Consider the following 70,051-nt stretch of genomic DNA (forward strand, 5'->3'; position numbering starts at 1 on the left):
CTCCAGACCTAATTACTCTTCCACCAAGGTCTTACACATCTTGATTCTGTTCAATACAGACACTCAGACTGTTGGTGCTGTCGGTTGGGAAATGGACTGCTCTGTAAGATAGGAGGTTGCCTGTGAATGGGAGAGACCAAGCGGAGGATGCTTGGAGGAAATGTCATAGAGAGAATTCAGAGAGCAGACTGGACACATCCTCTGCTCTCACATTGTAAAATTCTATGAATCCCTGAATTCTAGCTCAAATTCCTGGGATGGAGCTTAAAAGAAAGGAACATACCTTAAAGAAATATAAGAAGATGGCATTGTTAGTAGAACGGTTATGGATGCCCATTATAAAAATTTTAACCCTGCTTATGCATCTTAGGTACAGAAACCCAAAATCATGATGTTAAAGCTGTTTTGGGGTTTCAGAAAATAATAAATAAATAAATAAATAAATAAATAATCTCTACACCTTCTACACCTGCGGGAAAACTGTTTCTACTTGGATTAATCTGGAACTGAATGTCACATTTGATCCTGCCAAGGCTTGGCAGGGCCCCAGACAGGGAATGGTTTGCATTCCATCTAGAAAAGCGGCTTGGGTGCTAAGGAACCTGTCATGTCAGTGGGGCCTCATCAGGGTGGCCAGGCCACAGTGCTCTTCGGGGTGGGCTCGGGCAGCACGAATGAGATGAGGGTCAGCCCAGCAGCATCCTGAAGGCAGTTCCCCATCCCTAGTCTCAGCCTGACCCTGCTCGTCCCTCTGCCAGTGTCACTGCTGGAAATGTGGGCAGCAAAACAAAATGAAATTTATTCCCCCCAGAAGCTGTGATTCCCACTGTACCACACCAGTGCTTTGACTAGTGCTCCATATCCTCATACTTGGAGCCAGAAAACCCAGGTTGAAGACCAGGATCCACCCTTTAAGGGCGCTGTGTGTCAGGCGAGTCCTACCAACCCCCTGCACCTTCGCTTCCTTATCCATAACCCCGGGTTATTAAGATGCAACCTCTCAACCTCTCAAGACCTATAGGATGTGGAGTCCAAAGGAAGATTTAGACCCAGCTTGAATGAGTTTTACAGCATATGTCACAAAGATGAGAATACGGCATAAATTATTCTTAACTTTTCCTCTCTGTGACTTTCAGCAGAAGCATGAATAGAAGCAAGATTCTAAATCTTTCGTGGCAGTCAGCCAGGGGACCAAGAGGACAGCTGTGAGAGGGGGAAAGTGGTCTTGAAAAGGGGGCTGGCCGGAGCTTGGAGACCAGAAGACGTGGCTGTAGCCCACAACAGGGGAGAGGAAGCAGGCACTGGTGACAAAGACTGCAATGAAGCCTTATTCCTAAAGATAGCTGTGAGAACTTCTGCTGTGTCGTGTGTTCCCTCAAGTCTCCAAAAGACTAAACTCAAGTCTTATGCTACTCGGCAATGCTTCCGGAATTAAAACTGCATTTCTGTGGATTCATCGCAGTGCTAAGAACGGACCTTATGGTCAGGCAAGCAGACTCAGACAGTCTTTGATTGTGTACACTTCAATGAAGAGTCAGGGCCAGAGTCATTTTAGGGCAAAGTTGATGGTTCCCAGATCCTGACAGAGGAGTGCCATGATCATAACAATGGCTGACATTCCTGTATGTTCCATCATGTCCAAAACATTTTCACGTATTCAGTACTTTCTCATTCCATCTATTAGGCAAAGCAGAGACTTCATTTTCTCCTCAGCGTTGACTGTTGAACACACAGGTCACTTTTCCTAAGCAGAGACGTCTAAGAACCTCATGTCCGATTAGAGCAGGGCGCAGGGGACCATGGGAGGCAGAGTCCCTGTCCAGCGGTGGGAGTGACGATGCTCTGGGTCACCAGTTTTTTTCCTTTTTACCTTCAAAGGCATAGAGAACGTTGGCATTTCCGAGGATCCTCCCAAAAGGAAGGAAAAGCTAACGATGATCTTATTAACCACAGCGACAGGCAAATCAGAGAAGTCACTAAAACGGCACTGAGGCCCGAGATACCGGTATTCCATCCGACCACGGCAAACCAAGTAACTGGATAATTTTTCCAGTATTTATTTGCAGGGATGGGCTAAGATCTAGAAAATATCTAAATGGAAACAAATCCATCTGAACTGGGCGTTTTCCACAGACCTAATGGCTCACTTGCATTCGGTCCACGGACTCCTACTTAGGAGACAAGCAGAGAATTCCAAGCAACAAGGTCTCTTGTCTTTCAGAGTAGTTATGGGATTTCCAGATGGCATGTTGGAAGGTATGACAAATGGAGGCTGGCCTGGAAATGAGATAAAACCAGGGTGCTTGAAGGCCAAAATTAGATGTCGCACAGCAAGGTTTGACTTACCAGCAGTGCCGAAAACAAAACAACCCCTTGTGACCGTGCAGGGCTGAGAAAACAGCCAGGTCACAGGACCCATTCCTGCAGGCCCTGGAGCAATCAACAGCTGGGAATGTACTAGAAACCTGGGAGGGAGCAGCCTGGTTTGACATTGAAAGGTCAGCTCAGAGAAGGCAGGGAAGAACACTCCCGCACCCCCTTGACCTTCCCCGCCCCCACCCCACCCAGGCTGCCTACCCAGCTGTAGACATGGGATGGCCCAGGTGAGGCCTGGGCCTTCCTGGGCTGGGTGGGAAAGTCACCTTGATGCAGCAACATCTCTGTTCAGTGCATAGGTCCCCTTGTCACACCAGCCCAAGTCCTCGGCCTCCCCCAGCCTCCCTGAGTCCCAGGTCCTGAATTCATATGCAAAGAGGCTCTGTGCACTGTGTGGAGGAGAGCAGAGAGCTCTGCGCTCAGATGCCAGGGCCCCACTTTCTAGCTATGACATGGACAAAGGCTCCATCCTGCTGAGTCTGACATCCTCATCTGTGAGGGGGACAGTAACATCCACCTTACATAGGACCATGAACAACTTAGCGCTGAAGAGGCTTAACTACTTGCATCCTCTCCTGGCCAGTTGCCTCCCAATCTACAGGCCTGTCTCAGGGGCCCTGTCAACTTGGGGACACTGAGGACCGGTGTGGGGCTCGTTCCCCTGACTCCCCTTGTGCCCAGCGTGGCTGAGGTAAATGTCCTCAGAGAACTTCTTCGTGCCTACACGGAGGGTTTCCTAGGTTCCAGCCTCATGTCAAATCTCACATGGTCTCCACCCCCCCCACCTGCCTTCCCTTCTCTCCTAGTTGTGCATTTATCTTCCTTTCTTCCTCCTTCATTTCTTCTCCCCCTGCCCCCATCCCTCTTCCTTTCACCCTCCCCGTCTCCTCTTGCCTGGCTTCTCTATTGATGACTGTTTGCGTGGCCTTCCGAACTTTGATTTCGATGGACTCCCGAAGATACTGCCCATTTTCTCATCCCCTTGCTTCCAAACTCTTCACTCAGGGCCCCAGGAGGTCATGCCCTCAGCAGGTTCTTCTCCCTTACCCCCTAGACACGATCACACAGTCGTTCAAGTAGAGTGGACATTTGCTTTACAAACGTAAAGTGAGAGGAGGCGGGTTTATTCTCACCAGTGAGACCCTCAATGTCTTCCTGCTCCAAGCCTGGCTTGTCAGCTCTCTGTTCAGTCCTGTAAGTAAATGCAGTCCCTTCTGTTTAAGTTACTAGTGTAAGTCTCTGTTGCTTCCAGCCAAAGAACTCTCCTTCCCTGAGCGAGAGAGGGCAAGACACCCAGGACACCAGCTACGAGGGAATCTTGTCTGAGTCTATTCCAGTTGTAGTCGTGAGAATGACTAATGCCCGACCCGAGGCAGGAGCAGTGTGTGCAGAGAAGGGGACTGGATTAAAAGCTATGAAGAAGGCAAGGACACTGGACTCAGGTGTGGAGGCTGAGCTCACCCCCAGGCTCTTGGTCAGGGTGTTGGGTGGAAGATGGTGCTCTTAGAAAAGTAGCCAATAAGGGAGGGGGATGTCATATGATCTGTTTCAGGCACAGAAGGACAGATCTGCCTACAGAGCACCCAGGGGAGAAACCCCAGGAGCAATGGAGTGTATGGTTCTGAAAATCACCCCAAGAACAGATTATTTGCCAAGGATGTTGGGGAGATATTCCTGCCTGGGATCCCAGTTCACAGTGTACCTGGTGGGGAACTTGGATGCTGAGGTTGGCAAGGAGCCAGCATGAGGTGGCAGAAACCCTGGAGGAGAAGTCAGAAGATCTGGCCTCAAGTCAGGATCCTCACCACCCTGTGGCCTCAAAGGCGAGCCACTTACTGCTTTTGAGCATCAGTCTGCCCACCTATAGAATGGGGAGAAAACACCCTCCCAGCAGGGGGAATGATGAGTGTGGGATGGTCTATGGGTTATGGGAATAGAGATGGTCTCACAGGCAAGGTTGGTCATGGGCAAGGAGGACCAACAACTTTAGATCAGGGCTGGGGCTACAGGGAGGAAGAGGAGGAAGCTGAGGGCCCTTAACACACAGTGCGATTATTCCATTTTACAGAGTCTGGCCCACCCTGAGTAACGTAGCTCAGACTACTTGTTTCTCTTCTCAATTAAATGCAAAAGCTCATCAAATACTTGCTCTGGCCTCCAAGTCCTTATGGATCTACTGTTTTTCTCTGTAGGTTTTCAGATTTAAATCCAAGTTGAGGAAAGTCTGGTTAAAGACAGGTTTGCTCTGGGGCGCCTGGGTGGCTCAGTGGGTTGAGCCTCTGCCTTCGGCTCCGGTCATGATCCCAGGATCCTGGGATTGAGCCCTGCGTTGGGCTCTCTGCTCGGCGGGGGGCCTGCTTCCTCCTCCCCCTCTGCCTGCCTCTCTGACTACTTGTGATCTCTCTCTCTCTCTGTTAAATAAATAAAATTAAAAAAAAAAAAAAAAAAAAAAAGAAAGGTTTGCTCTGGTCTCTGGAAGTGGGAATGGGAAGGACCCTGGGCAATATAGCAAAGTCTCACTGACAGTCAGAGACGTTCCCTTCTGAGGCTGGCTGCCCGAGGCTGAAAGACTTCTCCGTGTCTGGGGGGCCATGCGGTTCCCAGGCCTACATGTGGCCCAGGAGACTCTGTGGAAGACACCGAACATGCCATGAAACAGAAGGCACCTGTTTTTCCGTCGCTGGAAAATGGAGCTATTGAGCAGACCAGAATGAAGCCGTAGACGCTGTGGGTGAACGGACAGTGTGACTGACTGCTGTCACCCTAGAGCAGCACAGTTCCACGTGTGGCATCCTCTTATCAGAGCGATAGGAGAGCCCGAGGAAATGGATGCACATAACTCAGGACCCGCCTGCGCATCCCCCACACAGACAAGAGAGAGCAGTCCCTTGGGTGACCGGGGACCAGTATTAGAAAGAATAGCCAACGCGTTCTAGAATACTGAGGCTGGAAAGGTCCCAAATCACGTCATCGCTCAGCCAGTGGTCAGTGAGACTGTCTAAAGCGGAGGGAGGGCAGCATCTTCTACGCTGTCCATGAGGCAAAGACTCACGTGCTTGACCTTTGACCTTAGAGAACTCACCTCACCTTTCTCAGGCTTAGTAGCTTCCTTCTCTCCTTAGGGCATTTGGAAAGTACGCACAGAGGGCGGAGACACAGTCAGTGCTCAGTAGACTGTAGCTTTCATTTTCCTAAGACATTACTACTCTCTCTTTATCTTTATCAGATAAATAGCACCTGGCAGATCCACAGAAATGTCTGCTTTTATAGCAAGAAAGGTTGTAAAGCGAGCATGGGCGTTTCTCACAGGGCTCTCTCTTCAGTTTTCAGTCCTAACACTGACAGGTCCCACCCTTTCATGGACACCTTAATATTATGTGCCCACAGAAAACAGGAACAGAAGGGTAGCTACAGGTCAACCTGTAGGGTTTCTCCTCAAGTAACATAACAATGTTTCTACACTGCATCTCAGATTCTCCTCCAACATGAGCTGAGGATCTGACGATTCAGTTCAGTTCTGACACTAAGCACCCAGATCTAGGGAAGACCCCACAATCTAAGGGATCAGTCCCACCACTGTCCTTGCTTCAGATGTCAGAGTCTCCAGGCAACCTGCACTTCTGCCCGGTCACCTGTAAATTCAGGGTTTCCACAACGCCCCTTCAGCCTTGATAATTGGCTAGAATGATTCACAAAACCCAGGAAAGCAACTCTGCTTACAGATATGGTTTTATTATAAAAGGTACGAAGGAACAGCCAAATGGAAGAGAGATTCATAGGGCAAAGTGTGTAGATGGGGTGGACAGAGCTTCCACGCCTTCTTCAGATGTGCTCCCTTCCCTACAGCTATTGTATTTACAAACACAGAAGCTCTGTTAGCCTCATTGTTCCAGAGTTTCTAATTCAAGTATTTTTTTTATCCAAGTATTTATTTTTTTAAATTTATGATGGATTAAATCATGGCCATTGGTGAGTAAAGTAAATCTCCAGCCTCTCTCCTCTCTCGAGGTCAGGGAGTGAGGCTAAAAATTTGAATCCTCTAATCCTCCACTACCCCCACTCCCCGGGGTTGGTTTCTCCTACAACCAACCCCCATCCTGAGGCTTTCTAGAGAGCTGCCAAGATTCACCTCCTTTAGCTAAACTCAGGTAAATTCAAAAGCAGAGACTCAGGAGTAATAAAAGACACTCCTACCATTCAGGAAATCCTAAGGATTTTAGGAGCTCTGTGCCAGGAATCAGGGACAAAGATCAAGTGTCTATTTTTTATTATACCACACAGCATGAGCTGGTGCTTCCTTGAACCACCTGGCTGACTGGGCAAGGATCCACTTCCTGGGCTGCAAACATTGCAAGATATCATCAAACCTACCTAAATGGTAGTCTGTGTGCATCTAGGAGGATTGTGTGAAAGGAGCCAAACCAGTGCAGTAAACCAGTTAAAACTCTCCACGATGAGATACTATTTCACAAGTACCAGTGATGCTGCGATCAGAGCTAGCCAGAGCTCACCTTCACATGGGAGTGTAGGTTGGCACACCCACGAAGGAGACGTGTTTGTTAGTTTCCATAAAGTTAAACGCATGACTCCACCATGATTCAGCAATTCCACTCATAGGTATTCACCAAGAGAAATAAAAACTTATGTCTACAAGGAAAGCTGTACTGGATGGTCATGGTCACCTTTTTCATAACAACTGAAAAAAACCTAGAAACAGAAGGTGAATGGATAAATGAATTGTCATAGAATAAAAAGGAATGAACCACTGATAGAAAAACCCAAACGAATAAATCTTAAAATTTTAAAAAGCTAGACACAAGAAGGTACATACTTTATGATCCCATGTATATTGATCTAGAATAATGAAAATTAATCTAGAAGAATCAAGGTAGGGACATGGTGGTTGGCAGTTGATTGGAAAGGGGTATGAGTGATCTCTCTTGGAGATTGAAATTGCGCTATAATTTATTTTTTGAGTGGTAGCTACACAGGTGTACATGATCATCAGAATTCCCCAAACTGAAAGCTTAAAATCTTCCATTTTACTATCTATTGGCTTGTACCTCAGTTAAAAAAAAAAAAAAATTAAAGCCTTCTCAGTGAAGATCATGTGCCTAAGAACTGTATTAAGGTCTCTTTCTACATGGGAAGAGGAGGCCCTCGGCCATTCCGGAAAAATCCTGTCTAATCCTATAATCCCAACCCTGAATTCCAGAATTGCATTAGTTGCTGGGGACTTGCTAAGGAAAGGTTCCAATGTCTGCATGAACACTGGTCTACCTTGCCTTTCCTTGAATTTTCCAGAAGCAGTGTCTGTGAAATGTGTTTCCTGAGTCACAATCCTTGCCTGCCTCTCCCAGTCCACGTCCTCAAACCAGAAACTCCTGGGACACAGTGAGGTTTGTCAACCATCTCTGTATACCTCATGCCAGGTGGGGGATAACAGACCCTAGGTACGCTATAAATACAGAATGGCACTAAATCCCTAACTATCAGGGCTGGCTATGGATGACTCAGAAAACCCAATCCTAGACACCAAAGTACCCAGTCTGTCCATATGCGTTGGCTATAGTAACCATATAAGCATACGATTTTCTGGTAGGAGCAGGATAGATTTCCTCCTCATGCCATATACCATAGAGACAGCAAAAGAAACGACTCACTCAGAAATTGTGTTCTAAGGGGAGCAGACAAATGGGGCAGTGCCTCTTTCTGCAAGAAATCCCAGCATGTTGCCATGCTGATGGGAACAATTACATATGTATTTTGTGAAGTGATTTATTTGAGCAAAAAAATGAGGTCCTTCTCCTCCAACCACCTCACTTCCGTTTTCTCCAGCTTTCTTTCGCACTAAAGTGCAAGGAGGCAAAAAGGGGATTTATAACTCCTGCTTTAGACCCAATAGCCCCAAGGTGGACCTCCCAGATAAGTCCCTTGGGTAAGTCAGGTGGAAGTTACCAGCATCACCGTGGAGACATCTCGATTGCTGGGAAATACCGGAAATGGCTGGTGTCAAGAGAACTAGATTTCAAAAATAAGATAGAATTACATAGAGTCAGATGAGGAGTGATAAAGGGATGATTTTAGTTAACAAGTAAGTGGTCATACCATCCACTGAGGTGATGGAGCTGTACAGAAGCAAACCAGTTATAAATCCAAAATTGAAGTCTGAGCTCATCAATTAGGAGTACTTAGTAATGACACTCCCATGACATCCTCCTACATGGGGTACATACACTGTATTTTGATTATCCAAGCTGAATCCCTCAACTCCATGAGGGAGACTCTAAGGGAAGCACAGGAACAGCCAGTGATGGGACATGCATCACAGCATCGGGAACAGGGTCAGTGTGACTGCGCTGTGGACATTCGCAGGTAATAGCTTCTGATCCTAGCAATGGAGTTCTTTAGTCTCAGCCCCAGAGGGAAGGAAGGAGAAACTGGCTGAGTTTGTAGACTTGTGGACCTACCTTTATTAAGGGAGAACAGACCTTGAGAGAAAGGAAGGACCTTCTCACAAAAGACAAAGGACTAAAGCCACTTTGTTAGAATATTAAATAGAAATGAGGTTGATTTTGTAAAAGGCATGGCTACAAATCAATTCACGTAAGTTCCTTTACCAAATATTTATAGGATATCTACCATAAACCCAATATTATGTTAGTCCCTAGACTAAGAGGACTAAGATATATTAAACATGCTCCCTGCCTCCCAGGAGCTCAGAGAACAAGGGTCAGGGGGACACAGACATAAAAGCGACTCAGACTACCCAGCTCCAGGCTTTGCACCTTGCAAGTATTCACAAACACGAGTGGCCATGATGATGACAATGGTGGTATTACAGTGTGGTAAGGGTCACCACAGAGGTCCAGATGAGCCTTTCTGGCAGCAGAGAAAATGAATGACCAAGTCTATCAGGATGGTCAGGGAAGGGGTACTCAGGGGAGCAGAGGAAGAAACAAGATACAGTGGACCAGAAGAATGTCCAAGCCAACAGCAAATGGCCTGTGAAGACTCCTGAGAGCTCAGAGTCCCTTATGGCAAATGCAAGGCATGGTCAAAGAACCCAGCATCCTTGTCCAAGGATCAGGCCAGTTCACAGGTGAGATTGCACCAGCATCATTGCTATGAATAGGCTTCAGGGAAAACTACAGTACTGTTGCTGTTCCCTCCTTGAACAGGGTTCCTTTCCATTTTAACTCCCCGTCTTTAAAATGGCTATCAGAGATGAAGGCTGACTGACACAAGGAAAATTCTGCTACAGCGATCTATGCAATGCCAACCATGAATCTCTACAATCCCATGGACTTCACATAATGAAAAACAACAGAATGATGGCGAATGGCATTCTATCAGATTCCAGGGCCTTTCCAACACCATCTGCACTTTGTTTTCCATAAATGAAAAGAATGCATGGATTAAAGGTTAAATATTGAGTATATGTTGTATCTCAATTCCACAGATAACTTTCCACATCCTGACATTTTTGGGTCATCTGTCCTTCAGGTTTGCAGACTCTGGAATATGCCTCTAGCACTCCCTTCTGTCTGGCTCCAAGTCAGAGTACTGATTTCCCAAGTGTGCACATGCCTAGAGGAGGACAGGACCAACCAGGTAGAACTCAGTCATCAGAAACCAGGGAAAAATCCACGAGCAGGCTGATGAGGTTCAATTCCCAAGCCAAGAGCCCCACATTACAGCCCCAGCAAGATAGAGACCAGCTTGGTTGCAGGCAGTTCTGTGCTGGCATTGACTCGTGTTGTTTTGTGAGAGCTCATGGTCACATTTCCAGGTATTTAAAGAGCTGTTAAATTCACCATTTAAAATTAAATCATATTCAAGTAAATATATAATGAAATACAACAAATATTCAAAACTCATCACAGTCTAATGAATTTATTGCATTTTACTCTCATCTCTGTCCTTGAAGTCATTAGCAGCCCCTGGAACTGTATCCAGGAAACACTGGATGACGGTGTCCTCTGGGTGTTCCTTCCCAGCTCCTCATGCGAGAGCGTCCTGTTGGTAGCTTGAAGGCAGCCACAGTGGGAGTATTCACATGTCTGAAGTTGAATCCAGTTTTCCCTGGATGACTACGGTTGAACATTCACCAGCCAGCCCATCATCGTCCCTGAGCCAGATGAGTGCCGCGAATGTGTGGTGTAGGAGTTGTTGAGATTTTACTCTGGGGAGTGCCGTGGTTCATTCTGTGTCTGTGAACAACCCCGTGGGCTGTGGTGTGGCATCTGGAGTGGCAAGGGGAGGTGCCCGAGGAACAGAGCAGTGGGCAGCTTGTGGCCCACACCACAGGATGGACGGGCTGACCCTGGAGCAGGAATAGCTTCGGGGGCGATGAGCAAGAAACTGGAAACCGCAGGGCTTATGCTGCACTGGGAAGCACTGAGGGAGAGCTAGGAGCTCAAGTCGGTTCTGGGTTCTTTGGGTTTTCGTTTGTTTTTTAAATTGAAGTTGGACAGATCTCATACCCCTCCAAACCCTTCACTCAGAAGAGGTAAGTGTATGGTCCAAGACCCTAGCTTTGAAGTCAAAAGGTCGGAGTTCAAATGGACTTTGGCTATTTTTTTTTTTTTAATTGGGGTGAGGAGGGGCAGAGGGAGAGGGAGAGAAACCTAAGCAGGCTTTACACCCAGGGCAGAGCTGGACTTGGGGCTAAATCCCAGGACCCTGAGATCATGACTTGAATCAAAATCCAAAATTTGACACTTAACTGGGCCAGCCAGGCAGCCCTGGCTCAGAGATTCGAAGCCTGAGTGATCTATAGATTCGGATGTCATCAGCCAAGTCAGAAGTCTCAGGAGGATGCTTCAAGGGAGGACCAGGACTGAGAAAAGATGAATCCCTTCGAGCTGTTTTGAAGCGGAAGTAATGGGTGGTGCCCTATGATCATGAACTTAGGGTGTTGGCCAGGCAGACACTGGAGGAAAGAGGTCTGAGTCTTTGGCGAGAGATCCTCCCCGCACTGCTCAGCAAGTTTTCAGTTCATTTTACAATCTCAGGGTGTCAGAGCTGGAAGGATGTTTGCAACCCTCAGATCCTGTCACCTCGTCATCCACATGAGATCATCACAGCTAGGGGTTCAAGGGAAGTATGCACGCCCCAAACCTGTCACTCCCAGGTAATCGCTGCAACCCTGACTTGCCCCAAACCCAGGGGTTGGACCTGGGTCTGTTAGGGGCCCCACCTGCCATTCAGCAGGGGAAACCCGATCTGCATCAGCCTTGACAGGATGGGCTCTCCATGCTGGGGATGGGTTGAGAAGTGAAGTAGCGATGGCTGCCCCAGGGGGCTCTGGGTGGGGAGAAAGCGCTAGAGCGAACAGGGACAAGGCTGCTGAAGAGGTGCTGAGGGCACTCTGCAGAAGGAGGTGAAGGCTGACCCCACTGGGAGTGTGCTGGGGTGGCTAAGGTAGGCTAGGGCAGGAGGCTGGGAAGAACTGCAGCCCAGAAAATGGGGTGACTCTGGGGCGAGCCCCACAGCCATCAAGAGAGTGCGCCTGCTCAAAATGCAGCTCTGCGGAAGCCACTGACCCTGGTTTGGAGCATAAGAGGTCTTCACATTTATGGGGTCTCCACTGGCCCACCCAGGTAGCCTGAGATGATGGAAAACACAGAGCCAGAGCCAGAAAACGAGGCTCCCTGTGTGCTCCCTGCCCGGGACCACCCCCAGGCGAATAGCATCACTGGCTCCTCCATTCAGTATAAATGTCTTCCATGTGCCAAGCACTGAGGGGCCCCACTTTGCCCCTGCCCGGAGAAATGCGTGTCCCAGTGGAGGGGGGACGAGCAGTAAGCAGGCACACAAATGAGAACACGTATGCATGTGCTGTGAAGAAACTCAAGGAGTTCCCTGAGCCCTGGGCCCTTGTCTTATTCATCTACAAAATGGGACTGTTATGGCTACTGACTTCCCCCTCTGGTGAAATCCAGGTGAAAACCGCTGCTATCTGCTGCAGGGCTGGAGAATGAGCCAAATTCAACCGCAGATGTTTTTCCCTCTTTTTCTTTTCTTTTTTTTTTTTTTTTTTTGTACTGTGGGATAATATACATAAATGTACTATTTTAACCATTTCTAAGAGGCATTAAGTACATTCACCATGTTACGCACCCATCACCCCCATCTGCCTCCAGGTCTTTTCCTCCCAACTCTGCCCCCATGAAACCTCCAGTCCCCATCCCCCTGACCCCCAGCCCCTGTCACCCTATTTTACTTTCTGTCTCTATAAATTTGCCTTTTCCAGGCACCTCACATAAATGGAATCACAGTGTGTGTCCTTTCATGCTGAACTCATTTCCTTGAGCTTCACTTCGAAGCGGAATTGCGGGATCATATGATAATTTCACGTTTAGCTTTTTGAGGGACTACCAAACTGTTCTCCGCCGTGTACCATTTTCCATGCACACTAGCAACGCACGAGGGCTCTCATTGCCCCACGTCCTCACCGACACCAGCTATTTCCTGGTTCTCTAGTAACAGCCATCCTAACGGATGGGATCTCTTGCTCTCTTTTATGTAATCACAGTGCAGTATCGTCAGATTGCACCCAGCAGGCATGCGCATTATATGCCTCCACTGCTCTCCCCATCATTTATTGATAGAAAACATTTCTGTGTAGGGTTGTGTATACCAGTCTATGTATTCTGCGCCATATGGACAATTTAAGGCATTGTCAAAGGTAATCTCAACAGGGACGCCTGGGTGGCTTAGTCGGTTAAGCATGCCTCAGCTCAGGTCATGATCCCAGGGTCCTGGGATCCAGTTCTGCATTGGGCTCCTTGCTCAGCAGGGAGCCTACTTCTCTGTCTGCCTCTGCCTGCTGCTCTGCCTGCTTGTGATCTCTGTCTGTCAAATAAATAAATAAAATATATTTTTTTTAAAAAAAGTAATCTCAACAAAGTTATAACTGTGTCTGTTTCTTTCCATAGCAAGAGTGGTGATGGGGACTAGCAGCCTATCTAGAAAGCTTGGTGATGTGTCCTATCAGACCTAGGGAGTCTAGGAATCGGTTCTAGTATTTTCTTCTCTCTTCCTGCCAACCCTTGCCAGCCTTGTGCACGTCACAAACCAGTGCCTGGGAGGAAGACACGACTGAAGGGAACTCACACAGTCTTCACACTCATATTTACGGGCCACTGCTCAGTTCCAAAATGACTGAAACCAATGAGTAGATAAATAGGGGAAAGGATGCAAGGTCTGCAGACTGTCCCCAGCTGGCCTGACCTGGCTGCCCGTATCTGATCCTCCACATAGCTTAACCTCCAGCAATAAATAACATGGGTCCTGGAGCAGAAGACACAGGAGTAATTTGTATCTCAAAATTCAAACAAGGGCCAAACTGCAGTCAATTCTATGAGTAGAAATCCCATGTTATTCAGATGCTGACTCTCCATGGTCTGAAAAAGAACATAGAGCAAGAAGGTGCTTTCCCAAGAGCTCCAAACGGCCAGGTCTTGAACTTGAGCACTTCTAGGGTCTTCAGCAAAGGCTCGGCAGAGACTGGAGGAAAGATGTCTGTGTCCTTGGCTAGAGATCATAAACCCTCCTCAGCAAGATTTCACCTTGTTTTACAATCTCAGGGTGTCAGAGCTGGAACGATGTCAGACCCTGTCACCTCATCATCCACATGAGATCATCACAGCCAGGGTTTATGCAAGGTCAGCTGGCCCCAAGCCTGTCACTCCCAGCCAGCCCTCAGACGGAACATGCCCACCAGGACCTATGAAGAGCTGTACCTGCCATTCAGGCCTAGGCCGGGAGAGAACTGGGGAGCCCACCAAGAGAATGTGGGGGGGTGGGGGTGGCAAACATCTCCTGAGTTCGGGCATGAGTCAGATTTCTTCCAACAAGCATCAGCAGCAGTATCTCACTCTGCAGGCCAGAGTGGGGAAGGCCACTTTGTCAGTTTTGACTCACCAACACCCCACAACTTAAAACACAACCAGTGATTATCTTACAGCTCTGTGGACTGGCAGCTTGAGCTGGGCACAGTGACACGATTTCCTCCCCTGTTGCTGGAGCAGCTGGGGGCCAGCTGGTTGGAGATGACCTCAGCGAGAACAGCTCCTCTCAGCCCCTGTCCTCCAGAACACTGGCCTAGGCACCTTGCCACAGCAGCAGATGGGTGTTCCAATTCTGGATGAGCTCTGAAAAAGAGAAAGAGAAAACATGGATGTGTGGGGGACCCCGAGATCCAGAGCTGGCCCACCGACATTTCCACTGCATTCCATTCCGTAGGCCAGCCCAGACTTGGGAGGAAGACAAGGAGCTGCAAAGGCACATTGCAAAGACCATGGGTCCAGGAAGGAGCATGGGTTTGTGGCCATTCTTGGACTCTGCCACCACCCCCATGACATGGTCCAGGTGGTTCACAACCACTTGCCTTTGAGGAACCTGAGGGTTTGAACAAAGAGAATTTCAGTGGGGATTAGTATGGAATGAAAACCAGGGGGCCTCTTCTGAGAGTTTGGGCCATTTAAATCCCTAACACTGTTACTTAGTCCTATGGAGACGGCGATCTGAGATGGCGGTCCTCCAACTGGACAGAATGCATTGTCCACGGGCTTAGTCACTAGAAGCCGCCATGCGTTATCTACCTCAGAGAAATGTGACAGTTCTTCTACCTGAGTGTTAGGCACCAATATCTGTACTCACCAAAAACAGCTGAGGTGCAAAGAAAGACCAAGTCACTTGCCCAGTGTCACACAGCTAGTAAATAGCCCATCAACCTTGCTTTTCTCAGCACCCTACATGCTACCCTGGTTGCCGGTAGCTGAAAGCAAATGGTCCACTGACTGGGGAGGCTCTAGAATGAACCATGGGCACTGAGAGCTCCAGAGAAGAAAGCACTGGGAGACCCCAGGAAGAAAGGCATGCTGAGAACTGTGCATCTGGCCCCTGCCGCTTCACCTCCTCCCCCACACAGGGACCTGGAAGGTACATGTGGCATCTGTGTTGTCATACTTGCAATCCCTGAGGAGGAGCCAGCTTTTCTGTTCTTTTGTTGGGTTTCTCTATAAAACTGTCAGAATAGAAAAGCAGAGAAGGGAAAACAAGGGAAATCATTTTGTAACCCATTAAAATAAAAGGACTAGATCTTCACTTAAAAAAAAAAAAAAAAGAGCTTTGACTAAAACCAATCTCAGATTATATAGATAATAATGACCGTGGGACACCTCTCAGGTCTCATGGCAGGGCTCAAGCCTTTCTTATGATCCAAGTTTCCTTGCTGGACACAAAGAAGAGCTGGTCTAATAGAGGACAGAGGGACCTCCACTGAGCCCTGCCATGTGCCAAAGCCAGGCCAGGCATTGCATGCCTTGAAATTAAAAGGGGAGGATCCCACCCCATGGATGGGTGTTGGCAGGGGACACTGAGCTGAACCTCAAGACCACACACAACCAGCAAGAGATAGCACTGCTGTCATTAAACCAGGGCTTTCATTCTGGCTGCTCCCTCCTGGAGTCTCTCAGGGCATCCTAAGGCAAACAGTGCCCGAGCTGGCCCCCCAGAGACAGGTTTATGGCACTGGCTGTCCTGCTTTTTGTTTGTTCATTTCCCAGTTGATTTCAATGTGTAGTCAGGATCAAGGGCCGCTGGGTGAGACGTGTTCTCAACATTACCTGCACGTTAAAGTTAGGGAGCTTTAAAAAAGGTATAGAGCCTGGGTTCCACCACAGACATTCTGATTTAATTAGTTGGAGGTGTGACCTGGGCCTCAGCACTTTTTAAACCTCCCAAGTGATTCCTATGAGTCTTGAAGTTAAGACCCACTCTCTGAGGTGACCTTAAGGAAAGAGTGAGTCTGGGATTCTCAGGTCAAAAGGCCCCATCACCTGGGTGCTTGACCCCACAGGGACGCACCCACACCACCATTCTCTGGGGTCTGAATCTCTGGTTTCACTCACTCCTCGAACGTTCGCCCCCAGAGAATGCCTCTAGCAGCACTCCAGAGCTCAGGCTGGCCTGTGTCCTGCCGGGGAGCTCTCTCCTTCCCGGCAGGCCTGACTTCCAGTATCTCTGAGCCGGGAGCCCAGCTCTTTACCCAGAAGACCCTGTCAGAGGCTTTTTAGTTCTTCTTGGTTGATTTTCTGGGTCATGTAACCTTTGAGGGGCATTTCTCTGAGGAGGCCCCAGAAGGGATGAGGGGCACTGGAAGCCTAAGAAGACATCCTCCCCAGCCAAGCACAGGGCAGAGAGGAAGACTCTATCTTAGGTCACCCCATGGGCCAGCTCAGCCATCACAATGAGGGTGGGGCAAGATGACTATTCTGGAATAGGGTTCTAAACCCCGGATTGCTGGGCCCCACCCCAAGCGTTTCTGATTTGGTAGGTCTGAGTGGGACCCATTGAATGTACCTTTCTAACATATTCCCTGGTGACCAGTGCCACTGGTCCAGAGAGCCCCTTCTGCAAACCCCTGGTCCAAAGGTAGCTGTTTTCTACTTTCCCACTGTTGCAACTGTTCCTCTCACAGGATTCTCTGCAAGCCTAAATAAAATACCACAGCTTCTTGTGCTTAGGCTCCCTGCCCCAGTCTTCTGTAGAAAACAGGGTCTGCAGAGGGAAGACAGACAGTACAGCAGACAGAATAACGGCCCCCGACAACGTCCATGTCCTAATCCCTGGGCCCCGGGAAGGGTGTGCTACATGAAAAAGGGAAGTAAGGTTGCAGGTGGAATTAGACTTTGAAGGGGCTGTCCCTAAGAAAGGGACACTATCAGTCATCCACCTGGCCCAGGGCCCAGTGGAGCCACTTCCTCATCTGGGATAGAGATGAGATGAAGGAACACCTTTGAAGGTGAAAGAGATGTGGCCCCATTTGATGGCTTTGAAGATGGAGAAAAGTGATCACAAACTAAGAAATGGAAGTGTCCTCTAGAAAGTGTGAACAGCCCTCGGCTGACACCCAGCAAGGAGACAGGGCCCTCAGTCCTACAGCTGCAAGGAAATGAACTCTGCCAGTAAGTGGAAATGAGTAAGGAAACAGGTCCTCCCACAGAGGCTGCAGAAAGAGGCCCCCCCTTGATTTGAGCCCAGACACCAGACTGAGCCCCACTGCAGCTCAGAGCGCTATGGGGCTCCCTCCCTTTGTACTGCCTTTGCCTCTGATCTGTATGAGTGCCCTGTGTGGCACCCTCCCTCCCAGAGCTTCCCGTTCCAAGGTAGTCTTTGGATAAGGCAACACAGATGGGAATTATACAGGCAGACACCATAGGCAGAAGGAGCAGAGGGGTGAGGTGTGACCGGAAAAGAAAACAAGAAAGGGGAGACTGGCTTTTAAAGCTGAGAGCAGACACAGGAGTTGATGAAGGATGCCGTCAGAGTGAAGGGCTTCATGCCAAGTGGAAGATTCTGCAGGCATCCTCTCTGCCCTCACATGGCTTCTCCCCGGAAACCTCCCAGGCTGGGACCTCACTGAGCTCAGCTCAGCTCAGCTCGTCACTGGAGATATCACAGTGGGAGACTTGCTGCATGTGGTGAGTATCATCACAGAGATGTGGAAGGTGTCTGCCCTGCTCCCCATCCTTCCTGGCAGGGGACAGAGCTCCCTATAACCAAGCTGGGGGTTCCCTGCCCCTTAGCCTTTACCTGGACCCCAGCCGTGACGGATGTGGGCCCAGCCTTCCAGCCAGGACCAGACATAGGCTTCACTGGCTGCGGATGGCTTGGAGCTGCCATGGTCCTGACTTGCTGTGTCTTCTCCATCACCAAGGCTTCTACATTTGTGACTCACAGCGTTTCTAAATCATTCCTTCTCAGAAGCCTCCCTATTGTTTCTCTCCCCTGGCACTAAATCCATGCAGCTTTTATACTTTCTAGCTGTATAGAGCTTCATTCTCTTTTGCAGTACCAAGTAATAGGCTTTCCTTATATAAGCATCCTACATGTTTTTGTTGGCAGGTGCATAATTCCAGTATAGTTTTAAGTTTAAAAAATGAACTATTTAACAACACACATGTTATCCTGTTGTGGTAAGAAAATATCTTTTTTTTCACATAGGCAGAATAGTATATCTAGAATACACTGTAATATATTAACATCTGCAGAGGGGGTACTTTCTTAACTCTTATCCCTGTTTCCTTTTTCAAAATGTATTTTTTTTCCAAGTAATAAAAAAGGAACCAAGCTTAAAATTTCAAGAGATAATGAGAAGCAGCAAATCAACAAGAACAACAATAACAAAAAGCCCCTATTTCTCCAATTCCTCTCTCTAGTTCTACTTCCCAAAGATAAATATTGTAAATTCTTCTGATTTTCACTGCCCTATTTTTTTATAATATACTCATGTTGCAATTTTTTATCGATCAGCTGTAGGCATTAGCTTCTGACATCCCCATCACTACCTCTCCTTCCATCTTCCTAAAACATAATTATTTTTTTTAAAGATTTCATTTATTTTTTTTTGACAGAGAGAGATCACAAGTAGGCAAAGAAGCAGGCAGAGAGAGAGAGAGAGGAGGAAGCAGGCTCCCTGCTGAGCAGAGAGCCCGATGTGGGGCTTGATCCCATGACCCTGGGATCATGACCCGAGCCGAAGGCAGAGGCTTTAACCCACTGAGCTACCCAGGCGCCCCCCTAAAACATAATTATTGTCAATGCTCCTTTTCTTCAGTTCTCGGAAATTTTCTTGTGTTACAACTTCCCTATTTTTACCCCCTCTGTCATACTTTCCAGAACTCCTGTAGACATAAGCTTAGCCTTTCTCCTCTATTTCCCTTTCTTTGTCTTATTGTTGTACTGGATTTTAGCTTCTAATTGTATATAAATATATATATATAGCTTGGATCCTGTTTGCTTTTTGTTTTGAGATTCTTTTGCCTTTTTTTTTTCCCAGTGTTTTCTGTCCTTGTTTTGTAGGTGTCATACCTTCTCATAGGTCTCTCAGGATAGCAATTATAGGGTTTATTGTTTTTAAGTTCTCCGTGTGTCCATGGGTCCTCTCTTTCTGTTCATCTTGGACTCTCTCTGTTATGTTGGCGCCTCTCTTCAAGTACTACCTTCTACCTACCATAAGTTACTGAAAAACTGATTGGAAATACCATGGGAAGACTTTGAGGACTTGGGGGTTTCATCAGAAGGTCATGAGACTTTTTGATCCCCTTCAAGTTAATATTTAGGTCTTCTCTGGGGCTAGTCCCACTCTACAGGAAAAGTTCTCCAGCTGCCTCCCTGGGGCCCAGGGCTGCCTGCTGCTGTTCTAGAGTCAAATCGGGGAAAGTGCTGAAGTGCCCACAGTTCAGCACAAGTCTGACTTCAATGCCTTGCCTCACCTCCCAGATCCTGACATGCCTCCAGTCAGTTCATCTGGACAATAAACCTCTGGCCTCCACTGCGGGGAGGAACAGGAAACAAGCAGAGCAGAAAGAAGGGATGGGAGCCTCCACGTGGTGTAGGGGTAGGGAATGGACCTCAAAGTTTCCAGACTTTTAACTCTCTCTCATTTTTAGCCCCCAGCCTGACCCTGGGTCCTTGGTCTGCGCTGTTCCTGGGTGCTGAACCTCTCAGGGATCTGCAGGAGGAAGCCCCTCACTGCTCACAGGAAACACCCACGGGGGGAAGGCAGCTTCAACCTTGCCATGTTCTGTAAAGTCGGTTGCCACTCCTCCATCCCCCTTCACTTGAATTCCCCCCCCTCCCCCCCCCCCCCCCCCCCCCGTCTGCTCTTGTCTTGTGTCCTTGGAGTAAACAGTTTTTAAATTCTCACATTCCGTCTTAATGGGGAGGAGCCAAATGCTTAACCATTAAAACAAACAAACAAAAACCCCCGCATTCATCTGGAAGCTCCTGTGTTTTCAAAACTAAATCTGGGCGTTTTTTTGTTTTATTTATTTTTTAACTATCAGAAAAAATTGTTTTTCTTAGTATGTGGACTAGCAATTGGCTGCTGGTGGATGAATGAAAGGAATCAAATGAGTAAAACATGGCTTTTAGCTCCTAGAGACGTTAAAATGACCTTGCTTGACTTCTGAACAAAATTCACTGACAGGATTCACCTGACAGAGCCTTAGACATCTTTTGCGAATTAATTTAAACCAAAAAAACCAAAACGTTCAAAGACACTCTTATGAAAAGCACTGCCATGGAAGGGGATTCTGTAGCTTCCCCTCTTCATTTCACCCCTGCCCTCACATTTCATGGTGGGTGTGGTTTTCTAGGAGAGCACAGCCAGGACTCTCAAGAAGAAGCCTGTTTTCTTTCTTCTGAGCCCCCCTCTTGGGGCTCTGATTGATGAGGAAACTCCTTCCTCACAGCAACAACAGAGGGGGACCTTGTCTGAGTTAACTTGGCGCCTCTGACTAAAATATTATTTCCTCCACATGTTGGAGTTCACTCCTGGGACCTCTAGGGATTTCACCTCCTAAATGCTACAAACCTGGACAGGTATTTAGTCTCGCTGTGTCCCCTGGGGGGACGGATGTCAGAGACCAATTTCCCAAAATCCATGGTCATCAAGAGGGCCAAGCCCGTGAAATGTTTAAAACCCCCTCTGGCCTCGCACCGTAAATCTGTGTCTCGACAGGTGGTCCCTGGAGAGCGGCTGCACTGGTAGGGCCGCCCCACCATGTCCAACGCAGCTCGCTCAACAGAGCAGGTGGTCCCTGTGTCGGGCCGGTCAGGCACGGCAATCCCTCACCCTGTCAGTCTACCCTTTCGAGACAGCTTAATTGAAATGGAATCAGGGTAATAAAGGCCACAGTCTCAGTAACCTGGAAAGATCTGAAGGGTCCAACTGCTTCATTTATAAGTCCAGGAAAACCAGTCCCCAAGAAGCGTGACCTGTCCTGGTTCACATGGACCTTTAGAGGCAAGTCGGAGTTCACCCCCTGGTAACCTGGCCTGAAGACTGCTGCACCATCTCCTCTTCTAGAACCAGGGTGTGAAAATGACAGTCACAAAGCCCTTCCGTGGGCTGCAGCAGGACAGACCCACAGGGATCAGTAGCCTCCCCGCTACCCCACCCAGCCCATTCCAGAACAGGTGTTTCTCCCTACCCTGCACAAACCAACACCTGGTGGGCCCTGGGCAGCTCTGCCTCCTTGGGAGCAGCCTTGTGCCATGACACGGGCCTTGCACGGATCAGTCAGTACACCCCACACTGTGAGGGAGCAAACACAGATGACACCAAACTTAGAGTCAAGAGCAAAGAGGAATTTACCCGAAAATGTGTGCACTCTATACCCTTTACACTATTGGGTATGTGGCTTCGCCTACTTCCTGTGCTTTGGCTACATTGATTCTAAAGAGCTAAAATGTAAATAAAGGGTCCCCTCGGACAAGGCTTCTTCATTCACTCAAGCACCCACCATCCCTCTGTTGTTCAATTTCACCAGCGTATGAAAGAGGCCAACAGTAACTCAGCAAGCGGAAATACAATGTGGCCCACTGCTGGGGACCTGCAGGTCTGAGGATATCTCTTTTCTTCTGCAGACACGCAGATGACAGTCTGAAGAGGGCAAAGGTTTAGATGGGTCCCAGGGATTTGTCTCCAGGACCACGCACTGGCTTTGAGTTATACCCATGAGCTTCCTTCTCTTTTGTGCAAGCTTCCTCATGCCCCAACAGACGAAAATTAACATACACCCACATTTCATCTCTTCCTGACTTCTTACACTCCCAGAGCCATCCTGGGCATCTAGGAGTTTAATGGTGTTCTTAAGGGCACACAATTTATGACCATCGCATACGGCAGGGCGTATCTGCAAAGCATCCATACATAGCAACACACAGATGTTCTAGACAAGGCCAGAGGCAGCTGCAGCCCAGCCTCTGGGGCCATTCATTCCCATGAACCACCATGTGAAGACAGAGGGGAGCTCTACTCGGTCCACAGTCGCCTCCTCGGATCTGAGAGCAGTGAGGGAATCAACGCCCAGCTTCTGGCAGAAGCCCTGGGATGGGCTCCTCTCACTGGGCAGCTTTATGATGGAAGCACCGGAAAAATCAGAGGGCACAGCAGAGGGAGCTCTGCTGAGACCCCTGGGTTCACTGTCGCCTCATTTCTGCTTTGTGTGATCTCGAGGGCATGCCCTTAATCCAACATGACTGCTTTCTCATCTGTAAAATGTGAATAAGAGGAAGAATGGGGATGTATACATAGCACTCAGCACAGCACCTGGAATGCAGTTAATGTTGAGCAAACACTAGCTATTCTCATTGTCACCGCCATTATCACCAGTATTCATGGCCCTGGAGGCAGGACATTCATTATCAAGCTGCTTGAATTATTGTACGTGGATTGGGTTGAACTGTCTTCCTATGGTTACAACACATAGGAACTTCTGGTCAGTGTGCAGTGACATGGAACAATATAGTAAATAAAGCTCCGGGTGAGCCCTGTCGTCCCAAGGAACAACTACTTCCTCTAGCCTGGTTTTCCATGAGGTCAGGGCTATGCCCCGAATTTGGAGTGTTGTCAGTTTGCTGGGTGGAATCCTGTTGTAAAAAAATCTACAAAACTTTGGCCACAATGCAGACAGCTTTCTTTGTTCACTTATAACATTAGACCCCATTTCCTGGTATCTGTTTTAGACAGGTACTTTTGACACCCTACTTCCAACCCAGTGAGATGTCTTGTAGACCCCACTGGACAGATAAGGAAGTGAAGACTGACAGAAGATAAATAATGCTGCAGGCCCCACTGCTGTGAACCGCGGAGTTGAGCTTGGTGTCCCTCCTCTGCATTGCTACACTGCTTCTCGGCCCAGGGACTGTGGACAGACGTGCAGAAGAGGAACCAGGCAAGGCAGGAGAGCCCGGCTCTCTTCTTTTGCATTCTCAGAGCTTCCCTGGAACTTCTCAGAGCACCTGTCTGGATTCTTTTAGGAATCATAGCCATATGGAATCAGACTCCCGAGTCCAAATCATCCAATCAGTGCTTGAGAATGACCCACAGTGTTCCCCACCCATGCACACATGTGTGTGCACACAAACACACACACTCTCAAAGACATTGAGCTTGGGGGTTCCAGGGAGTTCATGACCTCCTGCATCGGCCCAGCCTATCAGTGGGGGAACGATGGATAGAACACCTTCCCCTGCTCTGAGCTTTTCCCCCATAACTCCCACCAATGAAGGCAAGTTGAGACTCCTCCCAGTGCACCAGGAGTGGGAAGACTGCTTTCTCCTTGTGATACCCATGTCACACCATTGAAGAGAGCAGTGGGGTCCCTAGTGCTGTGCTTCCTAACCTGCTGGAATCTGAGACTCCCTTCTTGTTGCTCGGGGTACTTTTCCATACTCTTCAAGCAGGTCCCTCACAGCCGTCCACAGTCTGGGTCCTTCTCTCCATCCTTTCTCCAGCCTGTAGGAAGTGGTTCCTGGGACAGGATCTCTCAGGAGCATGCCCCTTTCTTTTCCCTCTGGGCCCTTTGGTGACTACAATGTCTGAGAGTTCTACCACCTTCCATCAGTCAGCTTTGATTTCAGGGCCTCTGGCCCTTGGTTCCTGGAAATCTTTTCTCCAAATTCTGAGATGTCTGAGAACCTTATCTGCCAGCCAGATTTCTCCTTTCTCCATGGGGCTCCACAAATGGCTTCATGGTAGTAAAAGTGGCCAGAAACTGCCAGAATCCTCTAGGCAGTTTCTTGGCGATGACACACATTGTGCTTTTGCCACAGGCTGACCCCCACTGGCCCAACACCCCACTTCCATCCATCTTAGCTGCAGTCCCCATGAAACTGGGGCACCCTCAGGAGGGGTGGAGCTCCCTGGTTCTGAGTCTCCCCAACCTGAGCCCAGTGTGCAGGAAAGAGCCTCCTGAGGAGAGGTCTTGGCAAGAACTCTGTTCAGGCATGACCCATGATGTCAGGCAAGATGCTTTGGGCTTTAACCCAAACCTAGTTAACTGGCTTAGCAATAAGGAAGAGGTAAGTTTAGCAGCTCCCAAAGGATAGCCAGTGCCCCGTGTGGCTGCTGCACCCCGGGCCAGACTTCACCTGCTGATTGCGCCCTTTGTTTTGACCCTCCCATCACGACAGAGCTGCTCATCCCGACACAAGTGCACACAAACAGGAGGAGCCCGGCCCCTCCTTGGACCCCTTGTTAAAAGTGAGGGATGTTGGGGCGCATGGGTGGCTCAGTGGGTTAAGCCTTTGCCTTCAGCTCAGGTCATGATCTCAGGGTCCTGGGATTGAGCCCTGTGTCGGGCTCTCTGCTCAGCGGGGAGCCTGCTTCCCCCGCCTCTCTCTCTCTGCCTGCCTCTCTGCCTACTTGTGATCTCTGCCTGTCAAACATATAAATAAATTTTTTTTTTTTTTAAAAAGTGAGGGATGCTTTCCCAGAAGTGCATCAGCACATGCCCCTTCCGGGCTGTTTGACCAGAACTGGGCCTCATGCTCATTCCTAAAACAAAGGCACTAGGAAGGGGAGGCTATAATCGGGACTGAGCTAAACAGATCTTGTCTACCAAGGCCTGGAAGGACTCTATGTCTTCCAAGCAGGCAGGTATCAGAGAGCCAAGAAAACCAGCTGCTGTGAGCAAGGAGGAAGCCAGGCAGGCTGCAGGGCTGTTCAGAGTCTCCCGAGGGTCTCAGAGAGAACAGGTCCCCCCAGGACATGGAGCCACAGGGCCACAGACCCCGGCCCCCAGCAGCAACATCTGTGCGGCTCAGTGTCTGTCACAGAAACCCAGGCAGGAGAGGTGATGCATGGAGACACAGGTGCCAAGGCCTGCAGAAAACTGGGAAATTTGGAGCTGATGATCACAGTCTGCTATTAAACATAGTCAGCTGACCCAAGAAATAAATAAGTCAAACCATACAGTTTTAAACTTAAAGATCCCATGAACACAGAGATTCTTAAACTCAATCAAAGGGGGAAGTTGAAAAAAGCATATGAATATTATGAAATCTTTTTTTTTTAGATTTTTATTTATTTATTTGACAGAGAGAAATCACAAGTAGATGGAGAGGCAGGCAGAGAGAGAGAGAGGGAAGCAGGCTCCCTGCTGAGCAGAGAGCCCGATGCCGGACTTGATCCCAGGACCCCGAGATCATGACCTGAGCCGAAGGCAGTGGCTTAACCCACTGAGCCACCCAGGCGCCCTGAAATCTTGATCAAATTAACCAATCACATCAGAATAACTTTTTTTTTATCATAATAAGTCTATAATTCCCATCTTCTATTTCCCCCACCTCTCCATCCACCTCCCTTTGGTAACCATCAATTTGTTCTCTATGGTTAAGAGTCTGTTTTTTGGTTTGTGTGTCTCTTTTTTTTCTTTTGCTCATTTGTTTCTTAAATTCCACACATGAATAAGATCACATGGTACTTGTCTCTCTCTGACTTATTTCACTTAGTAAGATACTCTCTAGCTCTATCCATATCGTTGCAAATGGCAAGATGTCATTCTTTTTTATGGCTGAGTAATAGTCCACTGTGTATATGTACTACATCTTCTTTATCCATTCATCAGTTGATAGACACTTCGACTGCGTCCATAGGTTGACTACTGCAAATAATGCTTCTATAAACATAGGGGTATGTGTATCCTTTTGAATTTGTGTTTTTGTGTTTTGGGACTAAATAACCAGTAGTGTGCTTTCTGGGAGACAGGGTAGTTCTACTTTTAATTTTTTTTTTAAACCCATACTATTTTCCAGAGTGGCTGCACCATTTTGTATTCCCACCAAAAGTTCATGCTTACCAACACCTGTTGTTTCTTGTGTTTTTAATTTTAGCCATTCTGACAGGTGTAAGGTGATATCTCCTTGCGGTTTTGATTTGCATTTTCCTGATGATGAGTGATGCTGAGCATATTTTCATGTGTCTGTTGGCCATCTGGATGTCTTCTTTGGAGAAATATCTGTTCATGCCTTCTGCTCATTTTTTAATTGGATTATTTGTTTTTGGAGTGTCGAGTTTGATAAGTTCTTTATAGATTTTGGATCCTAACCCTTTATCAGAGATGGCATTTGCAAATATCTTCTTTCATTCAGTAGGTTATCTTTTAGTTTTTATTGATTATTTCCTTCACTGGAAACTTAGAATAACTTTAATAGTTAAAAATATCTATTCATTATATGAGAGTATAGGGTCCTCACAAAGCAGTAAGCAAAACAGACTATGCCTGAATTTTTATTATCATTACAATTTGGTTTTGGGGTTTTGGGTTTTTGTTTTTGTTTCAGTTTTTTTACCAATTTGGTGGTTTTGCTATCTATCCCATCTGAGCACAGGAGTAAAAGACTTGAGAAAAAATGCCTGAGAGAAAAGCTAAAACTTGAATCATGCAATTCCTCACATCAATGAGTAAATTGAGAATTAGCAAAAGCCCACGACTGTCGACTTTTTGAAGCTGGACTTCTTAGAGCAGCAATCAGAACATACTTTGAGAGCCACCAGTCTAGCCAAACCCTCCCATTTGTTTTCTGCAAAAGTTACTATAGCTCACAAATATCTCTGGGTTTCCCCAAGGTCACCAGTTAATTATTGACATAGAAAGCCTCCTCCCAAAGTATCCCAGTGATTTCCCACATCGCGCATCAGGGATGCATGTCAGGGATAAAGGAGGGTACGTGTGTGGTGTCGGCCTGAGCTCTAGGTATGTCTGGTCGAGTCCAAATTCAACACAGACTGCAAAGTTTTCTATCTATATGCAGAAGAGAAGCTTGGAACTCATTTCAAAAGCTGCTTCTGGGGGCGCCTGGGTGGTTCAGTGGGTTAAAGCCTCTGCCTTTGGCTCAGGTCATGATCCTGGGGTCCTGGGATCGAGCCCCGCACCGGGCTCTCTGCTCAGCAGGGAGCCTGCTTCCTCCTCTCTCTGCCTGCCTCTCTGCCTACTTGTGATCTCTGTCTGTCAAATAAATGAATAAAATCTTAAAAAAAAAAAAAAAAGCTGCTTCTGCTGGTGATTTAAAAACACATCTTTTTCTCCCGCACACACACTGACATGGACCTGTCCCCTCTAGACACCAGCTCTCCTAGACCCAGTGGGCCTGAGATCAAGGTGTGACTTGTTCAGAGCTGACCAGGAAGGAAGGGCCTGGGCTGTCTCCCTGGCTCTCTCCTCCCGCCCAGAAATGGTTAATTGCCAGCTCCAGGCTGCCTCCAGCCCAGCCCTAATTGGCGTGATCTCAAGCGGCTGGCTGGCCGTGCTGGAACCGCGGCAGCTCCGGGCCAGGCTGGAGCTGCACGGAGCAGCAGAGGCATTCTTCCAAGGTAATGATTAAGCTAAGCGTCTGGCAAGGGCATAGGCAGCAGAGCCAGGAAGGTGAGCCCTATTCACACCTCAACCAGGCCGTGGTGGCCAAGACTGGTTTGGAAGGCAGGGCCCCAGGGCACGGGGGCCCAGAGCGGACAGCCACAGCCTCCCCCTGCACACGGGCATCAAGGAGCATCTCAGGCCGGAGTCTCTGCTGCCTGCCCTACTGGGACCCTGCCCTCAACCCTGGCACCATGAAGCTGCAAAAGTTCTGGACTGGTCTGGAATACACCTGCCGGCTCCTGGGCATCACCACCGCTGCAGGTAAGACCCCGCCTCCCAGCTGCAGTCCCCTGGGCTCTAGGCATAGTAGACAAGGCTGCTCAAGGGGTGGGAGCCAGAAGGCTGGGGACGAATGGACACATCTAGCCACATCTTCCTTCACTTTTCTTCCCAATGCCTCCAGAAACTGCTCTGCAGGGCAGCAGCAGGTGCAGTGGGGTGAGCCTGGGTGAGGGAGCCTGGTGCTGGATCTCCACTTGGCTGGCCCCCACCCATGTGACCTAGGGAGCCCTCGGTGTCCTCATCTGCAAAATAAGTAGAGAGGGTCTCCCCTACCTCCTTGAGGGTTATTGTAAGGTGGAGGTGAGAGCGGAAGCTGAAGGTCTAAGAAGCCCAGGCAAATGTGAGAGTTGGATGTTTCGCTGTATAGTTATGAAGCCAGTCAACAGAGCTCGTCATGTTTTACTCAAACCATGGCTCCATTTCAAGGAAAGAGAAATCCCAGCACTTGGGACAGGCTGAGGTCCAGCAGTGGACATGGAGATCCCAGGCTTCCCTTGCCCCACTCCTCCCGCCATTAACATAAAGTCCCATAGAAATCCAGTCCCCCTTTCTGTGGTCTGACCTCAAGTATGTGCCATGGGTCTGAGGTAGAATGGCTCCCTAAGCTGGGCTCCTCTCCCTCACTTTGCCTGATCACAGGGCTGCTCGACTCTCAGAGCAGAACCAGAGCAGCCACCCTCCTGAGTTCTGCCTGCTCCCTTCCCCAGTGTAGATGCCAACCTTTGGCCCCTCCAGATCCCCCACATGGTCAGGGTCTGTGTGTGGATTGTGAGAAGGCAGTATTCTGAGCTCTCGGCTCTAGGCTCCACTGTCCCTTGGGCATCAGGAAGAGATGCACATCGCTCGCCAAGTCCTTCCTTGCCACTGGACAACATCCAGTATGAGTCTTGGCAAGTTAAGAAATGTCCCCCAGCTCAGGACTCCAGCTGTGCTGGTTCCAGCCCCCACCCTGTCATTTGCTGATATGTGACCTTGGGAGAGCCACCCAGTGCCTCTAGGATGGTACTTTCCAATCTGGACCTCCTGGCCAGCTGTTTTGGAGGATCAAGGATGCATAGAATGAGCAAAGCTCCATGAAACTGAGCCCATAAACCTCTTGGGAGAAGCCCACATGACCTGGTTCCGAGCTCAGTGGGGTGGCTGGCTGGTGGGCTCTTCTAGCATCTAGGTCTTCAGCACAGGAAGTCAGCTGTTGGGGAAGATCTAATGACATTCCTTCTATCGCAAGATGGAGCATCTGAGCCTAAATAGAGGCAGTGACCTTGCCCAAGGTCACCCTGCAGATCAGAGGGACAGCTAGTCTGGAGCCCAGGGGCCCCAGCTTTTGAAAAGGCCAGGACTCTGGCCAAGGAACTCCCTGCTCCCCAGAGTCAGAGTCTGGAATTGCTCTGCTGAGGGCCCTGAGTAAATGGCCCCATTCCTTACCTCAGTAATGGGCTGATGGGGGAACCTGTTCCAGCCTCTGCCAGAACCACCTTGTCACTTACATGCAGGGGAATGACTGCCCAGGTACACAACTTCCCATCCTGGGCAGAGGAAGGTAAACCTCAATAGGGCTTCTATGTCCGGAAGTCCTGGTCTACCATGTTGATCTTGAGCCCACCCTGCTCTCCTTAGGCCTTGGTTTCCAGGTAGGTAAAATGTACCCTTTTCAGCTCTCAGGTATTTTGGTGATAGCTCCCCTTGCTATAGTCTGCCAAGAACTGAGGCCTGCTTCCTCTCAGGAAGCTGTTTTAAGATATATCTATTTTCCCAATAGCCTTTCAAAAGACAGCTTAAAAGTCTGATATATCTCAGCCAGTGGAAGGGTTGGTGTCCGTGCATGCGCTTGCACACACACACACACACACACACACACACACACAGAGTTACTCTTAACCACAACTCTTATCTCTGTGCAGAGGGCCACTGTTAATGCTGAAGATGAGTCTTCCGCTTGGTTTTGATATAGGATCTAAGCTAAAAATAGGCCATGAGTTGTCTTTTAATGGCCAGGCTTTCCAGTAATCTTGTTGGAGCCTTCTAGAGTTCTGGGAGCAAGTGGGAAGCTAGAGAGAGGGGCTTCAGGGCTCTTGGGCAAATCTCAAGTTTCTTCCAGCATCACTAAACTCCTGGCCTGTTTCCAGGGTTTAACATTTGCAAATTCCTTATTCCCTTAAGCCTCTTGTTATTGAAATCTCTGTTGAGAAGTCCGGGCCTCATTTACAGTAACACTGCTATAGATAAGAAATAAGGCTTGAGACAGAGGCTGTCACTTTGCAGAAACCCCAGGAGACCTAAGGTGGCCCTGGTCCTTCTAATGAGAAGTGTAGGTTCTCCAGAAGCTAGAAAAAGCATGTGGCTCAAGATTGCTCAGAGTGTCACCAGCAGAGACCAGGGAGCTGCCAATGTGGCAGCCTCTTCCCTGAATCCCCTTCTCCTCTGCAGATGAGATCTGGGACCGCTAGAGGCCCAAGGGTACCAGACCCCAGGAGACTCCACCAGAATGGAAAGGCCCAGTGGCGATGGCCCAGCTGGCTGAGTTCATCTTTTCTTCGCCTCCCAGCCACTCTGGATGAAGCTTCATCAAGATGTCCAGGGGTCCCATGGGCCATTGCTGCCCCACCCCCATGCCCAGCCCTCACCACCAGTGGGCACCGACGAGCAGTGCCACTGCTAAACAGGGGTAGACAAGCCACAAACAGAGAGCACCCAGCTGAACTGTTCCTAAAATTAGAAGATTCTCTCCCATGAGATGCTTTTTATGACTTTGAGCCAGTCATAAGGTTTCCAAATCATCACAGAACTTCTCCCAAAATTTGTCTTACACTTGGCCAGCTTCACTCATTTGCATTACCTCCCTGGCATGGAAGGTTGTGTGTGTGTATGTGTGTGTGCACATGTGTGTGCGTATGTGCACCTATGCATGAGTGGACACATGTGTGACCACTGGTGTGTCTCCTGCTGAGACGGGGCTCCAGGAGTCACCCAAAGAAGCAAACACAGCTAGGGAACTGCACACAGACTGTGAGCGCTCCACAACTCCCTGTCCAGATGTTAGATACCCACTTGTCCAACCCTCAAAGCGGGTTCTCACTGTGTCCACATAAAGGTGGGGTCATGATATCTTGAGTTGGAGACCCAGGCCCTAGAGGATGCATGGCCCTGTGATTTATTTTCACTATAAACCAGCCATTAGAAGAGAGAACCTGGGAATAGGTTTTACTGAGATGGGAACACAGAAGCACAGAATGCCCCTTCTCCGTCTTACAGGACTGGTCCCCATACCTGTTCTTGGAAGGCGGGATTGGCTTCACTTTGAACTTCCGCAATCCTCTTAATCCCTGAGGGAGAATCTCCCTGTGCTTGTCCTCACTCCTCAGTCCTAGTCCCAAGCCTGTGGGGAGGAGAATGGAAAGAACCCACTGTGTCAGCTGTTTGTGGAGACCTCTGTCACTTCCCTCGGGGCTAGGAGGCTCAAGAATGAGGCTTCTCACTGCCAGCACTTGAGGGTTTTCTTCGCTCTTCCAGCTCTACCCTGGGGTAACAGTTGATAATGAACATTTTGTGACCAAGTCCTGGGCTCCATGGTTTAGATGTAACATTTCCTTTCAGCTTCATAATTACCCTTTGAAGCCTCATCAATGCTCGCTCATCATCACCCCCACTATATGTGGGGAGAAACCGAAGCGTGGTGAAACACCTTGTCCGGGGTCTCACAACCAGGAGGCAGAGAGGCAAGTTTCTAACTGATGAGGGTCTATTCCTGAGAACCTTTCTCTTAAACATTGTATCCTCCACTTAAATCAGGCTAAAGGACATGTCTTTCTCTGGTTTGGCAATCCCAAGATGCAGGATACAATACCCACAGAGCCTTGTCTGAGGCCATACCATACACAGGCTCAGGCAGGAGGGGGGGGGGGTTATGCTGAGGTTGGGCACAGTTAAACACAGCATAGGAAGCATAGGAAGCATGACCAAATACTTCCAAAGTCTAAAGACTCTGATATTTGATCCAGATGTTCATTTTCTCTCTCTGAATAATTGCCGTGCAGACTTTGACTAACACTACCATAACCATCCAGCCAAATCCATTCCTGGACCTCATCAGAGGACAGACAAATCTGCTCACATTTCCAGAGGGAACTAGGGCAGGATCTTCCATTTATTGGTCCAGAGATGCATAACTGACAACAGTGAGAGGAAGTCATGATCTTGCTAAAGCCCTGCTGGTATCTATGAGGGCCAAATGCTGATCTTAGACGTATTTTACCCATGAGGAAACTGAAGCTCAGAATGTCCATGTAGCTTGGCACAGGTCACATGGCCCGTAGAAAGCGGCTCTGGTATTGGAGGTCCGGTCTGTCCACTCACAAGTCAGTGAGGCAGGGGCACATCCGGGGGCCGTCTGCACACTGCTCCAAAGAGAAGGGCACCACACAGCCAGCAAGGAAATGGACCAGCATTGAGACAAGGCCATTTAGAATGAGCCTTGCTTGTCAAGCTAATGTGCTCTTTCTCACAAATCAATGATTTTAGATCAACCTGGAATCACTTACGGGTTTTGTTTTGTTCCAGGTTTTTGACCCATTAACCTCTTCTCTACTTAAAGGACAGTGCCGCATTCCCAACAGCCCCAATCCTTACGAATACTCAGTTCGAAATGGAGATTTGGTTTATTAATACAGCCTAAGACAAAAGTAGCATTTAAACCCATTATTTTTTAAAGAGTACTGAAGAGTAAAGCAAATGCATAGTTTGACCTTAGCCCTATCAAAGTCTTAAAAACAACAACAACAACAACAAAACTAATGCTTCTGAGACAACCATCTTGGGCCCTCCACGCTAATTTCCATCCTTCTTAAATGTGTATCCCCATGACCATCTCCTGCCATCCAAGGAAGCTTCCTGCACTTCAACATGTCCACAGTGGATTTATTACCCAAGCAAGACCCCACTGTTTTCAGAGCCTCCAAATGGATGTTGACTGCTTTTCTTTTCCGATCTGATTGTCCTAATGAGTAAATAAAATACCCCTACCTCTGTTCCACTCTCTTTCCACTGAAAGATCATATGATTTGGTTCAAACACTTTTTCTTTACTTCCTTATGCCTATATCTTCCTTAGATTTAGAACAAGGGATCTGTAACACTATTTAGGATTCATTTATTCAGCAAACATTTGCTGAGTCCCAACTCTGTGCCATGTAGACACATAGATCTATGCTACACAATCTTTCCTGAAGTCTGAAAAAGAAAGGTGATCCCTCCCCTTGAGAAGCACCAAGGTCCCACCAAGGAAACAAGCCAGAAATTACACATCCTAGCATGATTCTCTCCAGTATAGAGTTTGGAGGGATGAATTTGTGTCCTTCTCTACTAATTACAAGCTGTGTGACCTTAGGCATGTTACCTAGCCACTTTAAACATCAGTTTTTTTACCTGTGAAATGGCGATAATGAGGGTACCTACCTTCCGGGGTTGTGAGCATTCAAAAAAACAATGACTAACGCAAAAACTGCCTGGCACATAGATTCTCAGTCAGTGCCAGTTAATTTTTAAAGGAATGTGTAGAACTCAGGGACTGTATAGCATGAGTGATGGGCTCTTCCTTTCAGACGGAAAAAGAAGGAAGACCAGAGGAAAGGAACAAGGCAATCTATGACCCTGAAAGCTACAAAGTGAGGAAGGAGTTAGAATGTGAAGTCTTCTACTGAGTAACATTTTCCTTCACATTTTAAGGCTGGGTCATTAGGATCAGCTCAAGGAAATTGGGTTATTTCTGTACTACATGTAGTGACCAAATCAGAAGGAAGATGGTAGCCTCATTTTTTTTTTTTAAATGGGCTGAAAATTCTCTTAAAATTGTCCTCAGTTCTGAACAACCATCTGAAGAGGGCTATTATCAAAAAGGATTGTCCTTACATACCACTGGCAGATGCTGAGAAGAGAGTGGCTTCTGTGGGCTCCCTCTGAACCTTCCTAGATTACAGAGGCCAGGAGAAGGTCTGATGAAGAAACATGGCTTATGCTATCTGGAGGTTCAGTTATTGTTGCTGGCACCAGGAAAACTGTCATGTGGAAGGGTGAGCAGATGCATTCTTTCTGAATGTGAGAAAGAATAAGAAGCAAATACCTTGGGCAAATACTTTAACCTGAAATCAAGACCCGGAAGAAATTTCCCCTGTGGGTCCTTACAAGAAAGATGCTATTCTGTGTTAGAGACAATGTCCTCAGTAGTATCAGTGAACCTGCAGGATTGTAAATGACATCATCATCAAAAAGTAGCATATCAGGGGCACCTGGGTGGCTCAGTGGGTTAAAGCCTCTGCCTTCAGCTCGGATCATGGTCCCAGGGTCCTGGGATCGAGCCCCACATTGGGCTCTCTGCTCAGTGGGGAGCCTGCTTCCTCCTCTCTCTCTCTGCCTGTCTCTCTGTCTCCTTGTGATCTCTCTGTCAAATAAATAAATAAAATCTTAAAAAACAAAAAAGTAGCATATCGGCACACGATCTATGCTACACAACCTTTCCTGAACTCTGAAAAAAGAAAGGTTATTTTCAACTCACTCTATAGAACTAGCATTACTCTAATACCAAGACCATACAAAAGCATCATAAGGAAATTACAGACATACATCCCTCAACTTAACAGTCCAACTTAAAGTCCAAACAATGTTTTAGCACATCAAAAATAAATAAATAAATAAATGCCAAGGGGGTAGTATATCATAAACAAGTGAAATATTAAGGTTGCTTTAATATTTGAAAATCAATCGATATAGCTGACCATGTTAACAAACTAGAAAAGAAAAGCTTATATTATGAAAATAGGTACAGAGAAGGCATTTGACAAAATTCAGCATTGTGTCATGACAAAAACTATCTCCAAACTGGAAAGAGAAGAAAACTTTCTCAGCCTATAAAAAGCATCTACCAAAAAACCCTGTAACTACTTACAAGTCAAAGATCAGGTGTTCTCCTCCTAAGTCAGTAACAAGACAAGGATGTCCACTATCATCATTTTTAGACAATATTGTATTACCAATTCTAAAGAGTATGATAAGGCAAGAGAAATAAAATGCATACAGATCAGCAAAGAAGAGGAAAAACTTGTTATTCACAGATGACATGGTCCTCTATGGAAAATCGGATGGAATCTACCAGAAAAGCTGCCAGAACTAATAAAGGGTTCAGTAAGTTGCAAAAGACAAAATCAATATACGGCGACCAATCATATTTCAATATACTAGCAGCAAAAAATTAGAAAATGAAAAATTTGAAAGACAATGTATAATAGCATCAAAATTATGAAATAATTGGGGGTGAATCTGATCCCAAAAGTGTAAATAAAAACCTGTATACAGGAAACTAAAAAAAAAAAAAATTGATGAGAGGTAATAAAAAGACCTAAATAAATGGAAAAATATATCCTGCTCATGGGTCAGAAGACTTAACATTGTTTGGATGTCAACTCTTCCCAAAACTGCTGTACAGTTTAAATGCAATCCTAGTCAAAATTCCAACAGAGTTTTTTCTAAAACTTGAAGGTTGTTTCTAAAATTGGCCTGGAAATGCAAAGTTCTTAATATAACCAAAATGATTTTGTAAACAAAGAGCAAAGGACGTTAACACTACCTGATTTTAACACTTACTATAAGTCTACAGAAATCAAGACACTACAGTATGGACACAAAGAAAAATAAATAGATTCAGGCAACAGGACAGAGTCCAGAAATAGACCTACACATATATAAACAACAGACTTTTGACAAAAGTGTGGAGAAAATTTAGTGTAGAAAGGATAACTTTTTCAACAAATTACACTGAGCAATATGCATTTACCAAAAACTGAATGTCTATCTACACCTCGTACCATACACAAAAAAGACAAAAAATTAATTATAGACCTAAATGTGAAACCTAAAACTATAAAACTTTTATTTTTTCCTAAATATTTTATTTATTTATTTATTTATTTGTTTATTTATTTAAGAGAGAGAGAATGAGAGAGACAGAGAGCTGGGGGAAGAATCAAAGGAGAGGGACAAGCCAACTCTGTGCTGAGCCTAGAACCCAACTCAGGGCTCGATCCCATGATCCTGAAGTCATGACCTGAGCCTAAATCAGAATCGAATGCTTAACTGACTGAGCCACCCAGGCACCCCGAAAACTACAAAACTTTCCGATAATCAGATAAACTCTAAGTAATGAGTTAGGCAGCCATTTCTTATTTACAATATCACACTTTCAGTCTGTAAAAGAACAAACTGATAAATTGCATGCTATCAAAATTAAAAACTTCACTTTTTAAAATATAATGTTAAAAGAATGAAAAAAAAGTTAACAAAGAGCTATGGTAGTAAATGAGCCCATGAAAAGATGTTCCGTATCATCGGTCATCAAGAAAATGCAAATCAAAATAAAATGAGACACTACTACATAGTATTAGAATGGCTTAAAATAAAGACACATTCAAAAATAAATAAGTAAATAAATAAAGACACATCACACCAAGTGCTGAATGTTGGCAAGGATGGGGAACTCTCATACACTCCTGATGGTGATGTAAAACGGTGCACTCGCTTTGAGAACATTTTGGCAGTTTCTTAAAAACTTAAACATATACCTACCATATGATCCAAACATTCCACTCCTAGCTATTTCTACCCAAGAGAAAAGAAAGCAAATGTCCATACAAAAATTGCGCATGAATGTCCATAACATCTTTATTTGTAATAGTCAGAAGCTAGAGAAAACCCAAATGCCCATCAACAGATGAATTATAAACTAACCAAGGTATATCCATACTACTTAGCAACAGAGAGGCATAACTACTGATACATGCTACCAGACGGATACACCTCAAAATAATTATATGTATGAAAGTAGACAGCCAAAAAAGAGTACATGCTGTATGATTCCATTTTTATAAACTTCTAGAGGATTTAAACTGATCTCTAGTGCTGAAAGCAGATCAGTGGCTGTCTGGGGGTGAATGGAAGTGTGGGAAGATAGAATTACCAGGAAACTAGAAGTCATTCTGCTTTCTGTGTCCCTCATGTTCTGGCAGGTTGGCTCAGCTAGATGTGTATGATAATGGCAGAGGCAGGAAAGAGCAGGCCCAGTTCACAAACCCACTTTATATCTTTGCTTGCATGATGCCTGATTTATCATCCTCTTGCCCAAAGCAAGTCACATTGCTAAGCTCAGATTCAAGGGATGGGGAAACAGACTTCACTCTAGCAAAGTTACATAACAAAGAGGGTGGACACAGAGAGGGGCATTATTGCACACTACCACAAGGCCTCCTGCAAGGCGAAAAAACAAATCTCCTGGCTGGCCAACTTTGGTGTATAATTCATGTTTAGAGAATCAAGGTTAAAGAATCCCCATCAGTGCATTCTCTAGCCTTCAGGAAATTCTCCCCACACAGGCTTGTAGGAGGTGTTAGGGGTACTGAGTGCCACGCTATAGTCTAAAATCTCTTCTACTTGAATATCTAGAAGCCACAGCTTCTCCTGAGTTAAGAAATCTACAGCTACTACCTTCTTATCTCAATGGATTCTTAACAACTGGCTCCAGAATCTTCATGTTCCTAGGAACGGTGCAAATCTAGCTCTTACCTCTACAACCAGCCATGACCCTTTCAGAACCTAAACCATCCCCAGCCATTGTCATCAGGTGGTACATTCTTACCTGAGATGTCCTTACAGACACTAAGACTAGTAGGAAGCACACCATACTTGAGGATGAAGAAGAGCCATGAATATAACAGGATGAGTTATGGGGCTGCCCTCAGCTGCAGTGAACATGACATTCTCAACCTTCTCCCTGGGCATCCAGAGCCAAGATCACTGTCTGGCATGAAAAGTGACCTCTATGGCCCCCAGGGCACTGCATTGAATGTAAGATGGATATCAAAACTCAACCCAGGGGGCCTGGGTGGCTCAGTGGGTTTAGCCACTGCCTTCAGCTCAGGTCATGATTTCAGGGTCCTGGGATCGAACCCTACATCGGGCTCTCTGCTCAGTGGGGAATCTGCTTCCCTTCCTCTCTCTCTCTCTGCCTACTTGTGATCTGTCAGATAAATAAATAAAATTCTTTAAAAAAAAAAAAAAACCTCAACCCATCTATGGAGTCAGAACAGACAACCTACAGCCAACCATGAGGTCAGTCCGGGGACAAAAGCAGCACAAGCCCGGAGGCTGCCAGGAGAGCCCCTCGGCAGTCAGCACCACGGACAGGCCACGTCCTTGTGAGCACGTTGGCCCTAAGCCCTTGGCATCCCTTCAAGGTTGCACAGAGGACAGGACACAAGAGACGTTGAAATGAATGGGGCTTTGGACTACTGATATCCCAGTCAGACCTGCAGAAGGGACCTAATACAGGAAAATCAATGAATAAGCGTCAGTGTATAGATAAAAGCTCTTCAGCCACCATAAAAATGTGTATTAATGGAAGGAAAGGATGAGAATAAATCCTCTTCTCCCCCTTGAGAGTGCTTGCCTTTCTCAGTCAGGAACAAGCTTCCTCTCCTGATAATTCTATTAGCCATCATCTAAATTTGAACAACACTCTATAATTTACTAAGACTGAATGTTTACAGTCACTGATGCATGCTTTTATTAGCCCCATTTTCTGGAAGAGAAAGCAGACGAGAGTGATGATTTGCTTGAGGAACCAGGACTCAGCTTTCCTGATCAAGCCTCACGTTCTCTCTGCTATAGCACAGCACCCTCAAAGCTTCCACCCACCCTCTGGGACCAGAGCTTCAGGACACCCAGGAGGAGAATGAGAAGGTGGTGCGCCACAGGGTCTCAGTCCAGCACCTCTGATCCCTGCTAACCTAAACTAGAACAAACCATTCAGGAAAGCTACTCAGAAGAAAGCCCTAGGAGAAGAGAAAGCTGTGCCTTGTCCCAGACAAAAGGGACAGAGACTAGAGGGAAGGGGACAAGGTGAGGAGGCCAGGCTTGTCCATAAAAGCTAGTAGAGGAAGAGTTCACTCCAATGAGTGCCAAGGAAGTAGCCTCCCGGGGGGTTGTGCAGGAGAGGGGAGACAGAAGCCAGGGGCGGACTGAACTGGGTTGGGCTCCTAATGTGGTTCTGTTGGCCTGGGACGAGGAATAACAGGAACCTGAGGGAAAGAAAACAGGGAAGGATGGAAGGTATCAATGGGCCGCTTAATGGTGGTATAAAAATGGTTACATTGCCGCTCCGTCGGGCACCCCTCCCACCTACAGTGCAAAACCCAACACATCTGGGAATCGAGGCTGCTCTTGGGGGCTACTTTCTTCTTTCATTGTCTGGCGTGAAAAGTGACCTCTATGGCCCCCAGGGCACTGCACTGAATGTAAGATGGATATCAAAACTCAACCCAGGGGGCCTGGGTGGCTCTGGGAAAAGGCCTCAGTGTCATTTGTTGGAGTGAATTATTGATCCTGATTGCCCAGGTCACACTGAACCAGAGTCCTTCAAAGGCGAAGTTTCAGAGCTACCCATCAGGCTGCCTGGTGAGGAGGAAGGAGGACCAGAAGTACAGCCCGGACTCCACAAGTAGCTTAGAGGCTCCCAAACCCTGGGCCATGAACATCACCAGATGCCAGGGCTGCAGGCACTCAGTCTCGTGGCCAAAAAGGGGCCAATGCTACCACTGGCCAGCACTGGGAGTGAATTGTCTCCTTCCATGGACGTTGAGTGCCTCTTTAAATGTTGTGCCCAGGGGCCCTGCTGACCTCCCCCTCGTCCTGGCTCTGCCGGATGCCACATCTTCTCTGTGTCTTACAGACAGCCGTGCCTAATTCTGGAAACTGGGGAGAGTTCCTGGGTCCAACTCCACAAAGCAAGGGTTGTACCCCTTCTCATCCATGAGGTCGACAGGAGGCCTCCAGGAGAGCAGGTGTCTACCTGTGCAGTCCTGGGGAGACAGACACGCAGGACACAGGAGGACCAAACCTCTTCTCACACACCAGTCCCATCTTTCACTTACCACTCCCCCTTCCAATTTAAGACCACACATCGTTATCTTTTCCTAGCTTCTGAAATGTCCCAGTTCTGGAAACTAGTCCCTTAGGAAAAAAAAAAAAAAAAAAAAAATTAGAGTACTCCAGACCCTCAGTCAAACCGTCTTGGGGTTCTGTTTCTGGGTCATGTGGAACTCTGGTGCCTTCCAAAGTCAGCTCATGCCCAGCACAGGTCAGTGAGTACAGCAGGCTAGCAGGGTTCATGGCAATGGCCCCTGCCGTTGGCGTGGGGAAGTACTGGATGCAATTCACAAAATCCTCCTGCAGGAGGGGGTCTCAATTTTTACTTTCCTCACTTTTTCCACTGGGACTTTCTGTAAAATGAATCTGTAGAAGAGAGCTACTTTGGATGAGGCAGAGCCTCACTGATCCTGTGTGAAATCCTAAGATATTACATCCCCGGTAGGATTCTGCAGCCCAGAAGTAGTCCCCAGACATCACCCAACACCTAGGAGACTGCATCTCCCAGGCTGTGCCTGAATTTGAGCAGGAGGAGAGATGCTGCAGGACCTAGGAGCCCATAGGTTGGCTCTCTGACAATCAAGCTAGGGACCAGTGAGAAGGGCCAGAGACCTAAGGGGTCTTGGGGACACGCTCCCTGCTGAGAGTCAGAATATAGACCAGACAAAGGAACTTCTGTGCCAAAAACATCAGGTAATTAAGAAGATAGGATAAGCTGCTTTTCAGTTATCTGTGGCTGCAGAATAAAACTATTTCAAACTTTAGTGACTTAAGACTACATCAATTTTATTATGCTTGAAATGTTGTGGCTCAGGAATTCAGACAGAAAGCAGTGGAGACGGCTCGGCTGCATGAAGGCGGAGATCTCAGGTGCAGGGCTGCAATGGAGCATCTAGGGCGGAACATCTAGAGCTTTGCTTCTGACTGTTGGTTTAGTGCATCAGTTCTTCTCCACTTCATAACTGCTGGGGCTGGGATGTCATCTAGAAAATTCCTCACTGACACATCTATGTCTGGTGGAGAGGGCTGAGCCAGTGGGGGGCTGGTCATGAATCTCTCTCGCTCTCTTTCCCTCTTTCTCTTTTTCTCTCTCTCTAGCATTCTTTCTCCATGGCTCACTTGGGCTTCCTCACACATGGTAGTCTCAGAAGCATCAGACTTCTTACAGAGGGAGTGGCTGCCCCAGAACCAGCATTTGAAGAGGGCGGGGCAGAAGCTCTTTGTGAACTGCAGTTTAAGTCTGGATCATTCTATAGGGCAAGAGAGTCACTAAGGCCAGCCCCCATTCAAAGGGAGGGGAATTAGACTCCACCTCTTCATGAGACAAGTTGCAAAGAATTTGTGGTTAGCTTCCATCTAATGCACCCTATTCTTACAAAGAAACCCCAAATTGCATTGCTATAATTAGGGGTATTTATCTTACTTAACAATACTAAGTCCATGGGGGGCCAATTCCCATTTTCTGCCAGAGAGCCCAGCAATTAGATTACCGACCTGGTCTCTGGGACTGTTGTTGCCCCCGGGATCAGCAGGAATACCTTCACAAGGAGACCATTCCTAGCTCACTTTACCTCAGTCATGGCCGCTGGTGTGATGTTCAGAAGCCCAGGAGGCCTTTGGGGAGATGAGTACTGGGGAGGAGAGTAAGTTCTCGCAGAAACAGGCCTCATGCCCAGCGTACTTATTGGCACCCAGACTGTGGGAATAGAGTTTCCCCCAGAATGCGGGGCGCAGCTTTCTCTGTGGACTTGGCTCCCTCGGAAGGGCAGGAGGAAGTTGCAAGGTGCAAAAAGACTTGAGGGTGTGGGCTCGGGAAGTCACACTGTCGCTGCCCCAGGTAGAACCCGTGACCTTGCCCAGTTACAGGAACTGCACGGAGAAGCCCACGGAACCGCGGTAGCAGCTCCAGACTCTCCTTCCTGCTGCTCCGGGCTCTAGTTTGTGCAGCTCTGGCTCCTGGCCGCGCCTTGCCTTCCTTCTCGGTGGAGCCGTCCTGGTTCCCAGGCAGAATGGAGCCTGCATTCAGGCCCTGTCCTATCCTCCACGGTTCTTCATTTTCTGGGTCCACGACAGTCACTGCAGCGCGTAGTTCCCTCACAGCGCCATGCTTTACCAGGCCCGGCGCACAAGTTGTGCCATAAACATGGGTGCAGACTGACCACTGGGGACTCTGGACCCTGGACGACTGGAATGACTCTTGGATGGCTGGGTGGAACTGCCCTGGGCAAGGAGATTGGGCTGGGGCTACTTCTGACCTTCAGAAGAGAACTCTGCTCAGGCTTGGGGCTCCGCACCGAGCCCTCGGGTTGGGGAACAGAGGGGCCGTCACCACAACCGGCACCTTAGGCACCAGGAAGCTCCCTGAGGCCGTGAGGTGATTGTTGGCCATTCTGTGGCAGACGTTACAAAACTCCATTCACCGCTGGGCTTGGGGGACATGGCAGTCCAGTGCCCATGGCAACGAGGGTCTCATGCATGTGACACCCCCATTCACATGAAGGCCCCCAGGAAATGTGCTCCCCACCAGCACCATTCACACCATAGTCCTCCTCCGCTGGGGGTTCCTGGAGCCCCCTGAAAATCAGTCCTTCTTCTGGCTTCCCTCTGCCCCCTTTCCACCAGCCTGCCCTGGGCCAGGCGCTGCACCTCCAGGAGGCTTGCTGGGATGTTTCCATAAATAACATGGGGTTGAGGATTCCCACCTTGAGGGGTGCGGTCCAGACTACATAAGATGCATGGAAGCGGGGGGTGGTGGTGCCGTGTGTCGCACGTGCTGGGACTTCCTTGAGAGGTAGCTGGGTTGGCACACCCAGGGGTCTTCCGAACCCAGACACCTTCTGTTCCTACGCTGCCACCTTCCTCTACCCCAGAAAAAAAAAAAAAAAAAAAGGAAACTAGGCTGCAATGGCAAGGCTGGCCCTTCTCTGTGCCTGGAGAGCTTGTCGGAGCCCCCAGGCAGAACCAGCCTCCCCTTCTGATCTTCTGTGCCTACTAACACCTGCGTATTAAAACAGGTGAACAAGGCCCCGGGCATACCATCAGGAGCCATGACCAGAACTTTGTTTCAGGCCAGGCCAGCAAAGGAGCCAGTGGCTCCCGGTGTGCTGGGACACTGGGAGGCCATGATCACTCAGAACATGGTTACTTCCTCCCCTCTGCTGCTTCCTCTCAGCCAAATGTAACCAAAGCCTCTTACCCTGTAGCCCGAAGTCAGGTCGCTTTCTGTAACGCCAATCTGAACATGTCGCTCAGCCTCCCCAAAACACTGAAGGCCCTCCCTGCCCATCCTGTGGACGCTGATATTTCAAGACCCACTCCCAGGCCTCCGCTCACAAGGACTGCCCATAGCCCCCTTCTGTGCTAAGTGCTTACCCATGGTTACCAAGGTAAGAACTCACAAAACGGGGATTCCAGCCCAACTCTCTGTCTTCTCCACTGTTTCATCGATTTTTTTTTTTAAACTACAAACCAGTGCTGCCCCTACAGCATTCCTAGAATGCCCCTTTGACTATAGACCTTTTGTTTCCATCAGAAGGCATCAGAGTAAGGGTTCTAAACAAATACGGGTAAAGGGCTGAGTTCCCAAGACCCTTTCCTGCCACCTACTGGTCACTCACCGCAAGGCCATGCAAATCTCCAAAAACTGACCTCAACCCCGGAATGTGCACAAGGGGCTGAGCACCTGTAAGGTGCTTGGCACTAGTCAGCTAACTGAATCCTTATAACCATCATGCGCAAGAGGGGTAAGGTGGAATCTGAGGCTCAGAGAGACTGAGTGAATCAGCTTTTAACCGGAAGATGTGAGACCGAAATGCTGGAATGGCCCAGGTTGGTAGATTGGTTTTGCCTATGCGCTCTGTGCCTCAATTTCCCTCCCGTAAAATGAGGCTGTCTCCTCACAGGGATGAGACCCCCATGCACATAGGCACACATTTCACATACGTGCACAGTCACACACACACAGAAAATAGACAGTGGAAACCAGGAAACGGTCTGCCACCTGGAGCCAGAGTCTCATGTTTGGTCTGCGGGTCCTTTATTTTCTGGTGTGTCCTTGGGGCACACACGTACGGGACATGGTGACTGACTGAGCCTTGTTTTCCCCAGTAAAATAGGAAGTACAGATGTGCCTGTGTCTCCAGCTGCTGGGAGGAGTGAGCACAAGTGTGACCATTGTGTATAAAGCATTAAGTGCTCTGTAGGTCATGCTGACCCTCTGGAAGGGTCTGTGGCTGCTCAGCACTCCTGGCCCCTCACCTGGTACAAGCGTGAACATCTAGAACCTGAAGGGGGCAGAGGCAGTGTCCCCCACGGCTCTAGACCAAGGCCAGGGGAGCCCCGGAACCTTCCCTCACCAAACATACTTAGGCATCTCCCCTCCCTTCCTAGACTGAAGCACCCTGTGCCCTGCTCGCTGAGGTACCTCCACAATCCAGTCCTCTCAGAAGTGAGGGGAGAGGTGCCTGTGGCCTCAGTGTGGGTCCTCACATGGCTTCTCATTTCCACATGGACAAAAGGCTCAGAACACCAGGGATGGAAGCTTACTGGGTGTCTTCCAGGGAGGAGAGTCATCAGATCCAGGGAAGCAGCCTCCTGAATAGCAGAGATGAACGGCCATGTACAGGCAGCCAAACACGACCGCCTAGCGCTGCCATCTTTGATGTTCCAGGAGGGAGACCAGAGGAAGCCACAACGCGGCCATTACCAGAGGGTGTCTGCTGACCCCAGAGAGAAATGGAGGACGCATGCAGTGTAATCAGTTAGGACCAGAAATAATTCTAGTTAGTGGGCCATGCAGCCCTGGAGGAAGGTTTCAGAATCCGTGAGTGCTGTCTATGGAATGTTTCCATCGGCGAGCGGATGGGGTTGGAGCCACAGCTCATTGAATGAAGCAGGGAGAGCAAGGGAATCCCTGTGAGGAGACAGCCTGGAGTCAGCAAGTCTGGAAGGCTGGGTCCAAGACAATATTCACTCTGGACAAATGGAAGGCTGAGTACTTGCGTGCAAACCCCAACAGCCAAGAAAGGGCAGGAAGAAAGACGAAGCTAATCAGCTTCTTGTGTCAGAGCCCCTCAGGGGCTCAGCCAGCAGTGGGTCCAAAGCAAGGAACCAGGAGGTGTGATACAGCTACCAAAACAGCAAGTGAAAACGGGGTCACAGAAACAGCTAGAACAGTGATCCGGGCAACAGGGGTTGGGAAGGTCCCACCCATGGCCAAGCACTGAACCCAGACCCACAGCACATATGGGCATGGGCTGTAGGACAGTGAAGGCCCTTGAAGCCATGACTGTTGTGAAATCGAGGGTCTGGAGGCCTGGAAGCATATGTTGTCTCTGGGGGCATGAGGCATGGCCAGTGTGGGCAGAGAAGGAAAGGCATCTGCGATCTGGGAGCTGGAGTAAAAGACCTCTGGCCTTCTGCTGAAACCCGTCTAGTTTCCAGAGACCAATCCAGAAGGCTCCTTGTTCCCTTGCGTTTTCCCAGCCACCAATCCCTGTGCCTGGAGAAGAGCCTCTCTGGCTCTCAGTCCCCAGGGAGAAGGCTCACTCCGCAGCCAGGGAACCTTCCACAGGGCCGCCGTGTGGCTGGAGCACCCAGGCCCACCCTCCCCTCTCCTCTCCCCCTCTTAGTGTTGATCGGCGTGGGCACTGAGACCTTCCTCCAGGGGCAGTTCAAAAGCCTGGCTTTCTATTTGCTGTGAGTATGTGTGCATGTGCCCTTCCCTGCTGGCATGTTCTGGTCCGGCTCACCCTAAGGCTGCCCCACTAACACAGAGTAGCCCACACCCCTTTTCCATGCTAACTCCATCACATCCCACAGGTGGAAGCCCTAGAGGGGACTTCTAGGATATTCAATGGTTTGGGCAGGGCTTTGGTCAGATCATTATTCCGTCCCTCTATCTACACACCCATCCATCCATCCATCTGTCCATCTGTCCATCTATCCACCCAGCCAGCCAGCCAGCCAGCCAGCTACCGTCTATCCAGCCATCCATCTATCTTTTCAGTCATCCTTTGTTCAGCAAACACAAACCAAGCTTGTTTCAGAGAGAGAGGAATCAGCTCCAAAGACTCTATGTTTGAGCCCTTCTATATGCCAGGCACAGAAACACGTCTTATTTGCGTGTGTCCTTGAACTCCAATGGCACTGTAGAAGGGCATACTGTCCTAGGTTTTCAGATTAGAAGATTTAGAGGGGATAAGCAGCTCAGCCAGCACCAACAAACCCATGAGCAACAGGGCCCAGAGTCGGGCCTGGATCCATTTAGTTCCCTAGCCTCTGTCCTTTCTTCCCGCCAGCCAACGGGAGATAGACCACTGTGCAGTGGTGGCCTGAAGAAGGAGGACACCCTGGAGGGAGGGGGTCTGCCAGCTCCCGAGGGACACGGGGCACCTGTGCGCTCTCCTGCGGGCTCACCGAGCTGCCGCCCGCACCCACCGTCATCCGGGCTTCCCCTGCCCAGGAGAGCTCTTTGACTTGCTGTGTGGATTGGCCTCCACTGTCTCCCAACTGTCTTCTACCCACCCAGCCCATTTCCACTCTGCTACAAAATTTGCCACCTAGAAACGCAGGGCTGTTCTGGAACCTTCAGCCACGGCCACGGCCTCCAGGCCATATTCCTCTGCCATCTCCTGGCCTCCGTTTTATTTCTTGTCACTCAGCTTCCACCTCAGGAGCCTCTGACTCTTTCTCAGACTCCCTGCCTCGCCTCACCTCCAAGCCCTTGCTCACTGCATTGAGCACCCAGGGTGACTTACCATCCACCTCGATGTCCCCAAAGCCTGATGTCCATCCCTGGCATTCCGCCCTGGGAAGCCTGCCCTGAGCCTGGAGCGACTTCTCTTTGCTCTGAACCCCCTCCATGTCTTTCTGAGCCTGTCCCCCCAGAATCCAGAAACCAGCCTGGCCTTCGTCTTCTCCTCTCTCTACCTGGCTTCCCCACAAACATCACTTCAGGTATGAGTTAGATGTGATTATCCTCCTATAACAAGTCAGGTCTATAGCCACTTAATGCAACTGCATTTTGCCCAGAGCCCTGCCCCTCCCTGACTGCTCTATTCCTGTCCCAAGGGGACACCAAGCCCCTCTAGTCACTCGGTGGTCCAGTCCTAGAAGACTTGATTTCCAGCCTCAGGTCCCGCCGGCCCCACTCTGAGTTAGTTTATGTTCTCCCCTGTGCAGTGCTCCATAGCTGCAGGGATGGGAGCCCCTGCCTGCCTGCCTGCCCCAACCCTCTGTCCCTTCTGTCCCTCCCGCACTCATCCCCCCACCCCCCATTCCTCAAGGGCCATCTCAATGCTCCGCCTCCCTCCTCCCACCTTTCTCCCTCGCACACATGCAGTCTCTCCGGCAGATCTCAGACTCCTGCCTCTGTGTGCCCCCACACTCAGGGTGTTCTTTGACTCTAGCACACCCCTGTGTCACTGTCACCCCCTCCCCCGTGTCTCTGGGACCCGGCAGGGGCCAAGGCTCAGAGTAGGCTCCCATGGGCGCTGAGCTATCGTGGGCTTTCTTCTGGTTCTTCCCCACTTCTCTGCACACCAGCTTCCACTCCCACCTTTCTCCTTCCTGTGGGGCTCCTCACGGCCTTCCTCACACTCACCCACGAACACCAGCCACACCACTGGGTGAAGGGTCTGCGTGGCTGGCGTGACACTGAGGGAAGAGGCTTCGGTTTGTGGGATCCCGCTAACCACAGCAGGGCTTTCGGCTTGGATTCGCTGCCCTGCCTGAGTGACCAGACCTTCCTGGCCTCGAGAGGCACAGCTTCTACAGCAACAAACAGGATCCCTGGAGAGTCACTCCACAGCCCAAGCCTCAGTTTCCTCCTTGTCCTCCATCCCATGATCTAGAAAAAGATATGATGCTTGTTTTATAAACTACGTGCCCCAGTGTACTTGTTAGAAACACAGGCTCTGGAGTCTAAGGGCTGGGTTCAAATCTTGTTCCCGCTGTGTGACCACAGCAAGGAGCTTAACCTTTCTGTGCCTTGGTGCCCTTAGCTGTAGGCTGAGGGTTAGTACAGTGCTTCAATCATAAAATTGTTAAAAGGACTAAATGAATTGATACTGGTGAAGCCCTTAGAACATGCCTGTGCACAGTGCTCGTTATATCAAACGGATATTCCATTTGAAAGCTGAGGAGTAAGTGTTAGAGAGATGCTGGGAGACAGAGAGAGTAGGAGAGAATAGGGATTAAGTACATAAATGCTTATGGAGAGAGAGACTGAGAAATCGGTAACTAACATTTACAAAATGAGCACTATGTGCCCCATTTGAAGGGTTTTCCAAATATCAGCTCATTTGAGACTTTTTAACAATTTTATTGCTGGAGCACTGTAATTCTGTCAGTTTACAGATGAGGACGCTGATGTACAGAAAGGTCAAGTCCCTTGCCTGAGGCACACAGCTGATCAGTAGCAGGAGCAATGCCCAGGTTCCTGAGGAAATTCTGGCCCCAAGACACCTTCGCCTGTGGCGTAGCCTCTCCTTTCACTCATTCATTCACTCCAGTGATATCCATGGAGCACTTAACAATAAGCCATTCCCAGAGTGGGCCTGGGCTACAGGGAAGAATTAGGGAAGGAAGTGACAAAGGGAGTTCACAGGCTGGTAGCTCAGGTCACACCGTAAAACACAGAGAAGCAAGAGATCACGAGACAGACAAAAGGAGGAAAGAGGAGTCCTTTCAAGAAGGGCCAGCTTGTGCAAAGTCACTGTGGCACCTGGTAACTTCCTCTGTAGTCAGAGAACTATGGATTTTCATTTAAGGCTTCAAAGGCATGCTAAGAAAGTTCAATTTTATAGGACTCCCCAATAAAACATTTAAGTTCCATTCCCAAAGATTCTGATATATAAAATCTGAGGCTGGCCCAGGAATCTTTGATTTCACATATTTCCCAGAAGATTTGGATTGGAAATTCCCTGGACCACACATGGAACATGAGGAGATTTTGAAGCAATGTGGATTGGGAAAACTACAGTTCCATTCAGAGGGAGTCCTCAGGGCAGCCAGTGGGGACCAAGTGGAAGAGCAGGAGAGGGAGAAGGGAGAGCAGGCAGTTAGAGAGGCAGAAAAGGGGAGACAAGTGCAGGGGTCAAGGGAGCATTACCCAAACTCAGGTCATATAGGTCAGGCCAGAGACTGTTTGGACAGTGGGAAAAGAGGGAGAAGGAAAAGGATCTGGAACAGATCCAGCCTTCAAGTTTGTACAACCAAGCAGCAAATGTTATGTTAGTGACAGTAGTAGAAGGACGTGCCAGCCAGTGGCCACACATGGGGGCCAGGGTCAAGGCAGTGTCCTCCGGTGGCCTACACTCCTGCACCCATCTTTGGGCCCTGGCTGGCACCTGTCCACTGAGGCCTGACCCAGCATAGGCCCTGGCACGGAGCAGCTCCTGGCAGACACCGGCTGGGGGGCCGCATTAGGTCAGGAATCTCCTGGATAGTCTGTCGGCAGGAGATGGCCAGGAGCCCCAGAGGCAGTAAGAAAAGAGGCTCTGGAAGAGCAAAGGGCAGATCAGAGGGCTCTAGAACTCCCTTCCTTGTCTCCACCACAGGTTCATAGGCGCTGCTGTCTCCGTGTGTGAAGGGGCGTACTTTGTGGCTCAACTGCTGGCCATCTGCTTCCAGTAAGTAGTCTCCTCCTAGCCCCAGGCGCCCCCACATACCATGACCCATGAGGCCAGTCCAGGTGAGGTCCTGCTCCTGAAGCAGCTGCGACGGCTACCCTCCCCACCCACACAGCCAGCCCCTGCCCAGCCACGGGCTCAGTCCCACAGAACTCAATGGTCCCCCTTCTCTGCTCCCAACCAGGGGAGCAGAGTGAAGCATCCACCTAGGGCCCGCTCCCACCCAGAAGCCCCTGCAGAGTCCATTCCCACCTCCAAGAACAGCCCGTAGCTGCCTCTGCCATCCCAGGCACCCATGGAGAGGGGAGGACCCAGAGGAAGGCCGGATGGTCTTAGAGGCAGCAGAGCTAGATTGCAGAACTGGTTCTTTTTCCTGCTAGAACCCAGGCACAAGTCGGGGGCTGTAAGGATCCCCTCGGGAAGCCACATGATCACAGAGGCCCATACTTGCTGTCCAGCAGTGCTCAGTTACTAAACACTGTCATCATTGTGGCCAAGAGCTGTTTCTGGACCACAGCTCTCAGAACCTCAATAGTTGTGTCTCTAGGTAATCAGAGAAAGAGCCTGGCCTCAAATCCCCAGCACCTTGCAAGGCCATCAGCTGCCTCCCAAGGTCACCAGCCCTGAGGCAAAAGACTTCTTCCTTTCTAATGAATGGCACAGTCAAGTGATCTTTGCAACTTCTCTGGGACAGGTTAGGGAGGAGCCCTGAACCCAAAGGGGCATTTCACTCTGTTCTGAGCTCCCTCCTCTCCCAGCCAGGGTCTGGTCACAAAACAATGTCCACCAGAGGGCACCAATGAGCCATGGCTATGGTTTGCAGGAGGAGGGCAGTGTTCTGAACCAGACCTTTGTCCTCCAGCCCCCGCCACTGCCCCCAGACTAGCCTGGACAGACCAATTCACAGGATGAAGGAGATGAACCTAAGACAAGCCCTTTCCTTCTTTGAAACCCGGAAGCAAGAGTGCTGAGGAAATGGGCTCGGCATCAGACCTCTGCCAGTTTAAAAAGGGCCTGTTTATAAAGGGACCTTTTAAACTGAGGGCCATTTTAAAAAGAGATCCCTCTGGGGCTGATGCCATCTTATGCCTAGGCGAGGCTCTGTGAACCAGGTGGAGCTGGATTCTGGCCTGTTCACTCAGGGGGACAAGTGGCTTGTGCAGTGCCCAGTCTACACAGCTGTCCCAGTCAGCTGTTTCCCAGACCACATGCCTTCTCCACTCCACTGGGGACCTCTCAAAGGGCCCGTGAGTCTCCTATTCTCCTTCCCACTACCTTTGCTGAATCCTGGTATCATTGAGCTCCCTTCACCCTTGACAGAAAGAACAGGCGAGGCAGCCTTTTAGAAAAATTGTGGGCCCTCTTGAAGGACTCAGGCAAGAAACCTAACTGTGGAACCCATGATGAGGACCCCAGCCCCTGGGGAGTGTTTGGCCACAGGCCACTAAAGAGAACATGGGGACAACAGGACTCGATCCCAGCCTCCAACAGCTTCCCATGTCCTGGGGCTTTTCTGGGTTGTTTCCTATTTCCTGCTAATCCTGGACTCGGCCCCCACCCCCACCCCCCTGCTGCCAGGTGTCAACCAGAGTCCCTGGCCTACAGAGCAAGGGAGAAAGCCCGCTGGTTGGGCTGCTTCCAGAAGTTCCTGGCGTACATGCTGCTGTCTGTGGCCTGCTTTCTCCATCCCGTCCTGGTCTGGCACGTGACCATCCCAGGTAGGAGCTCCAGGAGTTCGTGGAGGGAGGAAACCCTACCACAGGTGGATTCTGAGCAGGAGGGGCTGAATCCTCCCCTCATAGACCTCAGTGACATTGGCCCCACCTCTGGCTCCACTGACTCCTTTGGCCTAGATCAAGGGAATGAGGTGGGGTCAGACATACTTCATGTTGATAAAGTAGTAGAAATGTCCCTTCTTGTAGGCCGAGAGGCTGCACCCACAAATGGAGAACTTTCCTCCAATGCCTGCGTGTGGTCTGGGCCTTCAGAGGGTATGAGATGGTCACTTCTCTGTCCAAACCCTCCCATGTCTCCCCAGTGCTACCCATTCCGGTCCAAACTCCTCAGCCTGGTTTGGGAGGCATGCCATGAGGGGACCCTGGCAGACCCTCCAAGCCTCATCATCTTCCCTCCCACCTCATAAGTCCGTGCTAGTCAGCTAGAAGCCAGGGTGCCTTGCTCCCACCCCTGGGTTTTGCCCACAGCCCTTCTGCTAGTACCCTTTTCTTCCCCACTCCCTAGCTATGAAAGCCCGTCCCTCCTCGTGACCGGCCTAAAATGCCCGGTGTGCAGAGAGACAACGTTGGAAGGCAGAGCCTCCTCTTCCTTCCCGTGGTTTCTCTTAATGTACCTGTCTTAGCATCTCAAGGCCACTCTGCTCAACCTTTAGTGGACTCCAGAGGATTCAGCAACCATGAGGCCAGGGCGAGCCACAACCTCCCGATCTTTAGAGAGGGAGAGACACCCAGAGGCCTCTTCGGGATAGGCAGGCCTGCAGGCAGGAGAACCAGGGCAGCAATCTCAACCTGAGCCAGAGAGACCTCTAGGCTGGAGACTGGGAGAGAGGGGTGGGGAGGGAGGACGGGTGCACCCAAGAGAGGGACCCACCCAGTAGGATTCACACTTTCCTCCATCTTTCCTGGGAAGGCTGAGGAAGGAACCTCTCTGCACTTCTGGGAATGGAAGGAAGCCCAGTTCTGCGGTTGGAGCCCAGTATCCAGAACAGAGTGTAACCCACGGCAGGCATTGCAGGTCCGGCCCAACACGAGGTCCTAACACAGAAGCTAGGGATGGTGATGAGAGGACAGGCAGGTGGCCCCAGGGGCGGCTATCAACAGGCAGGGGCCTCAGGCACAGGGCTGCCTGGCTAACAGTCAGGAGGAGTACAGCGCTGGCCCCATGGACATCCCTTAGTCAGACAGCAGGCCTGGCCCTGAATCAGGGGGTGTGTGAGGACAAGTCAGGGGTGCAGGTTGGAGCCTGGGGGGCCTGAGCATGCCACGGTGGCCCTCTGGAATGGTGGGCTCGGACAGCATTCTGTCCGGCTCCTCCCCAGCACACGTCTAGCCTCCTGACCTCCCGCATTCCTTCCAGGCTCCATGCTCATCATCACTGGCCTGGCCTACTTCCTGCTGAGCAAGCGGAAGAAGAGCAAGGCCTCCCCGGAGGTGCTGGCCTCCTCGGAGCAGTACACGGACCCCTCCAGCAGTGCCGTGAGCACCACCGGCTCTGGGGACACCGAGCAAACCTACACCTTCCATGGGGCCTTCAAGGATGGGCCCGGCTCCCTCTTCGTCCACATGAAGAGCATCCTGAAGGGGGCCAAGAGACCCGGTGCCCTCCAGTGCCCAGACACCCTGACGGGGCTGACCTTGGAGCCAGCTGACTCGCTGGTCAAGAAGAAGCAGGTGCATTTTGAGGACAGTACAGTCAGAATCATCCCGTCTCTCACTGAAGACCTGGATGATGGGGACAGCGAGCCGGAGGAGACCACCTCTGACACCACCCCTATCATCCCTCCCCCACACGCCCCTATCTTCCTGCCTTCTCTCGCAGACACCAGCCTGTTCTGAGTCGCTCCTTCCAGCCTGAGGGACACTCAGCAAGGGGTCTTCAGAGATTGACGGCCCTGCCTGGAGTTTCCTAATACCTGAGGAACTCCCAGGAGCTGGGGGTCGTCACAGGTCAGGGCTTCATGGCGTGACCAGACTTCCCCACAGTAGTTAGGCTTCTGGGACCATCAAGGGGCCTGGCAGATCCTTGAGGAAGGCGCAAATGAAGCTCGCGCTGCCTCAAGCCAGCACAGGTTCCTCCTTCCTGGACATGGAGTGGGGAAATTCTGGTGCTTTCCCCGAAAGAGACCATCAGTCCTGCTTCACATAAGGCTGCTTTGGCCCTGGAAGCCAGTGGGCTTCTCTTCTCCAGACACGAGGACCCAGCACTCAACAAGGACTCATCATCCATCCCATCTCTTATGCAACAACCTGGCTCTGAACAAGCCCAGGGGAGTGTTGGTTATGAGCAGATCCAAGGCAGGTGTTGGAGGTAGCCCTAGATCTCAACCCCCAGGCGAGATTGCTCCCAAGGTAGAGGGAAGACAAGGCTGCCAGCCCTCAGGATGCGAGCAGCGGGAGCCGTGGGCCGCCTTCTCTGTGTGTCCTGGGGCTGGGTGCTGGGCAGCAGGAGATACAGAGCCCTTCAGGAAACAATGCCGCTCTGTGCTCCCTGCAGGGAAAGCCGGGTTCATTCCAGAAGCATCACTGAGGACTCCTGGCATCCCCACCACATGAACTTTCCCGAGATTCCGAGCAGATGACGTAAACCAAAAGGTCTTGGATGGCGACAAGGATTCAGCAGCGCCGGTCCCAGCACAGCACCCAGTGTCTACAGTGTGCAGGGAGGGGGGCGGGGGGTACTGGGGAGGCGGTGGTCCCCAGACACCAGTCACAGAGACACGGCCACACCATGCTCAGCAGCCTGGTGGCAGAATAGGTGATAAATATACATTTGTTTTAAATGAAGGGAGGGAAGAGGAGGGAAAAGGGGGTGGATAGGAGGGAAGTGGGCAGGCAGGTCAGTTTTGGGACACTGGGCGAGGGAAGTGACAGTTAACCTATCATGAACAAAGAAATTTCAATCAGATATCCTTCAAAGATTTGTGAAATGGTATTTGTTTCTAAAAGGTGTCTTTTGGTTCATGGGATTGTCACAAGGAAGAGCAGACACATTATTCATAAATAGTCTCAGTGAAAGGGTAATCTGAAGAAACAGTTATATTGTTTCCGTGTGTGTGTGTGTGTGTGAGCACCAGGGTTCTGCAGAGCAGCCCTTAGAGCACATGCTTGAAGGTCTAGATAAGAAACATGTGTTCATACTTTTCAACATCCCCTAGTAGTTCCTTCGCAAATGTGGGGGACTAAGGGCCAACCAGATGATCTTTCTGGTGCCTGAACCCAACAGGTTTCCCAAGTGAGCAGCTCTCTTCCCGCAGTAACCCAGTTCTCCCGTAAAACCAAGTGAGAACAAACAAGTAAATATGTTCTTGTGAGCCCTCGAGGACGGCTGCCACCAAGAGCTTCAGAATCTGCCAGCCCACAGTCAGGGGAGACCGAATCACAGAATGTGGGTATTAGGAGACAGGAATGGCACCCAATTCCTAATGGGCCCGGTGTCCTAGGCAGGACCCCTGTGCACAAAAGGAGCCCCTGTGGAGAGGAGCCAGGGGTCATGCACCTGTCACACCCAGAAGGGGAAAGTGATGGGCACAGACAGCCACACAACACAGGATTGGCAGGCTTCTGGGCAACTCAACACTTCCACTCTGTTCTCAGAACTCAAACCAGCCCCGTGGGGATGAATGACCAGGTCACAAGAAGCAAATGCTGAAGTGTATTATCAGAGCTGTTTAATAAACACTTCTGTAAACCCAGAGTAGAGCATTGTTTGGGATGGGTCTTAGCAGGGAGGCACGTGTTGGGAATTCCAGGGGATATGATGGGCCTGTCCTCCTGAGACATCTGGGCTTCCTGGTGTCCATGATCAGTGAAGCAAGAGTTTGTTGACTAGACATCAGAAGCTCAATAATTATGATCTTCCCTAACTTAGCGAAGGAAAGCTCTCCAGCACGCTAGTGCTTCCAACCACAGCAGCTGCAGCGAAGCTGGGATGAGATCCTTAGACAGCCTGGAGCCCTCAGCTCTGTCAGTAGACCAGACAAGAAAAGTGGCATCCTCTGATGAGCAGATGAATGCCACAAGTCACCTTTTGATCCTCAGCCCAAGACACTTTGCAGTCATATCCCTGTGCACTGTTATCCCAGAAAGACGTGATGACCCTTATCCCTGATGAGAAACAAAGACCAGAAGGGCTGATCCTGTCCTCTCCTTTTCCCTTCCTCAGGAGAAAGTGGAGCAGACGTTGCATAGACGTGGAACAGAGCGACTGGAAGTAGAAACAGCCTTGGGCTGGATCACTGGCTCTGCTCCTAACACACTGATTGACCTTGACCAACCTTCTTCACCCCTCTGGTCTCAGGTTCCCCTATAATGTGGGAATAACAGCACTTCTCTCAGGACTGTCACAATGACTCAACCAACAAAAATGGAGAAAGAGCTGCCAAGATTGCAAATCACCCAGGTCGGTGTGAGTGCCTGTCCCCGTAGCTGTGGGGGCCTCACGCTGTGTGTGACTGCACCGTGAGAAAGTCCCAGAGTAAGGAAACACTGAGGAAACACCACCAAAATATGTCTTGGCAGCATGGCCAGTGAAGGTCCAAGAGCTCCTTTCGTCCCTCAGGATTCCAGTGCTTGAGCCTGAGAAGAGCATAGCCACCATCCACCAGCTTAGACAGAGACACAGGGGACCCTCAATCAAGAGGAGCTGGGCCACCCAGTATGTCCTCTCTGTCTCTCATCAGCCCTAAGGGATTGTTTTTTTAGTTCTTAAAATATATTTATTGAGATAAAATTCACACAGCATGAAATTAACCAATATAAAGTGCAAAATTAAATGGGTTTAGTATATTCATAATCAAGTTCACTACAATCTAAGTTCACAATATTTTCATCACCCCCCACAAAAAAAACACTTGGTATACATTAGTGATCACTACCCCAACCACACCCAAAGCAACCACTAATCCACTTTCTGTCTTCATAGATATTCCTATTCCGAACATTTCATATAAATGGAACCACATAGTATGTGGCCTTTTGTTATTTGCCTTGTTCAGTTAACGTAATATTTTTCAGGTTCATCCATGTTATAACATGTATCCTTTTTTTAATAACATGTATCCTTACGTTACTCCTTTTTGTGGCTGAATAATATTCCATTACATGTATATGTCACATTGTATTTATCTATTCATCTGTTGACAGACATTTGGGTTGTTTACACTTTGTGCCTATCATGAACAATGCTGCTATAAACATACACGTCTTGGGGTGGATACATATTTCCATTTCTCTTGGACAGATGCCTAGGGGTAGAAATTCTGGGTCAAATAGTAACTCAACGTTTAACTTCTTGCAAAACTGTCAAACTGTTTTCCAAAGGTGCTACATCATTTTACATTGCCACCAACAGTGTATGGGGGTTCTGATTTCTCCAGATCCTCACCAACATTTGTTATTATCTGTCTTTTTTATTATAGTCATCCATTCATTATGGTTTTGATATACATTTCCCTAATGACTCAAGGGGTTGAGCATCTTTTCATGTCATTATTGATCATTTGCATACCTTCTTTGAGACGCCACGTGGCTATTCAAAGGCTTCACCTTTTTAAAACTGGGTTGTCTTTCAATTTTGAGTTGTAAGAGTTTCCTATACATTCCAGATACTAGACCCTTACCAGATAAATGATTTGCAAGTATTTTCCCACTTCTGTGGGTTGCCTTTTCACTTTTTGGTAGGGTCCTCTGAAACACAAAAGATTTAATTTCGATGAAGTCCAATTTATCTATTTCTTTTCTTCTGTGGCCAAATCTAAGAGACCATTGCTTAACCAAAGGTCATGTTTTTTTTTCTTATATTTTCTTTTAACAGCTTTACAGTTTGGGCTGTTAAATTTAGAAATATCAGTTTTGGGGTAATTTTTCAGCATGGTGCGAAATGGAGTCTATAACTTAATTCTTTTACTTGTGGATATCCAGTTGTCCCAGTGCCATTTGTTGAATTAAATTATTTTGCCACCTTTGTTGAAAATTTATAGACCATAAATTTCTGCACTTTTAACTCTATTCCATTGATCTGTGTATCTAGCCTTATGACATTTCCACAGCTCAGATCACTGTAACTAACTTTGTAGTATATATGTTTTGAAACTAGGAAGTGTGAGCCCCCAACTTTATTCTTTTTCAGGATGCTTTGGCTATTCAAGGTCCCTCACATTGCCATACGAATTTTAGGATCAGCTTGTCAATTTATGCAAAAAAAAAAAAAAAAAAAAAAAGGCCAGCTGGTATTTTGATAGGGATTCCATGGCCTTCTGGACCAGTTTTGAGAGCTTTCTCATCTTCACAATGTTAATTCTTCAACCCATGAATATATGGTGACTTTCCATTTATTTAGATTGTCTTCAATCTCTTTCAGTGTGATATGCAACTTTAGTCATCTTTCTTAAAATTATTCCTAAATATTTTATTCTTTTTTTGTGCTTTTGAAAATGGAATTGTTTTCCTTGTTTCTCAGTTTTATTGAGGCACAACTGACAAATAAAATTATATATATTTAAGTATACAATGTGATGACTTAATTTATATATCCATTGTAAAATAATTTCCATAATCAAGCTAATTAACACATCTATCACGCTTTTAGGGTTTTGTCCGTTTCACCCAAGTTTTTGTTGGCATCATGTTGTTCAGACTATTACATTTTAGTCCCTCTCATTTCTGTAATTTGAATCTTCTCCCTGTTTTGCTTGGTCTTCTAGCAAAAAGATTATCAATTTTGTTGAACTTTTCAAAATACCTAGTGTTTGGTTTCATTGATTTTTCTTTATGGTTTTTCTATTCTCTATTTCATTTATTTTTGTTCTAATCTTTCACCTTTCTTTCTTTAGGCTTATTTTGCTTTTAGTTTGCTCTTCTGTATTTTTCAGGTAGAAGTTAGGTTGTTGATAGGAAGTATCTGTTATTTTTTAATATATACATTCACAGCTATACATTTCTCTCTGAGTGCAGCTCTAGCTGCATCCCATACAATTTAATATGTGGAATTTTACTCATTTAGAAGTATATTCTACTTTCCTTTGATTTCCTCTTTGGCCTTCTGGCCATATAGGAGTATGTTATTTAATTTACACATATTCTAATTCAACTCCGTTGTGATTACAAAACACACTTGGTTTGATATCAGTTTTTTTTCCATGTTTTCCTTTGAACATATTTATAACAGCTACCTGGAAGCCTTTGTCACCACGTCCCACGTCTGGACCTCTCGAACACTGTGTCTGTTGCCTGCTTTCTGTCCCTGTGTATCACATGTTCTTTCATTGTATATCTCAAAACTTTTAACAAGTTGACATTTTAGATAATACACAATAACTACTGGAAACCGGTTCTCCCTGTCCCTGTCTGAGTCTCTTGTTTTTGTTTATTCATTTGTTTATTTCCTGTCATTGTTTGTCTGCTAATTAGTTGGCTGGACTAATTGTGTGAGGTCAATCTGTTTCCCCCAGTGTTCAGCCCCTTAGGTCCCCACTCAGATTTTTTTTTTTTACTTGTGTTTAATTTTTTAGCTTCGTTCCCCAGGAGTTTACCCTGAGTCAGCATAAGGCATTTATTGGTCAAAAAGTGTGATTAGGGGCACCTTGGTGGCTCAGTGAGTTAAAGCCTCTGCGTTCGGCTCGGGTCATGATCTCAGGGTCCTGGGATTGAGCCCCACATCGAGCCCAGCATGGGGCTCTCTGCTCAGCTGGGGGGGGCCCTACTTCCTCCTTTCTCTCTGCCTGCCTCTCTGCCTACTTGTGATCTCTGTCTGTCAAATAAATAAATACAATCTTTTAAAAAAAAAAAATGTGTGATTAAGTGCCTTTGACCAGTCAGATACTTACCCTTCACCAGCGTGCATGTGAGACTTGGAAACCTCTATCACAGTTCTAGAAATTTACATTTCCCCCCACATTTAGCCAGAGATTAGTAACTTGGGTGTTTCCTCCCTGATCACCCCTGAGAGGGTACAATTTTGGACACACAAAGCTGTGTGCTAGGCTATCGGGCATACATGTGACTGGATTTCTAAGCCTGGCTTTCTGGTTGTTGCTGCTAGCCCTGCAGTGTGTGCTTAAGCCTCTTCTGCCTATGGGGCATTGCCATTTGTTGACGGATCTGTGTGTGAACTGGGGAATGATTTCAATTCCCCCCAACTCCTGCCGATCATGCCTGAGTCGGTCCAGCCTAGCAACCGCACACCACCTTCCTGACTCCCAGAACTGACGGAGATCCCAAGAAGGCTCTTCTTGGAGATGATCTCTTTACCCAATTCCTAGCAAACTCCTAGTTGCTCCTGTCTTTTGCTTCTTGCTGCTCATGCCATGAAGTTTATGAGCCTCCTTTTAATTGCTCTCTACCCAGATCGCCATTGTTTTCAATAGTTCCCTTCCACCAGGGATGGAAATCTCCACATTCTGTTCTAAATAAAGTCAGTCCCCTGAGGCAGCACTGTGAGTTCTTCTAGAACATGTGTAGCAGTGCTCAGGAGCCAGAGATGGGGACAGATACTTGCTTCCCCCAGAGTGATGACACCTGTGTTCTACAAGCAGGTATTGAGATGGAGACAGCCCCAGTACTCTCAGCTTGCCTCTCCCAGTGTGGAGCCTCCCTCCTGGGGGCAAGTGGGGTGTGGAGTTGAGGTCCCAACATCCCAGCCCACTGCGCCTGGAGCAGAACTTCTGCTCATGGGAGTGGGGGCTCCATGGGAGAAAGGGGCCTTCGCCATCTTGGCTGTGCCTCTTCAGAATAGAATTTCTATAAACACAGGCCTGTAAGGATGAGAAATACCTGCGTCTTGCCCCATTAGGGGCAAAACTGTAACCTAAACTGGGTCTCGGAGGGAAAGGCAGGCCCTGTGTTAGTGGCCATACCGGCCCAGGGTAGAAGCCTGGTGTGGAGTTTCCATAAGACAAAGCTGAGAGGGGATAAGGGAACGGGTCACAGTTCAAATGCTATAGACACTCCCTGTTCTCACCAAGATTTAGCAGATTTTCTTAAATGAATGTGTCTCCATTTGCTGTATGTCTTTAAGACAATTTCCAAAGATTATAAATAACTGATATTTATAATTTTCTCCAGTTAAAAAGCTGTTTCATGGGGGGAGGGTTCCTTGAGCTCCACAATTTGCCAGTCCAGAAGCCTAGCTCCTAATTTTTTTTCGTCATGATCTTGAAGAAATGGAGTGCATTGATGAGAACAAGTGCACAGGACCTAGGCTTGAACCCTAGATCTGCTTTTCACCAGCTATGTGGCCAGGAGGTCATATAACCCCCCTGAGCTTCTACTTCCCCATTCGTAAAGAGGAGATGGTAATAGTACCTCCTTCCAAGAACTGACCAGCAGCTGGCAAGGACTCAGTAAACACCAGCTCGATGGTTCCCCTTGAATGCTCCTTTTCAGGAACATGGGTGACTGCAGGGGCTCTGGTATCCTCTGCTCCCTCCTCGGTCAGCTCCGTGGGGAGGCGGCTCTCTCTGGACTGCAGGGCCCCCCTGCTCCTTTCCGCCCAGCCCGGAGTCCTCCCATGCCAATATGTTTATCCTAGAAATGAACTGGAGCCTCTTCTTGGGGTCCTGGGCAATTCCACTCCTCACTAATCTCTCAGAGGAATCGTACTCATTAATAAGTCCAAACGGGAAAACCTCTTGCCCCATTCCCTGCCTGCACAACATTTCAAGCTTTCTCTGTAAACTGACCAGTCATCCAGCCTGCATCTTCCCCTGGAGGCTCTGGGCTCAGCCAGAGTCTCTACAGCGGCTGGCCTGGTGGAGATCAGTTGTTCGACCACCTGGAGAGGGAAGGAAATATAATGCTCTTGGGAGACACCAAGGGACTGTCCCCATTGGCTGAACAGGGGCTGCTCCCATGGGATCCCCCTGGCTGCTTATCTTATCATTTTTCTCTGAAGAAGGAAGGACTGATATGTCAAGACCTTTGCACAGGAGAGAAGGGAAATTTGGAGAAGCCAAGTTTCATTTAAGTGAATTTCACCTTATGACAAAGATGAAAGGAATAGAAAGAAGCTTTCAGGAGGCCAAGCATATATTCCCATGGGGGCTCTGCTGCGATTTGGGGCCTGAGGGAATTAGGTCATCTCCAAAAGTCCTGCCAGTTCCATCAGAGAGAGACGCCCAGCTGTGCCCATTAGGAGGGAACATTGCCCTGACTTCATGCAGAGCGGGCCCAAGGGGAATCCAATTCTGAGTCTAAAGATAGGCTGTGCAATGCTTTGTACAGTGTGGGTTTCTGGAAATTTGCATAATGTCTTAGGATAATCATCTGGGAAAGAGGGGAACATTCAAACTGGAGAAGTACCCTGGGAATACACTGGGGCAGGAGCAAGAGCCCCTCCGATGGAATGTTTACCCCCTAATAGATACTGAAAGCCTCTGCGAGTCTCAAATCAAGTTTCCCTTTAAAGGGAAGATAATAAGGAAAGTGGATGGGCAATGCCGGCGATGAGTCATTTGTCCCTAAACAGCTGCTTCTGTGTGAGGCTGCACATGGCTCTGAGTGGGGTGAGGGTGCGACAGCTCACTATCACTTCAGTTTCTGACTCCCAGGAAACTTGCTGAGATATTCACAGCCCTGAACTCTTTCCAGAGAGGAACACAGCTCCTGTCTTTGAAACCGGCAGCACCAATAGAAACTTAAAAAATAGGTTGCCAGAGATAAAAGTCAGTTTAACTCCACAAATATTCATTAAGCACCTACTGGTGCGTCAAGCACCATGCAAAGTGCTGGGCTGAAGGAGGGAGTCGGGAGTGCTGTCTGATCCCATAGACGGACCGTAAGTGGGGCTGACATGAGGCAGGCAGAAGCGGTACAGCGAAATTGCACACACTGTGCTGTGAGAGATGAGTTCAGAAGGAAATCTGTGAAGGTAGATCTGTGTTGAGCTTCAAAAATAGGACTAGAATGTCATGAGGCATGTAATTGTTCCTCCTGGGACAAGGGAAGTGTGGCCAAGTCCATCAGAGTCTGAAGCCTGCCGATGCATTTTCCAAACGTAATAAAGAAGATTTCTGTGCAGCAGGAAGAGTATAAGGCAAAGAGTGGTATCAACAGCAACACAACCGACCGACTGACAGAACTGAGACCTGAGCGTGGGCCCGGCATTCAGTGATTCCTAGGTTCCACGCCCTCTGATCTTCACAGCATCTGAGACACGGTCTGTCAGGATCACATATTCTAGGTGAGAAACCTCCGCATGAAGAATTTAGTGCCTTGCACGCTGACATACAGCTAAGGCTCAGTAGAGACAGCATCGATCCTTTCCAGGGTCTGGAGCCTGAATTCTCTGTGACTGAAGTCTGAGACTAGCCACAGAACTCACAGCCCATGGCCTCAATCATGCTCCTTCCTCTGGGCCTGTCCCCCGTCCTCCGCGTCATCATGTGAATGAGAACAGTATTGACCAGGTGACCCTAAGTTCCTTTCCAACCAGGTCATCTGAAACTCATTTTTTGGGGGGGGCGGCTAGAAGGGAAGGAGGCAAGGGACAGGGAAGGGTCAAGAAAGCCAGAGAGTGGGGGAGGACTGCCTCAGGTGGAATAAGGCAGAAAACCAGCTCCCCACTTCAGTTGTGACTGGCTTTGCCTCACTTTTCACTCTTGCACTCACGTGCCTGGACGGGGTTTCTTTCCTGAGCACTAAGCACCTCACCTCCACAGAGTCCGTCTGCTCTGAAGCGGTCTTGACAAATGATCCCAACAGTCAGAATCCCCCCAGGTGATGCCAGGTTTGGTTCAAAATATATTTACAGCCTGCTTGGCTGGAGAAGTCATTATCGTCCAGAACCTTGGTGACGGTTACTGTGTTGTGACCTGGAGTTCAACTGTTAAAAATGTCACCCAAGTAGTGGAATGTATTGGGTTATTAATATGATTGTCGGCACATCCTGTGCAATGCATCTGAGTTGAATTATGGTACTAGACAGAACTATGGATAAGAATGAAGCTTGTGTTTTATCCATTATGGTGTATCATTAAAGAACAAGGAAAGGGAAGGGAAGGGAAGGGTAGGGCAGGGCTAGATGGGCTCTTCTGCACGCCACCCCATCCCCAGCCCAAGCAGATCGGCACTGGGCTGCTCACACAGGAGAGGGAAGTGCTGACATTTTGGGGATTTCCCTGGGTGGCTGATGGGCCAGAGCAGAGCTAGGCCCAGAAGAGCCTGGGAGCTGTGTCCAGCCCTCCTTCATGGCCTGCCTCCAAATCCAGGACAAAAACCCCAGCCTCAGCAGGGCTACCCCCATCCCATGAAAGACTGAATAGCTAAGTCTATGTCACTTGAACATTTACAAAAACAGCTTAAACCCCCAGGTTACCCCTCCAGTTTCTTTCTTGGGACCCAGGTCTCCTGCTGCTCCTGCTTGCTACACTCCAGGCCCTGGGGGCTCTAAAGGGGGTTAGCAGATAGACACCAGCCAGCACAGCCTCCCAAGGCTTCTTGCCCTCGTGAGCCTAGAGTTGGCTGGCCAGAGGCTTTCCTAACAAATGGGTGACAGAGAGGGGAGTCTTCTGGCCGCAGGTGCCCTGGGCACTCTTCATTTCTCCAGGGACATTTTCAGTTTCCATTTTTCTGGCCTGGGGGGGGGGGTCCCTTTCTCTAGCCAGGGCTCCCTCAGAGCTAACCAGAGCCTCCCCAGCGCCTGCCCTGCCCCGTTACATGGCACTTCACAGAGGAAACCGCTCTCTCCAACTGCTCTCTGGACTGTTTCCCTCCTTCTCTCCCTTCAAACTCTGCTCATCCTGGCCCGCCTTTTGTGGTAGAGACAGGATTTACAGCAGACATTGTTGGCTTCTTCCCAAGGGCACGGTTGATCACTTGGTTGCTTCTAGAGCCTGAGTTTTCACAGTTAATCTGCCTTCATCCCCTGGCCACCATGTGTTTTGCTCAGCCCGTCACAGAGGGCCCAGCCTCGGCAGTGTGCTCACAGCCTCGTTCTAGCCAACGAGAACTGAGGGAGATGGCCCAGGGCCCTCTGGGAAGGCCATTCTTGCTACTAAAATGAGCTACACAGAAGCACACTTTTTCTTCTTCCATCAAATGTGGTCATGTCTGCAAGGAAATATAAAAACCATCTGCAAATACTGGGGGAAACTAGACCAATATGCTGAAGATGACAGAGTACAGAGTACAGAGAGAGAGTACAGAGGTAGAAAGAACTTTGGTCCTTGAAGATGCCTTTGAGACCTTGACTTAACCCTGGAACTACCCATTCCTGGGCTTTTTTGTTATATGAGATGTTAAATCCCACTTTGAGTTTTTTCCCCTCACAGCTCAAAACATCCCAACCCAGAGTGTAGTTTCTCCAGCGCTTTCACCAGGTTTGGCAGGGAGAAAATGTCTGATATCACCCCAAACTCTATCTTTACTCATGGACAAAATCAGGTGGCCCTTTGCCTGTTCTTGTAAATAAAGTTTTATTGGAACACACCACACCATTCATTTCAAATTACCATGGCTTGAGTTGTGGCAAGAGAAATGGCATTGTCTGCAAATATGAAAATAGTTACTACCTGGCCCTTTACTGAAAATGTTCTAATTTAGACCCATCAGGCCAGAAGAAAAGCAAAAGTTCCTCAAAAATTGCCACAGATCATATAGGTACATTAGAACATGAAATCACTGGGAAGGAAGGCACTGAAGAGACTTAGAATACGGAGTATCTGCCACAGAGATGAAGCCACAGAGACTGTCCTGAGAAGGACAAGATGGGGTATAAGCTATTGGCCAAACTCACTGACTGTGACAGTTAATTTTATGTGTCTACTTGGCCAAGCCATGGTACCCCATTACATGGTAAAATACCAGTCTTAATGTTGCTAAATGTTTGTTGAGATGTGACTAACATTTAAATCAGTAGACTTCCAGGAAAACAGATTGACTTCCTCCATAATGGGATGGGCCCCACCGCATCAGTTGGAGACTTTACAGAAACTATAGAGGTTTCTCAAGGAAGAAGCCATTCTGCCTAACACTATAAGAGAGAATCCCTGCGTGTGGTTCCAGTGTGCAGACTTGCACATTCTTGACTCAAGACTGCAATATCAACTCTTATCTGAGTCTCCCCCTAGCTGGCCTGCCCAAAAGATGTTGGACCTGTCAGCCCCCACAATCCCATGAGCCACTTTCCTAAAATAAATCTCAATATCTCTCTCTCTATTTCTCTCTCTCTTTCTAAATATCTCTATCTCTCACCTTTATCTATCTTTCTACCTACCTGTCTATTTCTCTGGAGAACTGTGACCCACACACTGATCATTCTAATTCTGTCTCAGCGGTAAGGAACATCTTATTTATTATGCTGAGAGGGCTTTTCCAGTGTGAGATGCCAGAGATGACTCCCAAATGCACACAAACTTTAAGAAGTTTATTATTAAATGGTACAGCCCTGCCTTAGACACACAAGTCTCAAGTTCACAGTTACAAAGGCTGGGGAGGAAACTTGGGAAAACTGGCCCCTGGCACACCAAGAACTAAACAGAGGTGGCTCTGAGGGCGGGTTCAGAGATGAGGTCAACCCAGAAGAAACATCTTTTTAAACACAAGGTTAACGGGTCAAGTCTGGCCAGGCGCCACTTCCCCGTTGAGAATGTTTCACATTCCTTAGAAACTACATGCTCAGAAGAAGAGGTAGAGCGGCTGTCCTTCCTTCCAGAACACAGCAACAGCCACAGTCTCTGGCTGGCAAGTCTCCCCAGAGTGCCCTGAGGATTATCTGCTTTGAAATACAAAGCTTAGGAACTGGACAAATGGCCCTTGTTTGTGCCAACGCTCTGTGCTCTCTCTCTCTCAAGGTTCCTTTCTTTTCCATGTAGAAAGTCTCCATTTCCTTTGGCTGTTTAATATCCTGGCTTGAGGGAAGGTCCTAATCGTTTACTATTTTGCTGCCTTGGATCTTAGTCAGTATCTGGCTATTCACAGGCATTCTGGGCCTCCCAGCAACACCAGACTCTTTGTGGAGGGAAATCCTTACTTAAGACATTATACTGTGAGAAACTGTCCTTCCGTAAACCCTCCTGCCCTTGTACTGATTCAGGTCATGCCCAGCCAAGAGTCTTGCCATTTGTTAAATGAATCAAAATATTGAAGAGCATGGGGCACCTGGGTGGCTCAGTGGTTAAGCCTCTGCCTTTGGCTCAGGTCACGATCTCAGGGTTCTGGGATCGAGCCCCGCATCACGCTCTCTGCTCAGCAGGGAGCCTGCTTCCTCCTCTCTCTCTCTCTCTGCCTGCCTCTCTGACTACTTATGATCTCTGTAAAATAAATAAATAAAATCTAAAAAATTTTTTTTAAAAATTTAAAAAGTATTGAAGAGCATAAAGTCATTTTCTATTATTGAAATTATAGTTACATTGAAAATGTAATTTACCCAGATGTCTTGCATGGCCATAGGTATCTTCATCTTCTTTCTGAGATGCTCGCAGCTCATGGCCATTACGATATCCACTCATCATCACTGAGCTTCTGGCAGCCCCACATTGTCAGTGTCCTTCAGGAGCAGAGCCCAAGTAGAAGGTGGCAGGGTGCGTAATGTGTGGGTGGATGGGGAGGTGACATAGACCTGTGGGAGGCTTGGGACGGCAGGAGAAGACTAAGGAAAGGAAAGGATGTCCTTTCTTTAGCCTGGTTTGTATTGTATTTTTGGGTGAACCAAAATCATATGTGTGTGTGTGTGTGTGTGTGTGTGTGTGTGTGTCTCCAATGTCAGGAAACCAGGGAAGAGAAGGTTAAGGGAAAGACCTTTGACTCATTACAAACCAGACCTCTTTATGCTCTGTGCCTAGAGATGTTCATGCCGTCCTTGTTCTCACATGTCTTTAGAGCAAGCTTGGGGACAGCGACATCCTTTTCTCAAGAGCAAGGAGAAAAGGCTTGAGCTAAGCAAATATTTTTCCTCAAAAGTAAGTTTCAGGAGCAATTTTTAGTTATCTCACCTTTTAAAGGCAAGCTCTCCCCCTCCTAGGAAACCCTGTGCCTAGGCACTTAAGAAGAGTTCTGCGACATGAGATAAAAGTTTTTCCAAAATATAACCATAAAGGACAAATAATATGTCATATGGGAAGTGCATGTGTGCGTGTGCATACGTGTGTGTGTGTATGTGTCTGTTTAACAAGAAGTCAGTTATGTGGCATACATTATGCAAATTTATGTTCATTTGGCAAGTAAACTCTCATTTCAGCATGCTTTTAGCATGGGTTGTAGAGTTCCATATATTAACCTGAAGTTATTATTTCTGTGCTAACAAAGTTCATGAAAACCATTTCACATAGGGAAGAAAGATAGATGGTATGCAGATTATTTGAGAAATCATCTGGAAACCGATGGGAAATCCTTCTCTATGTTAAGATCATGCAGTGGGATGACCTCACTACCCAAGGATTCCATCAAAGCCAGTGGTGCAAGAAGCATTCTGTAAGTGGCCTCTTCCTGCTGGTGGGTTTAATAAAACAGAGCCCATTAAAGGCAAAGAAAAGATGCTTGGTTTAAACTGAATCTTACAGACCTCAGTCAAGTGCAATCATCCGATTGTTTTCTAAAGCATATACATTTGAAATCATGAAGACTTTGACAAATGCTTTAAAAATCACTTGTTCTGAATCTTATGTCAGAGACAGTAAAGAGAAAAAAAAAAATCATACAAGCAATCCAGGCAGTTAACCAGAAATTTTAATTCACGAAAATGAAAAAATTCAGTTTTAGAGAATGGTCTGGAAAATGATCCTCATTATTAATAGCATTTATGTTAAATCACGAAAACCTGTATTTCAAGACTCAGAGAAATCTAAGTTGCATCTCAAAAACATGTGATTATACCTAGGCGTTTTCACGACTTGCCTGTTGAAGAACCAGAGGAAAGAAGGTGCTTTCTCAGCCTTCTTGGAACACTGCAGTGGTGCTAAGAAGCAGTGAGCAAGAGCTGAGCCCACACCTGGTCCTGGGAGCAGCCTTATCTGGTGCAAGACTTCTCATGTGTTCTATCACGTGTGGGCTCCTTTAAGCGTAGCCCCCTGCAAATCAAACACAAATTCATTCTTGTGGTTTCTTCTTTACCAAAAATGTTGGATCATGAGTTTTTCCATTTGGCCTTTTATGAATCTTACAAGTCTGTACTTTATTTTTTTTTTTAAGATTTTATTTATTTATTTGACTGAGAGAGAGATCACAAGAAGGCGGAGAGGCAGGCAGAGAGAGAGGAGGAGGAAGCAGGTTCCCCACTGAGCAGAGAGCCCAATGCCAGGCTTGATCCCAGGACCCAGGTGCCCCAAGTCTATACTGTTTTAAAAATAATGACTTTCCTGGGTGCCTGGGTGGCTCAGTAAGTTAAACCTCTGCCTTCAACTCAGGTCATAATCTCAGGGTCCTAGGATCGAGGCCCACATAGGGCTCTCTGCTCAACGGGGAGGCTGTTTCCCCCTCTCCCTCTGCCTGCCTCTCTGCCTACTTGTGATCTCTCTCTGTCAAATAAATAAATAAAATCTACTAAAAATTTTTAAAAAATAATGACTTTTCTAAAGACTTTCTAGTGCAAGAAGGTTATAAAAAGTGAAATCACTCAAGATGAACAGGATGATGCCCCATTCCTTAATGGACTCCCACAAGTCCCCTCTATGAGGGTCATGTGCTAAGGCAGAAAGTCTTGCAGAAACTTCTCTGTGGCCTCAGTTCCCCTGAGGCCAGATCTTCCAACAGAGGTAGGTGTTGTTCTACTGTCATTCCTTGGCAGCACACATATGACCCCCTGGGGCCCTCAGGGTACAAAACCAGATTCTACTTTATTCACTGTGTCCCCTTGGATGGAGGATTGAGCTTCCCTGAGTCTGTTTGCTTACCTGAATCTGGCAGAAAGGGGAAGGGAGAAATCATATACCAGATATTGATTAAACACTACCCATTCCAGACAGAGTCAATATTGAAGGGAACAGAAAGAGTCTTAATGAGTCTCCTTCTTAAAGGAGCTTTCTAATTCTTTCTAATTTCTAATTTTTAATTTCTTAGAAAAACATACCGCTTGCCAGACAGTAGTATGCACAAGCCAGTGAGGAGCATTTTAGTTAGGGGACCAGGAAAGACCTTGAAGAAAAGGTGATTTGTGAATAAAGATCAGAAGAAGGCAAAGGAATATGTTTTATGGACATATCGGGGAAGAGCCTACCAGGAAGGCAACAGGAAATACAAAGGCCATGTGGTGGGAGTAGTCTTATGTAGGAAAAAGATCATTACCAGAGCAGAGAGGAGGGCAAATAAGAGGAGATGAGGTCAGAGAATATAGACAAGGTGATCTAGGAAAAGAGTTAACAAACTATAGCTTAGGTCATGTGTGACCCACCACCTGTTTTTGTAAATAGCTTTATTAGAGCCATAGCCACGTCCCTTCATTTACATGTGGTCTACGGATGCTTTCAAACTACAATAGCAGAGCTAAGTAGTTGCAACACAGACCATTTAGCCCACTAGGCCAAAAGATTTACTATCTGGACCTTTATTGAAAACATAAGTCTCTGGCTTAAACAAATAGGGGTTTATTGTTTTTCCATGACAAGTCTAGAGTAGGCAGTTCAGGCATGGTGCAATAGTCCCATGATGTTAATAAGACCCAGACTCTTTTTATCTTTTTGGTCCACTAGCCTTAGCATATGGACATGTTTTATCATGATCTCAAAACAGCTGCCAGTGCTCCAGAAATTACACATGGTATCCACATTTGAGACAGAAAGCATGTGAAAGGGATATCTGTTCCTTCTACCAGGGAAGTTGACTACACTGCCACCCCCAGCACATTTTCCCCTGTTTCTTCACCCAGAAGTGGGTCATATGGCCCCACAAGCTTTAAAGGAAGCTGGGAAAGC

General features: G+C 48.2%; 1 protein-coding gene across 3 annotated transcripts; it reads left to right on the top strand.

Moving 5' to 3' along the window:
• The first annotated feature begins 27,500 nt into the window (after window positions 1–27,500).
• TMEM72 (transmembrane protein 72) lies at window positions 27,501–57,488 on the top strand. 3 transcript variants are annotated; one of them, XM_059169580.1, is made up of 5 exons: window positions 27,504–27,860; window positions 45,475–45,541; window positions 49,405–49,476; window positions 51,055–51,194; window positions 52,570–57,488. In XM_059169580.1, exons 1-5 carry the CDS (start codon window positions 27,557–27,559, stop codon window positions 53,046–53,048), a joined length of 1,062 nt encoding a protein of 353 aa, XP_059025563.1. In that variant the 5' UTR covers window positions 27,504–27,556; the 3' UTR covers window positions 53,049–57,488. The 3 variants fall into 3 exon arrangements, with proteins under 3 accessions (XP_059025565.1, XP_059025564.1, XP_059025563.1); XM_059169581.1 differs by lacking the exon at window positions 45,475–45,541 and having other exon boundaries at window positions 27,503–27,860; XM_059169582.1 differs by lacking the exons at window positions 45,475–45,541; window positions 51,055–51,194 and having other exon boundaries at window positions 27,501–27,860.
• The last annotated feature ends 12,563 nt before the right edge of the window (window positions 57,489–70,051 follow it).

Source organism: Mustela lutreola, chromosome 4 (genome assembly GCF_030435805.1).
Source record: "Mustela lutreola isolate mMusLut2 chromosome 4, mMusLut2.pri, whole genome shotgun sequence".
In the NCBI taxonomy this organism is placed as follows: Eukaryota; Metazoa; Chordata; class Mammalia; order Carnivora; family Mustelidae; genus Mustela; species Mustela lutreola.

Excerpts from the sequence above, each read along its gene's own strand:
- TMEM72 (XM_059169580.1), top strand. The coding sequence starts at position 27,557 with ATGATTAAGCTAAGCGTCTGGCAAGGGCATAGGCAGCAGAGCCAGGAA. Across the intron at positions 45,542-49,404 it reads AGCCTGGCTTTCTATTTGCT|GTTCATAGGCGCTGCTGTCT; the intron begins GTGAGTATGTGT and ends TCTCCACCACAG. Across the intron at positions 49,477-51,054 it reads CTGCTGGCCATCTGCTTCCA|GTGTCAACCAGAGTCCCTGG; the intron begins GTAAGTAGTCTC and ends CCCTGCTGCCAG.